This window comes from Sander lucioperca, chromosome 14 (assembly GCF_008315115.2).
Source record: "Sander lucioperca isolate FBNREF2018 chromosome 14, SLUC_FBN_1.2, whole genome shotgun sequence".
NCBI lineage: Eukaryota > Metazoa > Chordata > Actinopteri > Perciformes > Percidae > Sander > Sander lucioperca.
The window spans coordinates 10,925,699-10,990,901 of NC_050186.1; the positions used below are offsets into that span (position 1 = coordinate 10,925,699).

The 65,203-nt window shown below is 42.0% G+C and overlaps 3 protein-coding genes across 3 annotated transcripts; 1 reads left to right on the forward strand and 2 right to left on the reverse strand.

The window, feature by feature from the left end:
* Positions 1-11,153: 11,153 nt before the first annotated feature.
* cldn5b (claudin 5b) lies at positions 11,154-12,180 on the forward strand. Its single transcript, XM_031287952.2, has one exon. It carries the CDS (start codon positions 11,305-11,307, stop codon positions 11,953-11,955), a length of 651 nt encoding a protein of 216 aa, XP_031143812.1. The 5' UTR covers positions 11,154-11,304; the 3' UTR covers positions 11,956-12,180.
* A 6,996-nt stretch (positions 12,181-19,176) lies between these two features.
* Positions 19,177-48,392, reverse strand: acads (acyl-CoA dehydrogenase short chain). Its single transcript, XM_031287905.2, has 10 exons — positions 48,264-48,392; positions 41,475-41,635; positions 41,075-41,224; positions 35,936-36,047; positions 33,932-34,083; positions 29,856-30,026; positions 22,708-22,845; positions 20,563-20,658; positions 20,414-20,470; positions 19,177-19,663 (listed from the first exon to the last, which is right to left on the reverse strand). The coding sequence occupies exons 1-10, from the start codon at positions 48,289-48,291 to the stop codon at positions 19,511-19,513; spliced, it is 1,218 nt and encodes a 405-aa protein (XP_031143765.1). The 5' UTR covers positions 48,292-48,392; the 3' UTR covers positions 19,177-19,510.
* Positions 48,393-52,016: 3,624 nt separating this feature from the next.
* Positions 52,017-57,964, reverse strand: crybb1 (crystallin, beta B1). The gene is made up of 6 exons (XM_031287951.2): positions 57,758-57,964; positions 56,600-56,743; positions 55,295-55,413; positions 55,043-55,175; positions 53,798-53,940; positions 52,017-52,411 (listed from the first exon to the last, which is right to left on the reverse strand). The coding sequence occupies exons 2-6, from the start codon at positions 56,720-56,722 to the stop codon at positions 52,234-52,236; spliced, it is 696 nt and encodes a 231-aa protein (XP_031143811.1). The 5' UTR covers positions 56,723-56,743; positions 57,758-57,964; the 3' UTR covers positions 52,017-52,233.
* Between the last annotated feature and the right edge of the window lie 7,239 nt (positions 57,965-65,203).

A 65,203-nucleotide genomic window follows, 5' to 3' on the forward strand; every position in this document is an offset into this window, starting at 1 on the left:
CTTTACAGCCTCCTGTTGTTGGGTTAGGATCCTCATAATAAGTAATCAACATAACGCGATTGGCTGATGTCTTTATTCGCAGCGAGAAAGCTCTGAAAAATCTGCCTTGTTCCAGGAAAAAAAGTATGTTGCTTTATTACAGCGTAATACTCATGGCAAAGACAAAAGTGCGAACAAATAAATTGACATGCAAAATTAATTGCACGAAATAAACGTCCAAAGTTTGTAAAGACCTTAAATCAAGCGGCAACTTCCGAGTCTGAAAAGTTAAGCTAACGCTTAGGCTATGTTTCCCCCTCTCATTCCCCCTGCTCTGGCGTTTCCCCCTCTCATTCCCACTGCTCTGGCGTTTCCCCCTCTCATTCCCATTGCTCTGGTGTTCCCCCCTCTCATTCCCCCTGCTCTGGCGTTTCCCCCTCTCATTCCCACTGCTCTAGTGTTCCCCCCTCTCATTTCCCCTGCTCTGGCGTTTCCCCCTCTCATTCCCCCTGCTCTGGCGTTTCCCCCTCTCATTCCTCCTGCTCTGGCGTTTCCCCCTCTCATTCCCCCTGATCTAGCGTTCCCCCCTCTCATTCCCCCTGCTCTAGCGTTCCCCCCTCTCATTCCCCCTGCTCTGGCGTTTCCCCCTCTCGTTCCCCCTGCTCTGGTGTTCCCCCTGCTCTGGTGTTTGCCCCTCTCATTCAGCCTGCTCTGGCGTTTCCCACTCTCATTCCCCCTGCTCTAGTGTTCCCCCATCTCATTCCCCCTGCTCTGGCGTTTCCCCCCTCTCATTCCCCCTGCTCTGGTGTTTCCCCCTGCTCTGGCGTTTCCCCCTCTCGTTCCCTCTGCTCTGGTGTTTCCCCCTCTCATTCCCCCTGCTCTGGCGTTTCCTCCTCTCATTCCCCCTGCTCTGGTGTTTCCCACTCTCATTCCCCCTGCTCTAGTGTTCCCCCCTCTCATTCCCCCTGCTCTGGTGTTTCCCCCTATCATTCCCCCCGCTCTAGTGTTCCCCCCTCTCATTCCCTCTTATCCCCCCCCCTCTCATTCCCCCTGCTCTGGCGTTTCTCCCTCTCATTCCCCCTGCTCTGGTGTTTCCCCCTGCTCTGGCGTTTCCCCCTCTCGTTCCCTCTGCTCTGGTGTTTCCTCCTCTCATTCCCCCTGCTCTGGTGTTTCCCCCTGCTCTGGCGTTTCCCCCTCTCATTCCCCCTGCTCTGGCGTTTCCTCCTCTCATTCCCCCTGCTCTGGTGTTTCCCCCTGCTCTGGCGTTTCCCCCTGCTCTGGTGTTTCCCACTCTCATTCCCCCTGCTCTAGTGTTCCCCCCTCTCATTCCCCCTGCTCTGGCGTTTCCCCCTCTCATTCCCCCTGCTCTAGTGTTCCCCCCTCTCATTCCCCCTGCTCTGGCGTTTCCCCCTCTCATTCCCCCTGCTCTAGTGTTCCCCCCTCTCATTCCCTCTTATTCCCCCCCCTCTCATTCCCCCTGCTCTGGCGTTTCTCCCTCTCATTCCCCCTGCTCTGGCGTTTCCCCCTCTCATTCCCCCTGCTCTAGAGTTCCCCCCTCTCATTCCCCCTGCTCTAGCGTTCCCCCCTCTCATTCCCCCTGCTCTGGCGTTTCCCCCTCTCATTCCCCCTGATCTGGCGTTTCCCCCTCTCATTCCCCCTGATCTGGCGTTTCCCCCTCTCATTCCCCCTGCTCTGGCGTTTCCCCCTCTCATTCCCCCTGATCTGGCGTTTCCCCCTCTCATTCCCCCTGATCTGGCGTTTCCCCCTCTCATTCCTCCTGCTCTGGCGTTTCCCCCTCTCATTCCTTCTGCTCTGGCATTCCCCCTTCTCATTCCCCCTGCTCTGTCGTTTCCCCCTCTCATTCCCCCTGCTCTGGCGTTTCCCCCTCTCATTCCCCCTGCTCTAGTGTTCTCCCCTCTCATTCCCCCTGCTCTAGTGTTTCCCCCTCTCATTCCCCCTGCTCTAGTGTTTCCCCCTCTCATTCCCCCTGCTCTGGCGTTCCCCCCTCTCATTCCCCCTGCTCTGGTGTTTCCGAGCCCCTAAACCGGAGACATTTGGAAACTCTGACCCGTTTTGGTTTGGAATCTGCGGGATTGTGTTGCCGTCTCAATGGCGGCAAACGGAGACCTTTGGCAACAGCGGGCGGAGTTTCCACGCTGCCTCCTGTTCATGCCCAGTATACCAGAATGTTGATGAGATATTTTGGTTTGGGCGTGTTAGTTTAAACGGAGATTAGTTCTTCTACTGGAGATAAAAACACTGTTGTGCACGTAGCGATGTAGATGTAGCCTTAAGCTCCTTAAAGCTGCATTCTGTCTATCTCCCGCTCCACATGAACCCTCCAAAAGGGACTCAGACCGCTCTGGAACGAACCGTACTCAGATGCTCGCTTCAAGTCTGCGCTGCGGTTCTTTTCACAAAGTAATCTGACAATGTGAACGCGGTTTGCAACGGGCTTTGAGGTATGTTTTCGCTCGTTTGTTGGGTGTGTCAGAGGTGTTATACAATCAGCAGCAATGTTTATGTAAATTCGTGGTATAAAAAGGGCAGTGCACATGCGCACATAGGATTTTCAACTTGCCACTGTATTAATTAAAAAAACCATTTTTGCTATGTTTTGTCAGGCTCAGGAAGTGTGTACCATTTCATACCATTGGGGCAGCGTGTATTGCGCTATCTTTAGTCATAGTGAGTCTTTGTTTTAAAGTTTGAACAGGAAATAGTTATATCTTTTCGTAAAGGTCCCAGAATGCTTTGCTCCCAGTGCTTCTCTCATCACAGCAATGACTTTGCAGCTGGTTTAGGATGTGTGCATTGGGCCGATTCGGGCTATTTGTGTCTCCGGTTGAGTCCACTTAAAGCACAAAAACAAAAAGAGAGTTGAGTAGTTTTTTCAACAACATTGGGAGCACAATGGAGCGAGTCAACATGGTCGCCTTCTCCTCTCTGTGTGGCGTGCGTCCTGTCTGTGTGTGTGTGGTGTAGTCTGTAGCTAAGTTTCCATCCACTTCAATCAAATTATCTGAAGTTCGGTAAAAAAAACACATGCGAATAAAGCTGGTGAAAGTGTGTTTCCATCCAACGGCTTTAAAGCGAATAAAAAGCTGTGCGTAATGACATCACATGCTGTTTTGCGGTCAAATTGGTATATCAAATTGATTTGGGACATTTTAAGGTGTTTCCGTTCATTTTCACACTGAATCGCACAACATTCAAGCTAACATTTGCGAACAGTTTTGCTAGAGAAAATGGATCGCGCCATCTACCAACAAATGATCAATACTGCACCAGTTGTAATAGTGCTTATGTGTCAGCTGATAGCGACATATCACGCTATAATAAGACAACAACGACGCTATCAACACGTTGCTATGACGGTGCAGATGCACGTAAATGCCCGACGACAACGGAGGCGGCCTGTGGTGTGGGAACGACAGCGTCATATTTTACTCGTAAATTAAATTCACAAAGTCTCTCGTCTCCTCGTTCGTCCACTTACATCTGTCTTTGTTGACACCCGCCATGTGTGCAAACAGAGCGGAAATACTGGGCGGAAATGAACTACAACTTCTTCGTTTTGTGGTGGGTTGCAACCATAAAATGACCTAAAACTTAATCGCAATTCATTATTTATTCGGCAAATAACGTTTCCATCAGCGTTTATCGCATAAGCCGTATATCGATCAAGATAAAATAAATAAAATAAAAAGATCTTTTTAATAAAAAGATAAAAAACGTATTTCCTTTGAGTCGGTATTCATGAAATTCAATCGAATTTTACTGTTTCCATGAGGCATTTTTCATTAGATATCACTTAATTCGGATAAAAACGTGTGGATGGAAACATAGCTAGTGTTACAGTTTCATGAGAGTCGTCTGCACTTCACGTTGAAACGGTTTCGAAATCTGCTGCCACAAGACTTGATTACACTCTCACAATGCGTGGATGGCCAGCAGAAACAGAGCTCCTTGAGGAGAAATGGAGAAAGAAAAGGCTCTTTTGAACGGCAAGTTTGAGTTTCAGAGCCCTTCCAGATGGTTCTCTCCGCAAGAATAAAGTTATTTGCATGAACTGTCGATGTGAATTGAGTTACCACTGGAGCACATTGATTTTTTTAAATACCACTTGCTGGCCAAGCATGCGGCGGATGCAGAGATACATCCCCCCCTGCCCCCCCTCCCCCTCGCCAAAGGTCGGCCACGCTGGATGGTTTGCAACGGAGACGCCAGGACATTACTGGAATATAACTGGAATATTCTAGACAGTACTTGTCGTTGTTTTGGATTGTTGCAATAAGAAACGTTCGCATAAAGCAAGCATATTTGTCCACTCCCATGTTGATGAGAGCGTTCCAAACTTAAACAACATTAATTTCAATATCCTTTTTCTTTTTCTGGGCGAAGAAGAAGAAGACTCCTGTTCCTGAAATTTGGATTTTGAATACGTGTTGGTCCTCCATGTTTCCTTCTTCAAACTTGCCGGGGCCGGGAAGCTACGATACCCGTTAGCAGTATTAGCAGCAGCTGTGAGTTTATCATGTGACAGTGAAAACGCGAAAGGCGGAGCTGTATGTCCCTCTCACACACACACACACACACACACACACACACACACACACACAGACACACACACACAAAGGCGGAGCAGTATGTCCTGTATGTCCCTTACCAGCTAACGTATTTCAAGATAGAGCATGAATATGGAGCGTCTACCCCAGTTCATGCAAACGCAAATGCAAAATTTCAAGCCAATAGGAATACTTGTAATTGATGGTGGTGGTAAATATTTATGAAAAAGGACAAGTTTGTGAACGGGCAACACAGATTTTGATAATGAACAACTTTACACGTTACACACTGGACCTTTAAAAAGGAAGTTTTTCCTCGCCACTGCCGCACCAAATGCTTGGGGGACTGTTGATGAACAAATGATATATCCAGCTACAATAAAGCCTGAAAGTCGGAAGTTAGACAGAAGTACAGAAAGTCGTTTCTATGCAGATTGTTGCTGCACAATTAATCACAATTTTATCGAAATCGCAATACTGACTAGAAAATATCCCTTTTAAAGTTTAAAACCGATGGAAAAATGGGTGATTAATTATGTTGAGTCAGATGTCTGAGAGAACTACTCTACGTGTCTAAATGTTCTTTGATGCTATTAGCTTGTAGAAAGTTCTCTTTGCAAATAGATTTACCGGCAATTTCCACTGGATGCGGAATGGCTGCGGAACGGCGACGGAGTCATTAGGTTTCCATTAAAGTCAGTGTGTGTATTTCCACTGACTGCAGAACGTCTGCGTCCCGACTCCGTCCCAGCTCCGGCGGTCCCAGCCCTCCGGAGCAGATACCCAGAGCTTCTATTGTTGCCGGATGCAGGAGAGCTCCGCAGCAATTCAGCACACGGCAGATAGCGCGGGACAGGAAGTCGAGCACAGAAACAAAATAAAAATCCGGTTAATTTTCAAAGTAGAATCCAGCGTGCTCACGGCGGATCATATTTCCCTGCACTACACCTTGAAAACACAGCTCAGAGTAGTTTCCCCTCTACTCCTCTGGATGGAAACTAACTGGTGGTGGTTTTGTGGTTCTATTCTACGTGAATTCGTGAGATCTCGTGGGTCCTCGTGACTACAGCTGTCAGTCATGGCCGCAGCCGTGCCGCAACAAATCCGGACCTGGTGGGTATTGACGGACGGCGGAGCACGCAGCCGGTCCGCAGCGGAGCCGGTCCGCAGACGTTCCACATCCAGTGGAAATCCACAGTAAGTTTCGTACATTTAGAACAAAATGCTGTGCAATGGTTCAAACAATTTCGAGATACTTGTACCTTTTACTTTATTCCCCTGCATGTCATTCTGTTATGTTTGTACTTTTGTTTTTCTGTAAGCTTGCTGCATGTGTCCATAACGTATGGTTTGTACTCCACTAGTAACCAACAACTAACCGACAGAGGCAGTGGTAGAGCAGCAACTCCCGTGTTCTGCGAGGTAAAATTACTGTTTTTCTTAAAGGAGTGTGGTGGCTTTGGTGAGAGCAGAGATGAGAAGGTGAAGCACTGCTACTTCTGCTACTTGGGCGGAGTGATTTGCTCGCAGCACATGAGAAGCCCCGTGGTGAGGAGCAGAGAGTAGCAGTGCTTCGTCTTCTGAGAATATAGTTCCCAGTACGTATACGGTTAGAAGATGGCTGTGTGTCATGTGACCTTGTTATTTGTACACGCTGTGACTATAAAATAGAGGATGGATACCCGACGGGCCGAGACGGGTTCGGACAGATATTTAGAAATGATGTTCTGGTTTGGGTCGGGCTCGGTCATCAAGGCATTGAACATTTTACTTTTAAAACAGCTTATTATGAAGGTGCGCGCCTGTGTTAACATGAGCTTGTTGCCCCGTGTGAGCTGATGACCTCATCTGTTGACATTTCCGAATGCCTTCCTACAGCTGCTTAATAAAAGCTTTCTAAACAAACAAACGTACATGTGTCATTAGTATGAGAAAAAAAAATGAGATTTTAACTGTGTCGGGCTCGGGCCGGGATCAGTTACTGCTCTGTCGGACGCGGGCCGGGCTCGGACAGAAAAATGCAGCCCGATCTGCACTCTACTATACAAATCACAACATGTAAATAGGAAAATGTTGGCGTTATTTTGTCACTTATTGGGAGCAGTAGCAGTAGGGCGCTGGTTACCTCCAGGATCTGTGCTAAGCTAGGCTAGATGGAACCGGTTACCTCCAGGATCTGTGCTAAGCTAGGCTAGCAGTGGGTGCGTCAGACAGAGTTACAACACACACGGAGATGAGAAGGGTATGTATGGACTTATCTAACTCTGGGGGATACGGTGAATAAGACAAAGTCCCAATAAGTCGGCGTGTTCCTTTAATTGCGGTTAAACAAAGAAACGGCGATTATGTAAAAGAATTGACAATTAGGCAATTATGTAATAATAATAATAATAATAATAATAGTTACAGGCCTACAGAGGAGAAGGAGAACTCATGAAAACTGAAAAGGAAAAATGGAGCGGGCTTTCGTTTCTAAACAGTGGAAATGTAACATGCAACATATATAATATATACTACCTTTCACTCTCCTCCTGAGGGCTCGGTATTTTTGTTTGTGTTTGTTTACATGATGCTGGGCGTGCCCGCCTCCGTCACACAATTAACCTGGGCATCTACAGACGCAGCGATGGTTTCAATGAGCGTCAATGAATGTCCGAAATCTCGTTTGATCGTTCCCTATTTAATAAACACTAACACAGCTACTGACTATGGAGAAGTCTCATACAACCACACTTCAAAACATCCAAACTATTTAACTCCAGTTATTATATCCCCAGATTTAAACACGATTGCTATTTAATTTGAAAAAAAAGATGCCTTTTTCTTTAGGATCTTTCATGGTTTTTAATTGGATTGACGGCAAACTGTTTGGGAGAAAGGCATAATGTTCTCAGCTGGATTTGAACCCAGGATGTGGCTCTCACGTGGCATTATTCTCCTCCGACAGCAACAGGAAGTGGCCATATCCTCCCCACTTCATCTGACCCTTTGTATCTACATCCAGAGTTATGTTTACTGTAAGTTGCATGACTTCTACATCATTATTAGGTCAACGTATAGTTGTAATTCCTGACAAATAGATTTCATTCCTAGCGACTTGGATTCCCTCCTCTTCCCAGAAGACTTTGAATTACAGGAAGACCCCACATATGTGGTAACGAGCACACAACGGGGGATTGGGGAGGGGGTTGAGATCTCTACTTTTGAGCAAAATTGATATTTTGAGCATATCACACACTTCATTTTCTTTATTCTGGTGAATTTTTCTGCTTCAATTTAGGGTGCAAATGTCTTGAATAATGTAAAGGAAATTATTATTAGGTATTTGGGGTGGGGTTATCAGCGGGGTTGTTTTTTTCGATAGCCTACTTTCTCTCTAATACATTTTTTTTTATTTCAGTTGTAAAAAATAAGTCCAAACCTATTTATCTTTTTTGGGGTGTTCTACAGTCTGTTACACCACTACTGTATATTCAACTTCACTCAAGTGTAGTTACCTTAGGTTCAACATTGGGGAGGGGGGGGGGCTGAGATCTCCAGCTAGGTCCTGGGACATGTCTGCATGGATTGAGGAAAGAGACAGAAACAATCGAAAAAAAAGACAAAATAAAACGTTGAAAAAAAGTGCGGACAACGTTGGAAAAAATTGTCATATAAAAATAAAAAGGCACCAAAAACTTTTGGGGGAAAAAAAACTCTTAAAAAAGCTAATAAAACCTAAAAAAAAAAATAAAAAAAAAATAAAAAACATTGAAAACGCAACAAAAACTATTGAAAAAACTGTAGAAAAAAGAGACAAATTTTTTTAAAAGCGACAAAAATGTTGAAAAAATTGTCCAAAAACATGTTGAAAAAGGCACCAAAACTTAGAAACAAGCAACAAAAACTTCTGAGAAAGCCCTGAATGGATTATTGGGGAGTTTATATATATATATATATATATATATATATATATATATATATATATATATATATATATATGTATATATATATATATTTATATATATATATATATATATATATATGTATATATATATATATTTATATATAATAATAATCACGCGATGACACCACTCACCATTTACTGATTCGTACACTAACTTGGTCCTGGACTATGAGGAGCCCTGCTTTAGGGGTCTCCATCTACACCAACTATTTTTCAAGCCATTTGAGATAAAAAGAATGCCTTAAAATCTCAACATCATTTGGGAAAAACATAACAGTTGTCGAGGAAAACAATCATCGTGTAGAGCCGACATCCGGTTTTATATCTTCATCACAAACTCCTGACACCTAAAGAGAGACAGAAACCGTCTGATGTTGATATTTTTAAGTTACATAACATTGGTCATTTGGCTGTAAACAGCATTACTTAAAACTAGGGCTGTCAGCATTAACGCGTTAATCGCGATGCGATTAAGGGCCGAGCATAACGCGTTAATTTTTTTTAATCGCATTAATCGCATGCCGGCTATTATTAATTTATTTTACACTTCACTCGGCTTTGCGTCGTGCCTAACAGGCTACTATTTTGACCCTTTGCAGCATCTTTACTTATCTTACTTATGAAACCAAATCCCAAAAAATTACTACAGCTCTTGCGAAATGGGTAGCAACTAACTGCAGACCTGTCAGCATCATAGAGGACTCGGGTCTTAAAGACGTACTACGGTTGGCATGTTCTGACCCGTCTCATTGCCATCGAGGGGGACTGCAGCCCCATACACAGCCTGTATGCTAACGCTGTCTCATTAACCGGTGATCACTGGACGTCAGTGAGGAATCAACATTATTTAGGAGTTACTAAACACTATATTGACTCTGGTAAGGATAGGGATTTTTAGTTTTTTAGTTAGGTACTTGTGCAATAATGACAGATTCACACATTTTTCTTTTGTTTACAGTAAATAAATAATTACAAATCTTAAAATCAAGTTCATAAAGTAACTTTCTTTGCATTCATTTGATTCCCAATCAAGATCCACCGGTAAGAATGGCTTTCCATTGTTAATATGGACTTAAAAACTGTTCTAAAATGCAAAATAATAGAATTTTATAAAATATGCGATTAATCGCGATTAACTATATAAATTCAGCGATTAATCGCGATTAAAAAAAAATTAATCGTTTGACAGCCCTACTTAAAACCTATTTTTGTCCTTGGCCTTTGACACCTGACGCTGACATTTGGTTTATTGATTCTATTGTTTTTACTGTACGGCTGTTGTCTCTTAATTTGTTTAATTTGTCTTTCATGCCTGTGTGAGTTATGTATTTCATGTCTTTTGTTTATTCTTCTGTACAGCACTTTGGTTGTTTTAAAGTGCTGTACAAATAAAGTTTGAGTGATTGATTTTATTCTTTATAGTACAGTAGTTCACACAATATTAACGCCAACATCTTCTGTAGTAACAGAACTTTTGCTCCGTTGATCTGCCGGTCCCGTCGGAGAGACTGAGATGAAATGACACAACGTTGGAGTTAATGTAAAACCCTCAAAGAGTCAGCGCTTTCTACAGAAACCATTCAGGGCTGGAGCCAGAACCACCAGTGGTGTAGTCTACGTGATACGCAGGTATACGCAGTATACCCACTAAGAAAGCTCCAGGATTTCCGTAGATCCAATTAAAAATGCCCAATGACACGCAACAACATACTTTCCATTGTAATTTTGATATTGTCATCTGTGTTTTTCTTCTTCACATAGGCTAAATAAAGGCACTCATAAGTATTCATACCCATGCTAAAGTTGACTAAAAAGAGGAATAAAAAAAATCATCTTTTGGAAATTGATCTTAATGCCTTAATTAAAAAAAATTTAGAAAAATCCAACCTCTAAGGACACCAATTTTCTTTGTGAATGAATAATGTATCGTAAATAAATAAATGTTCTTCATTAAAATACAGGGGGCATAAGTCAGTACACCCCTATGTTAAATTCCCATAGAGGCAGGCAGACTTTTATTTTGAAAGGCCAGTTATTTCATGGATCCAGGATACTATGCATCCTGATAAAGTTCCCTTGGCCTCCACATCATCACATACCCTTCACCATACCCCCACATCATCACATACCCTTCACCATACCCCACATCATCACATACCCTTCACCATACCCCCACATCATCACATACCCTTCACCATACCCCCACATCATCACATACCCTTCCCCATACCCCACATCATCACATACCCTTCACCATACCCCCACATCATCACATACCCTTCACCATACCCCCACATCATCACATACCCTTCACCATACCCCTACATCATCACACACCCTTCACCATACCCCCACATCATCACATACCCTTCACCATACCTAGAGATTGCCATGGGGTACTTTCCATAAAATCATCTCTCAATGCAAATCAAACCAGCTATAAGGCCTCCTTCCAGAAAACTCTGAATTACAGGAAGACCCCACACATCTGGTGCACTCCAGTCCAAACTGGAAACCGTGTGTGTGTCAGAGAGATGCTGTTGCTCCGGTAGACCCCTACCTCCCTCCTCCTCCTCTCCTCATTGGCTGAGACAAAGATGCCTTTAACTGCTGATTGGCCCAGAAGTGTCTCGGCTTGTGTTTTGATGGAAGGCGCAGCAGCAGCAGCGTCACATAAATAAAAAAGCCACAGAGCGAACGCACTCAGAGACCACAGGGACAGCTGACAGAGACACAGAGAGAGAAAAACCCATACGACTCTAAATTGTCACATCAGGAGTTTTTTTCTTCCAAAGGATTTCAGAAGGAGTCATGCTTGCTGCGTGTCTGGAGTTCCTCGGCTTGGCGTTCTGCCTCACGGGCTCGCTGCTCGCGATGGTCGCGTGCGGGCTGCCCATGTGGAAGGTGACCGCCTTCATCGACTCCAACATCGTGGTGGCTCAGACCATCTGGGACGGCCTGTGGATGTCGTGCGTGGTGCAGAGCACGGGGCAGATGCAGTGCAAGGTGCACGACTCGGTGCTGGCGCTGACGCAGGATCTGCAGACGGCCCGGGCCCTCACCGTCATCTCCGCGGTGCTCGGGGTCGTCGCGCTCACGGTGACGGTCGCCGGGGCGCAGTGCACCAACTGCATCAAGGATGAGACGGTGAAGGCGAAGGTGGTGAACGCCGGAGGCGTCATTTACATCGTGAGCGGGCTGTTCGTGCTCGTTCCGCTCTGCTGGATGGCCAACAACATCATCGTGGACTTCCACAATCCGCAGGTGCCGCCGTCCAAGAAGCGGGAGATCGGCGCCGCGATCTACATCGGCTGGGCCGCCACCGCGCTGCTGCTGCTCGGGGGAACGCTGCTCTGCTGCTCCTTCTCCCAGGGAGTGAGGGGCGCCTACTACCCCAAGTACGCCCCCACCAAGACGATCACATCCAACGGGGACTTGAGCCTTAAGAAGCATTATGTATAAACTTTATGTTTTGTATTTTTTGGGGGGGATTTTTTTTTTTTTTTTTTGGAATCAGAGCTGAAGGGAAGCGTCGACACAACTTATGCTGCTGCTGCTGCTGCTGCTGGGAAAGTTTGGAATGATGTGGTGCCAAACAGTGGTGTAGTCTAATGTACTGAAGTGGGTATACTGTACTGTATATATATGGGCCAGAATGGGCCTTTTGGGGGGGCATTTCATCGTGGGGGGGCTGGGTGTCCTCCCCCAGGGAAGTTTTGAGCATCAACGACTTCATTTCCTGCATTCTGACACCCTTTTATGCACCAATTTACGGGGGAAATACCTTTATTTATCCTATGTGAAGAAGAGAAACACAGATGACAATTCAAAATATATCAAAATTACAATGCAGAGTATGTTGTTACGTGTCATTGGGCATTTTTAAGTGGGTATATGGAAATCTTGGAGCTTTTTTAGTGGGTATACTGCCTATACCTGCGTCAGGTAGTAGAGTCAAGTAGACTACACCACTGGTGGTGCTAAAAGATGCTGTTGTTCACAAGTGGAAGTTAGGGCTGCAACGGTTTATTTTCATTGTCGATTAATCTGCCGATTATTTTATCGATTGATGCATTAGTTTAGGTCTATAAAAATGTCAGAATGTCGCTCCCAGTTTCGCAAAGGCCAAGCTGATGTGTTTAAATGCCTTGTATTATCAGTCCAAAAGCCAAAGAAATTAAGTTTGATACAATATAAAATCAGAGAAAACTGGGAAATTCATATCTTGAGAGGCTGAAAAATGTGGATTAGTGTTTCCTAAAAGCCCAAGATGAAGATGATGATGTACTAAAATGTCTTGTTCTGTCCACAACTCAAAATATATTCAGTTTACTGTCACAGAGGAGAGAAGAAACTAGAACAATATTCACATTTAACAAGCTGGAATCACTTTTTACTTTCTAAAAAAAATGACAAACCGATTAATTAATCACAGACAATTTTGATAATCGATTAAATAGTTGACAACTAATCGATGGATCTTTGCAGCTCTTATTCGTTGCCCAACTATTTGTCACTTTTCATGTAAAAAAAAAAACATTTAGAAAACTCAATTAACACGAGTTTAACAATACGAATAAGTCTACGACTGTCTGAAGACGTCCATCTTTAAACAAGAAGTCGGCAGGCTTTTCATTTGCAGAGCAATGACAAACACTTTGGATTTCTTTCACAAAAATGACAAACCCGATTATCAAAATAGTTGGCGTTTTTAATGTAATACTTGACAACTAATGTATTAATCTTTGCAGCTCTAAACTGTTGAACTCAGAGCATGAACGAACGGGTAAAATCTGGCAGCAGAAGGTTTTTAATTTATGCTCGTGATGGATTTTAATCTGTGATGCAACGCAAGAGAAACTCCGAAAGTGAAGTCTGGTAGTAAGCACATTCAGTGGCTGGGTCAGTTTCTACGTGTGTGTGTGTGTGTGTCTGTCTGTCTGTGTGTGTGTGTCTCTGTGTTTGTGTGTCTCTGTCTCGGTGTGTGTGTGTGTGTGTGTCTCTGTGTTTGTGTGTCTCTGTCTCGGTGTGTGTGTGTGTCTGTGTGTATGTCTCTGTGTGTGTGTGCTTGTGTGTGTGTGTCTGTGTGTGTGTCTCTCTCTCTCGTCTCTGTGTGTGTGTGTGTGTGTGTCTGTGTGTATGTCTCTCTCTCTGCGTCTGTGTGTGTGTGTCTGTGTGTATGTCTCTGTGTGTGTGTGTGTCTCTCTCTCTCTCTCTGTCTCTCTGTGTGTGTGTCTGTGTGTATGTCTCTGTCTCTGTGTGTGTGTGTGTGTGTGTCTGTGTGTATGTCTCTGTCTCTGTGTGTGTGTCTCTCTCTCTCTGCGTCTCTGTGTGTGTGTGTGTGTCTCTCTCTCTGTGTGTGTGTCTGTGTGTGTCTCTCTCTCTCTCTGCGTCTGTGTGTGTGTGTGTGGCCTCTGATTGGCTGCGGATCTTCATTGTAAATACCCCCCACCCTAGTGGACCCATTTAGCGTATGTTTATGAGACTGGTTCCCACAGTGAACATGCAGCAGGCAGCGAAGCCTTTTCAGATCAATGAGCACTCATGTTGTGTGATCAAAGAGGGTGGATTTGCATTTGAATACATGTACAGTGTTTTCTACTTCCTGTCATTATTTTCTAGTCTTTTAATTAATAGAACTTACTTTTTCAAATAAAGAAGAGAAAAAAAAACTATTTAAGTGTCTGCACTCATCCTTTAAAGTTATATCTGATATTTAAACATGCAATGAGAAGTATTTATGAATCATTAACCTGGGGCTGCAACTAACCATTATTTTTCATTGTGGATTAATCGGTCCATTATTTTCTGGATTAATGCATTAGTTGTTTGGTTTATAAAATGTCATAAAAGTGACAAATGTCACTCCCAGTTTCTCAAAGTCCAATGTGATGTCTTTAAAAAGGTCTTGTTTTGTGAGTCCACAACCCAATTATTGAGTTTGATACGATATAAAAACAAGAGAAAACCAAGAAATCTCCACATTTGAGCGGCTGAAAAATGTGGAGCAGTTTCCCCAAAAGCCCAAAATGACATCCTCAAATGTCTTGTTTTGTCCACAACTCAAAAATATTCAGTTTCCTGTCACAGAGGAGAGAAGAAACTACAAGATATTCACATTTAACAAGCCGACATCGCACAAATTTTCACTTTTTTGCACAAAGAAAATGACTCAACCCGACTAATCGATATATCAGAATAGTTGGCGATTAACTCAACAGTTGACAACTCATCGATTAATCTTTGCAGCTCTACATTAATCATCATTAAAAAGCATATAAGCACGTACATGCAGGATGACACACCCTAAAACCATCTCCTCTCCCTGCTTCCATCTGGCAGGCGGTATCGGGCTTTTAGAGCACGCACCTCCAGGCTGCAGAACAGATTAATCCCCAGGGCCACCACAGAATTTAACAATCATGGGACATCACAGAATTGAGCAATCATGCCCCTCCCACCCCCCAGCACAGTTGCACTTTCTAGATAGGGATTCTATGCAATGGGACTATATTGGATGCCTTGATAATGTTATTTATATTTTTCTTATTTTATTTATTGTGTTGGTGTGCATATGAAAGTAGAGCTGGGCAATATATCGATATTAAATCGATATCGTGATATGAGACTAGATATTGTCTAAGATTTTGGATATCGTAATATGACATAAGTGTTGTCTTTTCCTGGTTTTAAAGGCTGCATTACAGTAAAGTGATGTTATTCTCTAAACCTACCAGACTGTTGTAACTGTTCTATTATTTGCCTTTACCCACTTAGTCATTATATCCACATTACTGTTGATTATCTAAAATCTAGGTGTGTAAATATTTTGTGAAAGCACCAATAGTCAACCTTACAACATCGTTGCGGTATCGATATCGAGGTGTTTGGTCAAAAATATCATGATATTTGATTTTCTCCATATCGCCCAGCCCTATATGAAAGTGAGTATTGTTTTAGAGGCTGCACAAGCAAATTTCATTGTATGGTTTTACTGCACAATGACAATTAAAAGTCTATTCTAAACGTGCCAAATGTCACTTCAATAACTCGGGCAAAGTTCATCTGCGGCAGAAACACAAAATGTTCCAGCACGTGCACTTTGTTTGTATTTGACATAAAAAAAAACAACAACCCGGAAGCAAACAAGATCCAGAGAGTGACGTCAAAATATTCCGGCCCCTGGTTCCCACACCCTGACGGAGCGGTAAACGGAGCAGGAGCGAGCGAGGTGGGGTTCGAACAACACAGCCAGCAGAATAGCATCTGTGATTACAACAATCAGCAGGGAGCAACTCCAGTGGCAGGAAGCTTGGCCCAGATGTGGACCAGTGGAGCAATCAGTGCCCTGGCGTGGATAAACAAGGAGAAAAAGAAGATGTGCGTGCACACGGACACAATCAGGAAACACACACACACACACACACACACACACACACACACACACACACACAAACACACACACAAACACAATGGGAGATCCCCAGGATTAAACTGTTTTCATATAATCAACTTCTAGTTTCATTTCTGGGATTGCTCCGTTGCCGCCAGAAATTCCACTGGGTGTCCCTCAATTGCGGCCGAATGTCCGTCCCCTTCCTCTTCCTTTGTGTTGGCGTTCTAACCTCTGGTGGATTTGTGAGGACTATGGTTAACTGCTCCTCAGATCTCTGCAGGGTAAATCCAGACAGCTAGCTAGACTATCTGTCCAATCTGAGTTTTCTGTTGCACGACTAAAACTACTTTTGAGCGTACACATGTTCCACCAAAACAAGTTCCTTCCCGAGACTATTTAGCAGAGGCACTGTTGCTCCGTCCGGCGCCCAAGACGATTGCGATTGGTTTAAAGAAATGTCAATAAACCAGAGCACGTTTTTCTCCCATCCTGGAAGCAAAATGACAAATCCTACTATGGCCACGCCAAGACCCGCCCTTCAATAGCAGCTCGATTGGTTGTGATTAGGCATTGACCTCGAGTGGTTAGTCGAATGGTCAGGGGATAGGACCTGTACATGTAAGCATGGACGCCTGGCCAATAGTAGTGTGTGAATGCCATTGAAGGGCGGGTCTTGGCGTGGCCATAGTAGGATTCGTAATTTCGCATCCTGGAATGCTGTGTGGACTCGCCAGACCTTCCTCCGCAGCGCTGTGGAGGAAGGTCTGACTAGGCGAGACCAACTGCTATCTACAAGGGTTGTCTGATTTTTTGTAGGAGAGCAGGAGAGAGCAGTGTTGTAGTCAAGACCACCTAAACCGAGACCACGTCATCACCAAGACCAGAGTGTATCGAGACCGAGTCAAGACCGGACGAGTGGGAGTCCCAGGCTATGATAAAAATAATGTCTAATTAACTGAAATAAACTCGATATTCTTTCTTAATGAAACACCCCGGATTGTGTTTTTCTTTAAAAAGGTTTGATGTTGAAATAAAATCCATAATGCATCTGTGGTAAGTACTGTCAGTGTTTTTATTTTCATCTGCACACAATAAATTACAATAAAATATGAACATGTTATTGAGGAACAAGAGGTCTGTGAAATAAACCACAATAAAGCCGACACACCGCGTTATTTCATTTCATATTTTACAGCCAATTGCACAGATTTAAAAACCGCTTCGACCATCTTCCTATGTTCAGGCCGACAGACGTCATAATCATTAAATAAGTAAAACTGTTCCGCAGTACACACTGCAGTGTTTCAAGGGATTCATGAATGTTGAATTTAGAAGCAGAAGTGGGTCAAAAGGAACATGAAGGCACTGCGTCGCCCTCTGCTGGTTAAAACCTCTCACAGGAACTCTTCTTCTTAAAAAAAAGGGCCAGTTCACAAAAAGAAAAACACACAGCTTGGAAACTCATTCATGATATTGGGATTAAGCCTGTGTCGATTTGTCAATTTATGATTATATCACATCGTCGCTGTCGGTCAGAAACCTCAAAGTCAAAAGCCAAAGTAAACTTTATTATACCACAAGGAGAACATTTTGTTGTCTTAGACCTCCTGTACACTGCCTGCGTGACTTGAACGTCTCAGGTGCCTGAGACGTGTGCATGCTAGAAATAGGACCGACGCCTATTTTTCACGCGACACGCAAGCGTGTTGGAAGCGTTTCCAGGCAACATAGAATACGAAAAAAGATGTTTATATGTCATTTTGACATGACTACATGTTAATAGATTATATTTTGATGTTTGAAAGTCTCTAGGTTTTGACATAAATGCAGATATAAATGTAATTTAAAAAAAATAATAATTATCGATTTTCTAATATTGCACCTGTCAATACAGAACAAAATATTCTGTAGCCTATTTTGCTTACAATACTGTCGACGCTAGGGATGTCCAGATCCGATCACGTGATCGGAAATCGGGCCCGATCACGTGGTTTCAGACTCGATCGGAATCGGACGTTACCTCCCGATCAGGACTCGGATATATATGTATATATAGTCTCATTATTTTTTAACACATCTGTAGTTATGCGGTGGCCCAGAGTTAGACCCTTTTTGACTCCACACAGAAACAGCAACGCGTGCGGCATGACATCACTTTGTTGCAGAGACGCTATTGGTTAAATAAAGCCGGTAAAGCCGGTGTAACTTACTACTGTGATGACAGTAAGAGTTAGGAGTGCAGTTCCTAAAAGCACATTACTGGCTTTGCAAACACTGTGGTACTTTTATTTTTTTATTTGTTTACATGCCTGCCGGGTATTTTAAGTTGAGGTGCTATTTGTTTTTATATTAGACTTTTTTTTATATTTACTGTTGCACTAAAGTCCAAAAGTGAAGGATTTATGTTATTACTTGATTGTTCAAGCTACCTCACAGAAGTGCTCTGTTTGTTAACAGAGTTGTTGAATGTTAAAATAAAGGTGAACTACTTTATTCTTTTTTATATTTTATAGAAGTATCGGATCGGGACTCGGTATCGGTAGATACTCAAAATAGGGCAAGGGCAAAAAACCTGATCGGGACATCCCTAGCCGACGCTGTCTTTGCTGTAATCAAATCAGTATATATTTATGTTTAACATGAAGTATACTACTGCTTGAATGCAGTAAATCAATGGGAAACATACTGTACATGTGTACAGACGAGGCTAGCAGCAGCAGCAGTACCGCGTCAGACACGTTTCTGGTGTGTAAAGACGTAGAAAAATCCACGCAGCCGCCACGCAACAGAAACGCCACGCAGGCAGCGTGCAGGAGGCCTTACACGTCACCTTAAAAGAAAATGTATCTCCATGTTTTCTCATATCTTTTCATAAATCAATGCCATTGGTCACCCTTTTCCCTTCGTCTTGAATTTGACAAATATTTCAAACAGTAACGAGGCAATTTCGTCCGAGGTAAAGAGCTCAATAAAATGTTGTCAAATGAGTCGCTTTTCCATTTTCTGAAAAAACGGTTTTGGACATACAAGGTTTTACACCCGACAGCGACGATATTAAAAACATCTAGTGTAGACAAACTGATGCTGAGCTATTAATCAGGTTGTCATATGCTGGACAAAGTAAATTAGCTTCATAATTTAGATTTAGAGAGGCAAAGTGCTTCCCCTTCCCTTCTTTGTGCACCAAGAAAGAGTTGGTGAAAGAGAGTGATCTCTCAAAACTGCACGTAAAAACAAACAAAATGCATGGCTCGACACTACTAGTAGAAAACAGGTTTGTTTTTTTAAAGTGAAATGACCCTTTAAACCGGTGATGCACAAATATTCCTATTAAGGCAGCGGAGATAAATTGTAAGCTCACAGTGTTAAAGATTAATTCCTGAATTTCCTTGAGAGAGCAAAGGAAATGGACACTCAAAAATCGTCTGAATTTCCTCTGAACTTCTGTATTGTCGTCTCTGATCAACCCTGCTGCCAAAACGTATAAAAGCTGCCGCTCAGCTCGTACTGGTTCTTCTGTATCTTTAGGGATGAGGTGTTGTGTCCGGGCTGACTTATCTGACTCCAGATCTGGGAGATTATGTGTCCACGTTGTACCAAAAGGCACCGACAGAAGTGTGTCTACGATTGGTATTCCTTCAGCAACTGGCCGGCGATAACCAGTCTCTGGATCTCACTGGTTCCCTCGTAGATCTCAGTAATGCGAGCGTCGCGATAGTGCCTCTCGGCGGGCATGTCCGACACGTAACCCATCCCACCCAGAATCTGGATCGCCTAATTTTAAAAAAGGCAAAAACAAAAGACATCTTTTAACCCTCCTGTTGTCTTTGGGTCAAATTTGACCCATTTTCTGTATCACAAATTTGGGTTTCTTTCAACCAAAAAAAAATAAAAATAACGTGGATGGTTCCGTACAACCATGACTCTTAATCATCAGTTCACTTCTTTCTTTGAATTTGGGTGTTTTATATAATTTTATAGCATTTAAAAAATAACTCATAAAAGAACATTGAAAAAAGTGACAAAAATGTTGAAAAGGACGCCAAAATTTTGACCCAGAAAAATTAAAGTTGCTCGGTCAACGAGAAGACAATCCCGAGGGTTAAATGCATCGGGAGCAAAAAATGTCGGAAAAAGCTCCACAAAAAATGTCGGAAAAAGCTCCACAAAAAATGTCGGAAAAAGCTCCAAAAAAAATGTCGGAAAAAGCTCAAAGAAATGTCGGAAAAAGCTCCAAAAAAAATGTCGGAAAAAGCTCCAAAAAAATGTCGGAAAAAGCTCAAAAAAATGTAGGAAAAAGCTCAAAAAACGTGGAGAAAACCCCCACAAAAACGTCAAAAGGCGCAGAAAAACAATAAACAAAAACAAACAACGTTGGAAAAAAAAAAAAGTTTAAATTTTGACCTAGAAAATCACAAAGTAGCGCGGTCGATGGATCGACGGTCGAGGGTTAAAAAAAAAAAAAAAAGTACTCTCGAGGGTTTCTTCTGTATGTTTGTGTTCGGTTTGTTGTTGGTTTCTTACCTGATGTGAGCAGAAAGTGGCAGCTTCAGACGCCGCTAGTTTGGCCATGGCTGCTTCCTGCAGGAAAACACTGGTGAGTAAACATTTGTTAACGCTGCATAAACGTGTTCAGATCCGAGAATCAAGAGTCGACTGACTGCGTGCCGTACCTTGGTGAAGGGTTTCTTTGAATCCCGAAGAAGGGCAGCCTTCCAGGTGAGCAGACGAGCGCTCTCTATCGCCACAGCCATGTCAGCTAGTTTGATCTAAACAAGGTGAAAAATACTCGATTAGTGCCTCATCGATTAGCCGATTCATACAAGTCATTCATGAAGCAATCGTCTGGATCAACCGAAGTACATTTGCAGGATAAAGCCTAAAATCCTTACTTTCCACTCTTTGTGTGTTACAGTTTGCAAACTCTGTTCCCTGCAAAAAATGTCGAGTTTTGAAGATAACATAGATGGAGCAACAAGTCAGGCCTGCTTGGTTTTTTTCAGGGAATGATTGCAAAGATTTACAAAGAATATATTTAGGGCATTTCCTCTCTAACCGGGACGTTTTGGGAGCGATTGGTGGGATTGCTGTGGACGAAGAACACACGGAGATACACTGGTAAGAGCCAATGAGTCCAGCTAATTTAAATAGCTCACGTTACTGTGTTGTGTCAACAGTTAACTTCATTTAATATTGGATGTGGAGTTTTATTTTGCAGGGTGCAAATGTTCCAACAGAACAAGTTCCTTCCTGAGACTATTTAGCAGAGCCACCGTCGCTGCGTCCAGAGTAGAGGGTGACATGGAAATCAGTTGTCGCTCCCATCCCATCCCGAGCCCACGAAAATACTCCCGTCATATCCCGATCACGTGACATACCCCGCCCCCCAAAAAAAATCCTGTCCTGCAAAATCCTGAGAGAAAGACTCCCGAATCCCGTCCCGCTCCCATTTCGTTCCCTAGGTTGTCTAAAGTTATCAGACTCTGTCGCGGACACTGGCTTCACACCCGGCGGAAAAGAGAGAAAGAAAACCAGACGTTGTCCGTCGCTGTCTGGAGCATAACTAGCCAGTTGATATCGCGCGTGTGCGATGGGTTAATCGCGGTCAAATCACTGAGGTTGCCACGAAATTTAGGCTACACTATAAATGCATTACCTGCAGGTCTAGGCCATTTCATTACGTCATTCCTAACGGAGGTCTTCTCACACTCAAAACACACATTTCTCCGTCCCGCTCCCGTTGATTTCTATGCTCTATTCCACGTGTGTCAAACTCAAGGCCCGCACGCCAAATACGGCTCCTTGCAGATTTTGATCCGGTCTGCTTATCAATTTAGGTTCACAATACATTTTGGCCCACCAAGTTTTTGTCACTTTTGCTGAAGTTTTTTGTCACTTCACCCCGAATTTTTGTCACATTCGTTGGTTTTTTTGTCGCTTTTTCCAAAGTTTTGGCGATTTTTCCGATGTTTTTGTCACATTTTACTAAGTTTTGGGGCGCTTTTTTTTCCTATGATGGCCAAGGTTTTCCCAGACTTTTTTTTAGGGCTTCATGTCGACCAAACAGTAAGTGAGAAGACTTACTTAATAATTTTTTTTTTTTTTAATAAAAAGCATGTCAATAAACTAAACATGTCTGGCTCTTGATGTGATTCTTATATTCCAGTGTGGCCCTTAGTGGAGTTGAGTTTGACACCTACTCCGTCCCTATCACGTACTGCGGGACTCCCGCGGGAATACCGTGACCCGCGGGAGTCCCGAAAAATTGTCACCCTCTAGTCCGGAGCATAGCGCCGCCCAAGACCATTGTGATTGGTTTAAAGAAATGCAAACAACCCAGACCTTACTCTACAGCGCTGTGGAGATAGAGCTGCTTTGTGAGACTAATGCAGCAATAAACACTAAAAATTCAGCTTCCAGCTCGTCAAATGTGAAGCGTTGCTGCATTTCTTTATTTTACGTTGTTGAAAATTGAATATCTGGGGGTTTCAGACAAAAAAAAAACGCTTTGACTACATCACCTCGGGGCTCTAGGAAACTGTGATGAACGAACTTTAATTACATTCTGACATATTTTAAACTTTGGGTAGTCCAGCGGGTTAGTACAGCATTAGGGGACTCACAAAAAACATTAAAAATCAAGACTTTTTTTTACTTTCAAATAAAGTGTTTTAGAATAATCTGGCTAAACCATTGGTTTGATTACGTGTCTGATGCGTTTGTTGACCCATGTTTTAGTGACATCATTGTTCCCAGTTTAATTCAAGCCTTATTCCTGTAGTTAAGAGTAAAGTCTGTCTGACTGCAGCTCATGTCACCTGTATGGCCTGCAGCTTGCTGATCGGGGATCCGAAGGCGGTGCGTTTGTGTGCGTAGTCTGCAGCGCAGTCCAGAGAAGCCTGAGCGATACCGAGAGCCTGAGAAGCGATGCCGATCCGTCCACTGTCCAGGGTTTGCTGTGTGACACGAATCAATCATATTTTATGTGTAAAATCACCATTAAACATGGTCTCAGTACACTTTACAATTAAAGTGCTCATATTATGCAAATTTTCAGTTCATAATTGTATTTAGAGGTTATATCAGAATAGGTTTACATGGTTTAATTTTCAAAAAACACCATTTTTTTGTTGTACTGCACATTGCTGCAGCTCCTCTTTTCACCCTGTGTTCAGGTCTCTGTTTTAGCTACAGAGTGAGACCTCTCACTGCTGTAACATCTTTGGCAGTCGCACACGCTCAGTAGCTAGGTAAGGACTACTAGCCAGTCAGAAGCAGAGTATGAGGGCGTGCCATGCTAGCAGCTAGGTGAGCATTATAACGTGTGTTCCAAAGTGACCACGTTTGTCTCTGAAGTAAAGGCTGGACTACAATAGAGCTGTTTGGAGCAGTTTGTGAACAGTGTTTTCTGTTGGAGATGGTAAGTCCCTTTGGGGGGGACTTTGGGCTTTTTCACTTTGTAAACCTATAACGTGCACAAAACATATATATGACACAATAAAGGAAAGGGGGGAAAAGCCAAAAAGCATAATATGAGCATTTTAAAGTGTAAAAATCACCATTAAACATGGTCTCAGTGCACTTTACAATTAAAAGGAACACATAAATAACAGACAGCAACAAAACAAGTGAACAGCATTAAAGCAGTAATAACAAACAATACAAAACCAGCAACGTAAGAGAAGAAGTGAAAAAGTTTGCTTGTGAAGGACGCCGAAAGGATGGTGTGTTACGGTTGGCCGTAGGACAATGAGTAGAGGGTGGGTTTTCAATCTAGATTTAAAAATGTCAACTGAGTGAGCTTCTTTAACACGTAGTGGGAGGTCATTCCACAGACGAGGGGCGCGGTAGGAGAAAGCTCGATAACCAACTGAGGTTTGGCTTACTGTAGGAATGACCAGGAGACCAGCATCAAGGGAGCGGAGAGAGCGTGCCGGTGTATATGGTGTAATAAGCTCAGATAAATAAGGTGGTGCAAGTCCATACTGGGCCTTTTATTTCAAAAGAAGAACCTTTTAAAATCAGCTCCAGCTTGCTCTGGGAGCCACTGACGAGCGGCCAGGACGGCGTTATGGGATCATATCTTTCTAGCTGTTGTCAGGATTCTGGCTGCAGTGTTCTGAGCTAGTTGAAGGCCTCTAGTGGCACAATTTGGAAGACCAGAAAAAAAGGACATGGCAGTAATCAAGTCGGGAAGACAGAAATGCATGGATTACAGTTTCAACATCACCAAATTATAAGATTGGCAAAGCTTTTTTTCCCCCTGTAATTTTGACACTTTTTCGTCCCTTTAAGCATTTTTTTCTGACTTTTTTGTCCCTTTTTTAAGCATTTTACTTTTTTAAGCATTTTTCTGACTTTCTTGAGCATTTTTGACTTTTTTAAGCATTTTTCTGACTTTTGTCCCTTTGTTTAAACATTTTACTTTTTTAAGCATTTTTCTGACTTTCTTGAGCATTTTTCTGACTTTTTTGTCCCTTTTTTAAGTATTTGACTTTTTTTAAGCATTTTTCTGACTTTTCTAAGCATTTTTCTGACTTTAAGCATTTTTCAGACTTTTGTCCCTTTGTTTAAGCATTTGACTTTAAGCATTTTTCTGACTTTTTTTTAAGCATTTGACTTTTTTAAGCATTTTTCTGACTTTTTTGTCCCTTTTTTAAGCATTTTTTACTTTTTTAAGCATTTTTCTGACTTTTTTAAGCATTTTTCTGTTGACGCTTTCTTCCACTACCACCAGTACTGTCTACACGCCTCGGACACCAACTTATTACCACTATAGTATTACACTTATTTTTCGGAATTCATGGTCAATAAAGCCAAAATTCATTGGAATTTTAAATTATACCTAATTTTTGAGTTAAAAAAGCTGAAATTATGAATTACTTTAACAAATATTAGAGGAATGTATGTTGATGGGTAACCAAAGACTCGTGTATGTCAAAGTTGAGTCAGAATACGGTTTAGAAACCGTTTACATTTCTTTTCCAGATGCTATAAAATTCAATAAAAAACAACTCAAAATGCAATCAAAGTAGTGATCATTAACTGTACTTGCGAACCTGGAACCATCGATGTTATTTTCACAGTAATTTGGTTGGAAAAGAAATCCATATATTTTTTAAAAATAGATTTTGACAACGGGTCCAATTTGACCCCGAGGACAACAGGAGGGTTAAACCCACATATACTGTACTGCCCTGAATATAAGAAAGGTTTTGCTTTTTTACCCTGGAAATATGTCTGAAAAAGTGGAGTTGGCTTTTAAAAGTCAATATACATTCACAACAGCAGATGGCGCCAAATAAGCGAGCCAGCTGGCAGCGAGGATGACGAGCTAGTGGAAACCAGAGCACGGGAGTGATGAAAGTGAGAGTGAACTGCAGCTACGGCTGCATTTTCTGTCCGAACGACAGATTAGTAACCGAGCCTGACCCGAACACGACAGACTTTCTGTTTCTTATGTCCAAACCCGACTCGAGCCAGACTGAAACAACTAAATGCCTAACCTTAACCCTTACCATAACCTAATTCTAACCCTAAAACCAAGTCTTAACCCTCAAACAGACCTTTAAACTTGTGGGGTCCAGCATTTTGGGCCCCACAAGGATGTGCAGACCCCACAAGTATACTGGACTCCCGGTTTTTGGACCACACACACACACACACACACACACACACACACTTTAGACAACGTAATTGTAGATCATGATATCTCCATATATGATTTAATCAAGATAGGATTCCATTGAAAGACAATAAATCCTCCTATTGAATTATGGCCCAGCCCTATTCTTATATTAGAGTCGTCTTATATTCGGGTCAACATGCTACACGCAGCAGGTCAGTAGTCACATTTCTCTGCTACCTTGAACCTTATTTTTTAGAAAGCATTGACAACTATTCCATTCATCTTTGCAGCTCTAATCTTGGCACTGGTTCACGGATGTGTATTTTATTGAGGAACCCGTTTTATGACTCCTGCAGACATTAAACGGGAAGAAGAGCCGAGCGGAAACTATTCACACAGGGACAAGTATGTCGAGAAGTGAAGTCGATGTTCAGGAAGTTGTACTTCTTGTAAAAAGGTTGAATCCTTCCCTGAGCTGCTTTATGTTACCCAACGTGTTTACTTACACAAGACATTTTTAGTTAGACTCAGCTCTTATTTTGAAATATAACAGTGTCTGTGTCACAATGAATGAACTAGAGCTGCAAAGGTTCACTGATTAGTCATCAACTATTACATTAATTGCCAACTATTTTGATAATCGATTATCGTTTGAGTCATTTATGAATTAAAAAAAAAGTAATAATTCTCTGATTCCAGCTTGTAAAATGTGAATATGTTCTAGTTTCTTGACTCTTCTGTGACAGTAAACTGAATATCTTTGAGTTGTGGACAAAACAAGACTAGATAATATTCATATTTTACAAGCTGCCATCAGAGAATTATTACCTTTTTTATTCATAAATGATTCAACGAAAATCGATTATCAAAATAGTTGGCAATTAATGTAATAGTTGATGACTAATCAGTGAACCTTTGCAGCTCTAGTTCATTCATTGTGACACAGACACTGTTGATATATTTCAAAATAAGAGCTGAGTCTAACTAAAAATGTCTCGTGTAAGTAAACACGTTGGGTAACATAAAGCAGCTCAGGGAAGGATTCAACCTTTTTACAAGAAGTACAACTTCCTGAACATCGACTTCACTTCTCGACATACTTGTCCCTGTGTGAATAGTTTCCGCTCGGCTCTTCTTCCCGTTTAATGTCTGCAGGAGTCATAAAACAGGTTTCTCAATAAAATACACATCCGTGAACCAGTGCCAAGATTAGAGCCGCAAAGATGAATGGAATAGTTGTCAGTGCTTTCTAAAAAATAAGGTTCAAGGTAGCAGAGAAATGTGACTACTGACCTGCTGCGTGTAGCATGTTGACCCGAATATAAGACGACTCTAATATAAGAATAGGGCTGGGCCATAATTCAATAGGAGTCATAAAACAGGATGTTATAATAAACCAGTAGTGCTGCCAAGATTAGAGCTGCAAAGATCAATCGATTAGATGTCAATTATTCAATTAATCGCCAACTGTGTCGATAATCGATTAAATTGGTTTGAGTAATTTTTTATGAAAAAAATTAATTAAAAAAAAGTAATTATTCTCCGATTGCAGCTTCTTAAATTGTGAATACGTTGTAATTCAGGGCTTCTCAAAGTCCGGTCCGAGGTCCGTATCAGGACCAAACGGCAAGTCAATCCGGACCCCAAAACACTGAAAAAGAGGCTAAAAACTTTAAAAAAGGCTGAAACAGCAGAAAATAACGTCAACAATGTCTAAGTGACAAAATGTTCCTTTTACTACATGAAGCTGAGAATACTGCTGTACTTTTACTGCATGAAGATAAGAATACTGCTGCACTTTACTACAAGAAGCTAAGAATACTGCTGTACTTTTACTACAAGAAGCTAAGAATACTGCTGTACTTTTACTGCATGAAGATAATACTGCTGCACTTTACTACAAGAAGCTAAGAATACTGCTGTACTTTTACTACAATATAATACTGCTCTACTTTTACTACAAGAAGCTAAGAATAATGCTGTACTTTTACTACAAGATGATAAGACTGCTGTACTTTTACTACAAGAAGCTGAGAATACTGCTGTACTTTTACTGCATGAAGCTAAGAATACTGCTGTACTTTTACTGCATGAAGATAAGAATACTGCTGCACTTTACTACAAGAAGCTAAGAATACTGCTGTACTTTTACTACAAGAAGATAAGACTGCTGTACTTTTACTACAAGAAGCTAAGAATACTGCTGTACTTTTACTGCATGAAGCTAAGAATACTGCTGTACTTTTACTATAAGAAGCGAAGAATACTGCTGTACTTTTACTACAAGAAGATAAGACTGCTGTACTTTTACTACAAGAAGCTAAGAATACTGCTGTACTTTTACTGCATGAAGCTAAGAATACTGCTGTACTTTTACTATAAGAAGCGAAGAATACTGCTGTACTTTTACTACAAGAAGATAAGACTGCTGTACTTTTACTACAAGAAGCTAAGAATACTGCTGTACTTTTACTGCATGAAGCTAAGAATACTGCTGAACTTTTACTATAAGAAGCGAAGAATACTGCTGTACTTTTACTGCATGAAGCTAAGAATACTGCTGTACTTTTACTACAAGAAGCTAAGAATACTGCTGTACTTTTACTGCATGAAGATAATACTGCTCTACTTTTACTATAAGAAGCTAAGAATAATGCTGTACTTTTACTACAAGAAGATAAGACTGCTGTACTTTTACTACAAGAAGCTGAGAATACTGCTGTACTTTTACTGCATGAAGCTAAGAATACTGCTGAACTTTTACTATAAGAAGCTAAGAATACTGCTGTACTTTTACTGCATGAACATAACAATACTGCTGCACTTTACTACAATAAGCTGAGAATACTGCTGTACTTTTACTGCATGAAGCTAAGAATACTGCTGCACTTTACTACAATAAGCTGAGAATACTGCTGTACTTTTACTGCATGAAGCTAAGAATACTGCTGTACTTTTACTGCATGAAGATAAGAATACTGCTGCACTTTACTACAAGAAGCTAAGACTACTGTTGTACTTTTACTGCATGAAGCTCAAAAAAGGGACCGAATGTTTTTTGTTATTGCCGGTTGTTCAGGATCTTTGAATGAAAATCAGATGCAGACCTTTGAGTGATGTGTTTGAGAACCCCTGTTCTAGTTTCTTCTCTCCTCTGGGACAGTAAACTGAATATCTTTGAGTTGTGAACAAATACAAGACATTTGAGGACGTCATCTTGGGCTTTTGGGGGAAACACTGATCCATATTTTTCACCATTTTCTGACATTTTATAAAACAAACAACTAATCCATTCATCCAGAAAATAATCCGCAGATGAAACGATGATTAAAGATGCAGTAGGTAAGACTTAAAGCGGCTACACACAGAGCCGATAATCAGCCATTGGACAGTCTGGCGATGCCGGTGACTCGAGTCTGGTCGGTGTGCTCCGTGCTGTCGTCTGTTGGAGGAGCCGTCGGCCTTCATTTTGGCCGACCTGACATGTTCAGTCGGAGACAGGACAGTCGGGACTCACCCGGAAATGGCGAGCGGAATGAGCCTCTCAAAATCTGATGAAAATCTTTTAAACTGACCTTTGTTGATCTGAAATGAAGACAGATTCAGCAACTGCACGGCCTATTTCTCGCTTAAAATGTTTTCAGAAACACGTTTCGGTGAACTATTTTAGTACAATATGAGATCGTATTCTGAACGAGCCGCCATGACAGTCTGGCTTTGAATTTCCAGAGAAGCCAGACCCAGGTGACGCGTTCGTCCAATCAGCTGCCGGTTTCAATTTTTTGGGCGACAATACAGATTAGCGCCGCCTGCTGTTATAGAGACGTATTACGTCTCGTCGCATTGGTGTGTTCTGAGGCACTTTTTTGACCAACTCGGGAGACTGATCACTCCAACTGCCTTTTTTCGGCCTTCTGGTTGGTCTGTAACTGCCTTATAGAACTAACTTTCTGTCATATTTGCTGAAACTGACCCTATGTTCCAGTAGAACTACATGAAGCAGGTCATTTAAAAATAATCTGGCTCCTCTGGCTCCACCTACAGCCTGGAGTGGGATTTGCAAAAATCCACCACTCCCTGTTCAGATGCACCAATCAGGGCCAGGAGGGAGGGGGTGTCTAACTGCGTGTCAATCACTGCTCATGCACACGCATTCATTATCCCTTGTGGGGGGAGGGGCTTAGGAGACCGTTTTGGGCTTTAGCAGAAAGGGGGGAGGGACTGAGAAGTTGTCGATGTTCAAATGTTTTGGCTAAATCCTGGATCTTCACAATCCTACCTACAGCACCTTTAATTGCGGTAGTTGTAGCTCTAGAATGAACTGCTTTAAAGAAGTACCATGGCGATCTTGAATCCAGCGCCACGCGGTCCGAGCATGTTGTCCAGCGGTACCCGGCAGTCCTCCAGGATGATGTTAGCGGTGGACGAGGCTCGGATGCCCAGCTTGTCTTCCTTCTTCCCCAGAGAAAGCCCTGGGTGTGGTATGGGGATCAGGAAGGCGCTGATGCCCTGCAGACACAGAACACACACACACAAAAATTTACTTTGAGGAAACAAAAGAGCGTGGGAGGCTCCCCATTGTTAGAGTGACATTGCTCAATAGGACAAACAGCTCTTTGTGTCGCTTCAGTGAAATGTGCTGCGTCATTAGGTTTCTTCCTGAAAGGGAGTTTTTCCTCGCCACTGTCACATTACACATTAGCCATTGCTAGTGATTGCTCTTGGGGGAATTACTGGAATTGTTGGGTTTTTGTAAATCATAGAGTGTGGTCTAGACCTACTCTATCTGTAAAGTGTCTCTAAAGTGTAAAATTGAATTGAAATTGAATTGAAATTAGGGTTTGGCATTTGGCACCGTTTTGATTTGAACTATTCTGATTCCTAGGCTGCGTCTGAAATTCCACACCAACACGCTGTTTAGTAGCTAGAACAGTATGTGAGATTTTTAAGTATGTCCAAAAACCTTAGTATGAAACTAATAAAGCCAGAAACTCCAAATTTAAATTTAAATCTACGTATATATCTCTTTATTTTTCACGCTCCTGTTGGGTTTCTTTAACCCACCGATGTCGCAAAGTAGAAACAGTTCTTGTTTGTTTGTTTTTTTACCTCTTTTGGGGAGTGGGTTGTCTTTCATATTTTTTGAAGGGGATAAATCTACCTTTTCTAAATATATATAAATTTATACTATACATAATATAATATACATATATTCCCCCCCCTGAAATCTACGCTAGGGTTGCATGACATTGACAAGATGTGATATTGCGATTAGGGGGGCACCGATCCCAAATCAAGATCAGATATCAGTCCCGATATTGAGAAAATAGCTAGATCGGGGATCGGAAAAATGAACAGATCCACGGGCCTCTCCAGTTCTGTTAGTTTTTTCCCCCTCTGTCGTACGTGTGTCGCATGCTGGAAGAGTTGAGTGTACAAATAAATAAGAATTCAATACATTACATCTATGTTATTTTGTCTTAGTTAGGAAAGTCTGGTGCCTTTAGTCTCTTCCACATGGTGGAAGGAAGGTATAAGGTGGAAGGTATACACTAGGGATGTAACGGTACGCAAAAATCACGGTTCGGTACGTACTAGGGTGTAACGGTACGCAAAAATCACAGTTCGGTACGTACTAGGGGTGTAACGGTACGCAAAAATCACGGTTCGGTACGTACTAGGGGTGTAACGGTACGCAAAAATCACGGTTCGGTACGTACTAGGGGTGTAACGGTACGCAAAAATCACAGTTCGGTACATACTAGGGGTGTAACGGTACGCAAAAATCACGGTTCGGTACGTACTTCGGTTTTAAAGTCACGGTTCGGGTCATTTTCGGTACAGTAAGGGAAAAGAAATGCAAACATTAAACTGCAGGTTGTTTATAACTATAAACTTTTTTTTAACAATTTGTTTACACTTTTTAAAACACTTTTTAATAAAATATAATAAATAAAATATATATAAAATAAAAAAAGAATAAGAAAAATACTGCTGCAAAGTTCTCCACTAAATAAAATACTCTCAGTCTCAAACCAATATCACATAATAAAATATAATGAAAATATAAATAAATAACTATGGATTACAGTGCAGCATTACCAATCCCAGCTTGTCAACAACCGAGTATGGTCGTAGATCAGCTGCTATAAAAACACCAATTGCTTTCGTTATTGCGTTGGCCCGATCGGAATTACCAGCAAAGGAGCTGCGTTTGAATTACGGTCGTTTTTTTTCCTTGTGGTAGTGATGTTCACACTCGCGTGATGCCTTTTCAAGTGCGTTAACAAGTTTGAAGTGTTGCCAGAAACATACCCGATCATTCCTGAGCAACACCGGCACACTGCTTTGGTCTTATCGACTAGTCTTTGGTCTTATCGACTAGTCTTTGGTCTTATCGACTAGTCTTTGGTCTTATCGACTAGTCTTTGGTCTTATCGACTAGTCTTTGGTCTTATCGACTAGTCTTTGGTCTTATCGACTAGTCTTTGGTCTTATCGACTAGTCTTTGGTCTTATCGACTAGTCTTTGTCCGTTGACGTATTTCACTGGGAAACCAAAGTGTTCCAGGAGGAGGGCTCTTCAAGCTCCGGCTTGTCCGTACTGTCTATGGGCTTGTCTGCATTGGCCATGACGCTAGCTAGCGAGAGGCTGGGCTAAAGCGTGCTGTGTATGTTGTTGTACAGCGCGTGGTGTGTGATTTTTATTTTTTTCCCCAAACCACTTCAGTGGAAATCCCGCCCTGCAGTCGATTTCATTGGTTTAGGTTACAGTGACGGCGGGTAGGTTTAGAGATCAGTGTTTGGTGTCTGTACAGTGATTGACATGTTGACATGACCAATGAAAACTTTCCGCCACTTAATATGTTCGTGTGGAAACACGAAAATTTACCTATGTTCCGCACACAAAAGATTGCATTCGGCCGTTCGGTGCACACGTGCACCGTACCGAAAGCCCTGTACTGAAACGGTCCGGTACGAATACACGTACCGTTACACCCCTAGTATACAGTGTATTATTATTTCAACAACGGTATTGGATCGGTATCGGGAATCGACAGATACACAAAGCCCAGGCATCGGTATCGGGACTGAAAAAGTCGGATCGGCGCAACCTTAATTGCGATATCGATATTCATTTTGATATTTTTTAAACATATGTGAAATTACAAAAGTTATGGGAAAACTCAAAATAGATTCATAAAGTGGCCGTTTAGCTCAGTTGGTAGAGCAGGCGTACATGTACAGAGGCTTGTTCCTCGACGCAGAAGGTCCAGGATTGGAATCCGACCTGTGACGGTTTTCCTGCACGTCTTCCCCTCTCTCTCCCATTTCATCTCTCAGCTTTCCTGTCCAATAAAGGCAGAAATTCCCCCCCAAAAAAAATAATATTCATAAAAAAATACAAGGTTTATTTCAACTGACTGTCATATTGGACTGGTCCAACATGAATAAATAAATAAATAAATAAATAAATAAATAAATAAATAAATAAATAACGACCATGTCTACAGAACAGGACAGGTTCTACTGGTTGTACAGTAGGGTTGGGCATCGAGAATCGATTCCTACTTGGAATCGATTCAAAAATTAGGATTCCAGTGGAATCGTTTTAAGGATTTGGCTCCAAACCTGATCATGGGTTCCAAATTTTACATGCAACGCAAGTTTTGGTTTCCGTAGCGGCCAGGCGCTTGTTGGAGCACAGTAAGCAGCGCTCTAGTGTAGGGTTGGGTACCGAAACCCGGTTCCACTATGGAACCGGTTCCTACGCAAACGGTAGTATTCGGACCGGATTAGAACGCAAATTTCGGTTCCGACTGAAATATTTTCCCTCTGTCGCTCCGGACAGCGACAGACTCGCACGTGCCCGCTCGCGGTGTGAAGCGCGTGTCTGTGCTATTCTTGGACATGCACTCTACAATCACTGCTGATAGACGGCTTTTTGTAAACGTTCCGAAACGGACGTAAAAATATCACACTTTCTCTGTAGTTTACCGTTAGCTACAACCCTATTGTACAGTATAAAATAAATAAAGAGAACAGGACACAACTTTTCTTTCTCTTCTCTGATTCGTTCCGTTTAGTTGTCTCTATCTATTTCTTCACTTACACTGTCACTCTGTTGAAATATGCACCCACGTGGTACGCTCCATAGGGTTTGTCACGTAGTGGCCCCGTGCGCTGACGTGCACTAACATGTGCAGTTGGCACGGTAACTGGCCAACGAAACATGATCATTATAGCGTTTCAATCTCTAACCAGCCAATAGACGGGACGCAGCGCTCCACAATATAAACTAAATATTGCATACTTATCGCGACACTTTCGATATAATATTGCGTAATGTGATATCGCGATAACGATACCGAGTCGATATATCATGCACCCCTAATCTACGGCTACGCGTCATGCCTTGTGTTTGAGTTTCTTGTCCGTGGTGGCGAACACGACGGTGGCGGAGGCGTCCCAGCTGTTGGTGATCCAGGCTTTGGTTCCGTTCAGCACCCACTCGTCTCCGTCCTGATGGGCCACCGTGGAGGCCGCACCCGCGTCGCTGCCGTTACCTGGGAGATTAAATTAAAAAGACACATTTATGTCAAGTCACAGGGGGTGGACTTAAACCAGTTTAACATAAGATAGACTTTATTAATCCCACACTGGGGAAATTCCTGTGCTGCTACAGCAGCTCCATCCATCCATCCATCCATATAATACAAATACACATTAATTAGACATAGGAGAAAAATAAACATAAATTATAGGAAATGGAAAAATAGAATATTTATTATTATTATTATTATTATTATTATTATTATTATTATTATTATTATAATAATAATAATAATAATAATAATAATTATTATTATAATAATAATAATAGTAATAAAAACAACCGCATTTACACAATAAAAACCCTTATATAAACAGACAGTATATAAACAGATTTACAGATGAGTAAGGTGCGAATGAATAGAGATGACATATTGCACAGTGGAAGGTGACAAAGTAATAAATAAATGAATATGTATAGTGCAGAATATTGTCCAGTGATGGCTCATATTGCAGAAACAGCTAGTAGTGCTAAGTTTGCTGGATTTGGAAAACACACGTTTCTAAAAGCCTTTAGGATATAATTTTTATCAGTCACCAACTGAAGTATAAGCATTGTTTTCTGTTGGATACATTCTGAGAGCCCTTATATCATAATTTGTTGTATGGATGTGATATCATTGCTTTCTTTTTATCATCTGGAGCAGCGAAGAAGAATTGGATTTCCGGTTTGGTCTGCTAGCTTGCAGTTGCTTATAGGCTGGGTACCGAATTCAATACTTTTTAGACACCGACCGAATTGCCTCCTAAGTACCGAAAAATGCCTCGTCATTCAATACCCAATTTCAACACCCTAAGGTGTAAATCTCATCAGTGTCAGTGAGCCAATCAGCAGACAGCATGCTTCTACCAAGATCTAACAATGTCTGTGATTGGCTGTCTAACGTTACACGTCGTAGAGACACGCAGGAAAAACTCGACGTTACACAGAGACGCGTTTACGTAGTAGGAGAAAGATAAAAAGATTTGTGCTGTAGGGTGTAATCAAAGTCATGTCATCTGTATCGGTACCTGTATCGAAAATATTTGAACAATACCCAGATCTAGTTGCTTAATCGGTCTTCATTTTAGATCAACAGTTTAAAAGATTTGTGTGCGTTTTCGAGACGCGGCGAGTCGAGTCAGACGCCCCTGATTTGCATAAAGTAGCCTGGATTTAACTTTATGCAAATGAGCAACTCAACGCTCTCGAAAGTCGTCGCAACGCTACCAGAATGCATTGCCCGGCTGCTTACAGAGACAATAAATGCAGGATTTTTTCCGCCATTATAAGGTTTAGGTGCAGCACCTAACCCCTAAGAATGAATGTAACTAAAATACTTTTCTCAGATCTATTGATGGTAGTTGGACTTCTTTAGCAAGTTTCCTCTTTAAGCGTTTTGAGTGGTATTAATTTATGATCTGCTCTGGCTTTTCCATCATTTTAGACACAGATATGGTGATAATAACGGTGCAAAATGGTGAAAAAGAGACGCAAAACTACCAAAAAGGGGACACAATCGACTATAAAGAGACGCCAAATGACCACAGGGACCCAAAAAGAAAACAGAAATGGCCAAAAGAAACAAAATGTATGGGGAAATTGCATTTTTTTTAAATGAAAAACCATCACATTTCTTTTGAGGAAGGACGCTTAAACCCTCCGCCAAATACGTGCACCCAAGTCTTCCACAGAGCTAGGGGAAAACACTGTAAATGGGATGAGGAAATGACGCTGCCAGTGCACACGCACCATGATAATGTGTCTTATGTCATATCCGTCAGTGGCGCGTGTACACGTGTACATGTGTGTGCGAGGTGTTTTACCTGGCTCACTGAGGGCGAAGCAGCCCACCTTCTCTCCGGTGGTGAACGGCGTGATCCACTGCATTTTCTGTTCTTCTGTTCCGTTCTTCAGTATCGGCCCGATGTAGAGAGACTGAGAGCAGAACAGGACAATAAACACCGGCACTTATGGCGTTTTTCCACTACATGGAACCTGCTCGACTCGCCTCTACGCTACTCGCCATTTTTGGTTTTCCATTAGAGATGTTCCGATACTGCCTAAAACGCTGGTATCGGTATCGGGAAGTACTGGAGTTTATGCACCAATCCGATACCACGTGATAAAGTCCTAAAGAAGATCTACGTTAAAGTAGTTTATTTATGTTCTTTTTCCGTTATAACTGACTGTCAAACTGGAGAATTAAAGAAAGTTCTGGGGCGTTCATTGTTTGTGATTGTTCACGTTTCACAAAGAGTTTAACCTGAGCCAGACTGACAACAAAGATAGAAATCATATCACATCCATACAGGGATAGTAGTATACAGCTGTTATACATCATATCATCCATACAGGGATAGTAGTATACAGCTGTTCTACATCATATCATCCATACAGAGATAGTAGTATACAGCTGTTATACATCATATCATCCATACAGAGATAGTAGTATACAGCTGTTATACATCATATCATCCATACAGGGATAGTAGTATACAGCTGTTATACATCATATCACCCATACAGAGATAGTAGTATACAGCTGTTAAAACATCATTAAATATATGACACACTGGTATTGCACCAGTACTCGGTATCGGCCGATACGCAAGTTCAGGTATCAGAATCGGGAAGCAAAAAATGATATAGGACTATCTCTAGTTTCCATTCTGATAAAAAGTCCCCGATACCTGCCAACAGGTACTTTATTTAGTACCACCTCTGTCGAGGTTCCCAGCGAGCTGAGGCGATACCAAAAGGTGACGTGAAAACCTGCAGACTACTGATTGGTCGGAGAGAATCGTCACTAATCACTGCGTCATCATTGCTATAACGACAGACGGGGGTGTCCTGAAGAAACCTGCCATTTTTAAATAGTTTAGTTAGCGGTGTTTTTTTTTTTGCTGCCTCCAGCTTCTTTAGAAACTAAACTTTGTCTTCTGGCAAACAGCCACATGCCGAGAATCAAAAACACTACACACCTTCGACTACGGGTGTGTGTGTGTGTGTGTGTGTGTGTGTGTGTGTGTGTGTGTAATGATTGGGTCGTGTAAACGTGTGGATGTTACGGGAGAGAGAGAGAGAGAAGCTTCTGTATACAGGGGGATGTATGACTGCTGCAGTACTATTTATTTATTTATTGTCTATTGTATGTTTAGTTTTTAATTTATTATTTTATAACATTACATTATATAGATTGCGTGCTAATGCACTTTTTAAGTTAGTTTAACCCTTAATGGATGGGTTGGCTGTAAAACTGAATTGCCCCTTTGGGGATTAATAAAGTTATCTGAATCTTAATTAATCAAAATGTAATCGTGATTATGATTTCGGCTCCCAAAAACTGAATAATCGAGAAAAACTCATTAACTGGTCTGAGTCGTGTCAGCAGCTGCAGCCGCCCACGGCGAGCCAGAAGTGACTCACTGTTAGTACGGGTGTAATGATTCAGAGCCGATTGCTGGGAATTGGCTAATAAGGATTGATGATTGACACCGGGATGAACTGACTGTTAATCTAGTTTTGATTGAAATGAACACATTAGCTTGGGATTGCCGTTTTACATGTGAAAATATATTGGCTCTATACACGCTAAAGCTCATTACGTTTTGCAAGTAAACTCTTACTTTCTCTTGTGTTCTGAATGAAAAAATTAAGTTTAAATAGGAAAAAGTATTAAGGCAAATTTCACAGTTGTTTTTTTTTCCTTTTCCACAGTTTTTAAGTTCAATAATTGCAACATTTTACCAGAAGTCTACGAGTAATCGTGTTAAATTATCGTGATTTCAATATTGACCGAAACAATCATGATTATATTTTTTTCCATAATCGAGCAGGGTTTCGACCTTCGACGTTCTGTGTGTGTGTGTGTGTGTGTGTGTGTGTGTGTGTGTGTGTGTGTGTGTGTGTGTGTGTGTGTGTGTGTGTGTGTGTGTTGCGTTAGGTTGCGGCAGTTTCCAGCAGCGGCGCTATGACGACCAGCCACGCTCGCCTCACGCATGAGGCGGTACTGAATCTGCAACGGAAAAAGGAGGACCGCGGCCGAGTAGAGCAGAGCTGGTACTAGCTGTGGGTAAGCGCCATATCAGAACATCAGGGCTACACGATATGAGGAAGATATGCGATAACTGTGTTAAATACCGTGATAACGAGATTACCTGCGATAAATAAACAGATATTAAAGTGTCCTTGGTTCTGCTGCTTTCAGTATTCTGCTAAAATACAACAAACTGCTTGTTGGATTTAAAACTAATGAAAGGAAATCATTTCCAACTTTCTTTAAAGTGCCCATATTATGAAAAAAATCACTTTTTCTGGGATTTGGGGTGTTATGTTGTGTCTCTGGTGCTTCCACACACATACAAACTTTGAAAAAAATCCATCCATGCTGTTTAGAGTGAGATACGGTTTCTGAATGTGTCCTGCCTTCAGTCTCTGGGTGAGCTGTTCAAAATCGGCACGGCTTGCTGATAATCAGGCGTCGGGCCATCTGGCGAGGTCCGTGACTCGAGTCTGTTCGGTGTGTCCCGTGCCGTCGGCCGTCTGAGGAGCCGTCGGCCTTCATTTTGGCCGACCTGACATGTTCAGTCGGAGACAGGACAGTCGGGACTCACCCGGAAATGGGGAGCGGATGAGCCTCTCAAAATCTGACAAAAATCTTTTAAACTGACCTTTGTTGATCTGAAATGAAGACAGATTCAGCAACTGCACGGCCTATTTCTCTCTTAAAATGTTTTCAGAAACACGTTTCGGTGAACTATTTTAGTCCAATATGAGATCGTATTCTGAAAAAGTCGCCATGACAGTCTGGCTGTGAATTTCCGGAGAAAAAAGAACCACGTGACGCGTTCTTCCAATCAGCTGCCGGTTTTCATTTTCTGGGAAATAATCATTTAATGGAAACAATACAGAGCAGCGCCGCCTGCTGCTATGGAGACGTATTACGTTTCGCGCACGTGCAGAGCGTACGCTCAAGTCGGCGTCGCCTCAGTGTGTTCTGAGGCATTTTTTGGACCTCGGGACCCGACTGATCAGTCCGACTGGCTTTACTGCCGACGGTCGGCCGTCTGGTTGGTGTGTCAGGGCCCTTAGGCTGAATCCCATTTCTCTGTCTTACCCCTAGCCCTTGTCCCTTGAAAACCGAGTGGTAAGGGCTAGGGGTGAACGGCACTTGGTTACGTCATCATACATACTTTTTGTAATTTGCAATAAATATTTGTATACACACACACTGCATGGTGTGTTGTGTATCTGTTTCAGTTATCACTGTTTTTACTCTGCATTGCTATTTGTAGTCGTTGTGAATACGCAGGCCACAAGAAGGTTGAGGTTGTTTTTAGTTGTTGTTGGGTCACTTTTACTCACAACATGCTAACTGGCAACAAAGGATTCCATTCACTATGCTAAGCTAAGCTAGCGCCGGCGCTGCCGGACTAAGACAATGCATGCAATGAGACAAAGAAAATGCGTTTGCCCACCTATCTAAATCTACGAACATTGAATTGAATATAAAAAAGGCAGCGCTACAGCTGAACGATTAATCATTTACAAATAGAAATTGAGATTTGATAGAATGCGATTAGCTAATCGCAAAGACCGCTATTAATGGAATGTGCAATTTTTATTTTGTTTTACTATATTTAACATGAATGTAGAAGGTGTAATATGTAGATGCTGCTGTTGAACTGAGGCGTATCAGACATGTTCTGTGTTTGACTGTTGAATGTTTCACGCTTACTAAAAGAAATCATCCCTGCATGAGAACATAGAGAAGCGGTTTAATGGGGTCTCGTGTTATAATGCTCCATGACATGTTTTATGTGTTCCACAGTGAATATTGTGGAATACATTAGCTGAACTTTTATGTTAAATTGCAATATCTGACAGAAGAAAAAATAAATAAAATCGCAATTAAGATTTTTTTTTTACCCCCCTCCAAAATCGTTCAGCTCAAGGCACCACTAAAAAAAAAGAATTACTGCGACATTTCAAAGTGCAGTTTTTCTGGGGCGGCCTCCAGCTCACCCAGTAAGAGCGTGCGCCCCATGTAGGCTGAGTCCTTTGCAGCGGCGCGGGTTCAAATCCAACCTGCTGCCCTTTGCTGCGTGTCATCCCCCATCTCTCTCCCACTAGACAGGAAAGTCTATCCACTGTCACTATCAAATAAAAGGGAAAAAATGCCCCAAAAAATAATCTTTAAAAAAAAAAAAAAGTGCAGTTTTTCTGCTGATATTTTCTTTCAACTAAGGCCTCCTGTACACTGGCTGCGTGGCGTGTCCGTTTTTATTTCAGCTCCCATGTTAACAGGTTAGAGCGTGCACGTTGCCTGCGTGACACGCCGAAAACACGTGACTGCTAGAAATAGAACCGACGCCTATTTAGTTAATATGTCATTTTGACACGGATACATGTTAATAAATGACATTTTGATGTTTGAAAGTCTCTAGGTTTTGACATAAATGCAGATATAAATGTCATTAAAAAAAAATAATAATAATTATTGATTTTCAAATATTGCACCTGTCAATATAGAACGAAATATTCTGTAGCCTATTTTGCCGTCAATACTGCCGACGTTGTCTTTGCTGTAATCAAATCAGAATATATTTATGTTTAATATGAAGTATACTACTGCTTGAGTGCAGTAAATCAATGGGAAACATACATGTGTACAGACAAGACTAGCAGCAGCAGCAGCAGCAGCAGCAGCGCCACGTCAGACACGTTTCTGGTGTGTAAAGACACAGAAAACACCACGCAGCCGCCACGCAACAGAAACGCCACGCTCACGCGCGCAGCATGTGGCCGGCCTAACAACAAATCTCTGAGTGTCTTTCGCGACGTGTGGCAGCCTTTCGCGATGCGTTCATTGCGCCAGTTGATATTGCGATGACGATACAAAAACGATGTATTGTGCAGCCCTAGACAGAATATCACACCCGCTCTACACAGACCGTACTCACATTATTTACAGACACCACGACTCCCGTGCTGGCGCAGCCTCGGCTGATTTCCTCCATAGCCAGACTGTACGCCAGGTAGTCCATCCCGGCTCCACCCAGCTCCTCGGGGACCTCCATGGCCATCACCCCCATTGCCCCCAACTCCTGGATCTGGAACAGCATTCACGCGTTTCATACCTTAACCCTCATGTTAGCCCTGGGTCAAATTTGACCTATTCAATATCTTAGCTTCAGCGCCAAATTATCTCTTTATACATCGCTCTAGACAATATTTGGACGTCACTATACAGAAAGCTGAGTTTGTTCTGAACATTTTGATATGAAACACACGAGGATCAGTTGCAATTACCTTAAAAATGTAAACGTAAGAAGATGTGTGAAACAGTGTGCAGCTCTGTACCTGTTTGGCAGGGTAAGAATGCTTCTTGTCCAGCCTGGCAGCGATGGGGGACAGTTCTCTGTCGGCGAAGTCTCTGCAGGTCTGTCTAAGAAGCTGATGAGTCTCCGGTAACTCTGCCAGCTGGGACAGACTTCGACAACCAGCGAGACACACGGCGAGAGCTAAAGGGACAGAAAAATACCAACGGTTCAATACCACAGAGTCACCGATGTTCAGTGAGGTTGGCAACAGACGGTCCGTCACTTTGGTCCAGATTGGAACATCTCAACAACTTATAAAAAAAAAATACAATATGCATGAATAGTATAGGAGGGAGGGGAAGATGAGTGGGGAGGAGAGAGGGAGTGGGGCAGGAGGGAGGGGAAGATGAGGGGGGAGGAGAGAGAGGCGAGTCGAGCTGGACGGCCCCGATTTGCATAAAGTAGCCTGGATTTAACTTTATGCAAATATATAAAAATCTACGGGGAAATACCTTCTTTTTTAAATTGAAAAACGTCACATATTCTTGAGGAAAGGATGCCTAAACCCCTCGCCAAATACACGCACATAAGTCTTCCCCAAAGCTAGAGACAACACTGCAGACATTCGGCTTTAGTGCTGCACCTAAATCTTATTATGGCTGGGGGAAAACCCAGAGAGATATAGATATAGATATAGAGACAGATATAGATATAGATATAGATAGACAGACAGATAAAGATAGAGATAGACAGACATAGAGACAGACAGACAGACAGACAGACAGACAGATAGAGACAGAGACAGATAGACAGACAGATAGACAGACAGATATAGAGACAGACATATAGAGACAGACAGACAGATATAGAGACAGACAGACAGATATAGAGACAGACAGACAGATATAGAGACAGATAGACAGACAGATATAGAGACAGATAGACAGATATAGAGACAGATAGACAGATATAGAGACAGACAGACAGATATAGAGACAGATATAGAGACAGACAGACAGATATAGAGACAGATAGACAGACAGATATAGAGACAGATAGACAGATATAGAGACAGATAGACAGATATAGAGACAGATAGACAGATATAGAGACAGACAGACAGATATAGAGACAGATATAGAGACAGACAGACAGATATAGAGACAGACAGATATAGAGACAGAGACAGATAGAGACAGATAGACAGACAGATATAGAGACAGATAGACATAGAGACAGATATAGAGACAGACAGACAGACAGACAGACGCGTTTGTCAAATCCACTTTATCATTCTGTGATTTGATGCTTTGATTAACTGGTCTGAGTCGTGTCAGCAGCTGCTGCCACAAAGACGCCCACGGCGAGCCAGAAGTGACACGCTGCGTTAGTACGGGTGTAATGATTCAGAGCTCACGCTCTCATATGATCACATTTGATGGGAATCACTTTTGACTTAATTGGCTGTCAGGACAAGGGGAAATATAGGAAGTGCAGAGAACGTCAAAATACAACATTATATTACCAATATTGTGATATTGAATGCCGTGACGGCTCCTAGGCCTCAAGACCTATTAAGTCCCTTTGGTTGCTGGGATCTGGGGATTGGCTAAGATCTGGGGATAGGCTAAGATCTGGTGATTGGCTAAGATCTGGGGATTGGCTAAGATCTGGGGATTGGCTAAGATCTGGGGATTGGCTAAGATCTGGGGATTGGCTAAGATCTGGTGATAGGCTAAGATCTGGGGATTGGCTAAGATCTGGGGATTGGCTAAGATCTGGGGATAGGCTAAGATCTGGTGATAGGCTAAGATCTGGGGATTGGCTAAGATCTGGGGATTGGCTAAGATCTGGGGATTGGCTAAGATCTGGTGATAGGCTAAGATCTGGTGATAGGCTAAGATCTGGGGATTGGCTAAGATCTGGGGATAGGCTAAGATCTGGTGATAGGCTAAGATCTGGGGATTGGCTAAGATCTGGGGATTGGCTAAGATCTGGGGATTGGCTAAGATCTGGGGATTGGCTAAGATCTGGGGATTGGCTAAGATCTGGGGATTGGCTAATAAGGACTGATGATTAATGATGAATGATAAATGGACCTTTTTCACAGCAGACATTTGGACTTGTCATAGTAGGTAAAGCACAGCTGAAATTGATAACCTTAAAGATGAACTGAACTGAAAGAATAAACGTTGATAATGTGTTGGTTATGATAAATAAAAATAAATTACACAAAAAATTTTAATTAAAAAAAATCAATATAGCTTTTTTTAAGCAACACAAAAAATACGTTTGTTAGTATTAGAACGCTGACAATTTCGATGACGTCACTGGCATGGTAGGACCTGCGAAGCAGGGCTGCCACCTCTTAGTCGATTAGTCAACTAATCGGTCGTTTTGGTCTTAGTCAACTAAGATTTCTTTAGCTGATGAGTCATTTTTTATGGTTATTCATGCTTAATTACTCATTTCCAAGAGACTTATGAGCACATTTCTGGTAAACACAAGATTTAAAGTGGTGCTTTTGCAGGATTAATTGTGTAGAAACTCAGTTTTACAGATGGTTCATTAACTACATTTATATTGTGCTTTTCTAGTCTTAACCACCTCTCAAAGAGCCCAGCTCTGTCGATTACATCAACTAATCCATTAAATCGACAAAATCATATAAGTGTTAGTCGACTAAGAATTTCTTTAGTCGAGGACAGCCCTACTGCGAAGGCTACAGTGCAGCATATTAAATACACATGAAAATGAGTATTGAGAGGGCGCTGCCGGAGCATGGACACTGCAACTGAATCCATCTGTTGCAGAGAGGTCAACCTGGACCATTTACCTGTCATGCACTCTCATTTATTGTATCCAAGCACATTATGCATTTTAGGGAATAGAGACTGCTTATATATCATGTGCATTTAGAGAAAATAGAAAAGGTCCTGTGCGTTTTAGAAAATCGAGGCAGATAAATGGAAAATGTGATTGGATGAATTCATCCAATGGGATCGCTTGTTAAGTTAGCTGCACGCATCGATAGCTCAGTTCCATCAAGTGTCCCAGTGAGCTATTTCAGTGAGTCAGCATGCACCATACCAGGGCCTCTCCTAAGGGGAATGCAGCCATCATTAATGGTTTTTAATACACCTGTGCTTTTCCTACTATGACATGTCAACATGGCTGCCGTGAAAAAGGTCTATAGGAGAGCCTGGGCAGTCACTCTTCCTCTCTCCCTCTTCAAGGTTGCTTGGTTGGTTTGGATTTTGGGTTGAGTCACGTTTGCGTTCCAACATTGCTACACCTACACATCCATACACTACACACGTTACTGATAAACTGATAGCACGTTTACTTTTGCTTATTTACATAAATTAGATTTGATTGAGCAAACGTGTGTTGTCCACATTGTGTCATACCTTTGAGCCAGGTCATGACAATGCAAATTTGCACAATTGGCGTCAATGGAGAGGAAAGTCAGGGGTGTAATGTACAAACGTGTTACTGTAATGTAGGTAGATTTCACTTTGGGCTCTCTTTCTTTTACTATTTTCTGACAAATTGAAAAAAATAGACCGGTAGAGTTGTCTGTAATGAAAATTTGTGCAGAAATAAACACAAGTTGATTACCGGTAATTCATAGTTGAACTATTTTGATAATTGATTGAGTCACTTTTCGAGCAAATCCAGCAAAACGTTCTCTCGTCTCAGCTTCTCATATACTCTCTCATTCTCTGTCTCATATCACAGTAAACTGAAGATCTCTGGGTTTAACGCCGCCTTCCCTCTGGCACTTGAAATCAGCTCCGTAATACGCAAAACGCCGCCAGCGGACGTCGTACTACACCGTTGAAAAGCTTCGGAAGCGACTCACAAAAATGGCAGAGAGACTAGAAGGACTGATAAGTGTCTGAATGTACGATTCTCTCTGACCTCTCTTATACAGATATAAACAGAAAGGCTGCTGCGTGGAGAAACGCTGCCCAGGACGTTGACATGTCAGGTCGGTTAAATGTGATATAGCGGTATAATGTCAATAGTTAAATGTGATATAGGGTATAATGTCAATAGTTAAATGTGATATAGCGGTATAATGTCAATAGTTAAATGTGATATAGGGTATAATGTCAATAGTTAAATGTGATATAGGGTATAATGTCAATAGTTAAATGTGATATAGTGGTATAATGTCAATAGTTATTATATTGTGCTTTTTCACTCAACTACATTCGTCCGGCAACATAATTAAGCTAGCCTGGTTGACACCAGACCCTTCTCAGTTGTAACTGAGAAGGGTCTGGGGAAGGTTAATTCACAGCCCAATTCCGAAAAATAGGAAATGGGCTTGAATGGGCTCTTGGCAAGGGGGTCAGCTTCTCCTCGGACCACGAACCTCCTATGGCGCCATTTTGATGCTAATAAGCACTCACCTCCCGTTAGCATCCCATTGACTGCCATTCATTTTGGCGCCACTTTGACAGCGAATAACTTTACATCTGAAGAGTTTAAAGACTATTTGTCCATTGTTTATTTCTAAAGAAACACGACAATGTATAAAAGGCTCCATTACCTTGTACCTCACGTTATGGCTCCGTAGCAGACGTTTTTATAAAAATAGGCTAACGATTGGGTCATAACCACGAGACTTACTGTCTCATAGTAGAGGAATTACCGTATAGTACAGGAGAAGCTCTCAGGCAGTTTCGTCTCACATTAGCTGTTTAAGTTTAATTACTAATGTTAACTATCATTTTAGTGATCAATAATTAGCCTGTGTCTATGTTATCTCCTTACATATACCTACGCTCTCCGTCTCTGCTAGATTGGGAATGATTGAGATTTCTCTTGGCACAGCTACCAGAAGACTTCCAACTTTCAGACAGGTTGCTCACGTCACATCTACGTCGTCTCTCTCAGTTTGCAGCTGCGCAGTAACGCTCAGCCATCACCGGAAAAGTGCTTCTAAAGGCCTTCACTGGTCTCCGTCCAGAGACACGGGATCTGTTGGTCCATTCTTATATACAGTCTATGGCTCTTGGCCAGACGGACTTGCAGAGCAAATCTCAAATTTGCCCAAAGTTTGTCAAGGTTTTCGCAGGCTAGTATTAAGCGGGATCGCTGCAGTTGGCAGCGGCGAAACAAGCTACAATGTAAGTTAATAGGACAATTGTCCAGTTTGTATTTACCTTCACAAAAGTGCTCGTTTTGCCGCTGACAGACTCAGATTAATATTCTAAGTGTCTGACAACATTATGGAAAGGATTTCTAAGGAGGTCGACCTTTCTGTTAAAGAGTAAGATCCTTTTTTAAAACATAAAAACATCCGCGAAATTGTGTTCGCTAAACCCACCAGACGCCATGTAAATAAACAGTAATTTTAGCAACGTAAAGTACATTTTATTCAAAGTCGACAGAAACTAAATAAAACTATGAAAAGCTGTTTTGGGTCGTCTTTCCACCTTTCCAACCATCACAACTCTAGTTTGGTTGAAATAAACACATAGTTTACTGATTTACATGTGAAAATATGTTGGCTCTATACACGCTAAAAGTATTGCTTTTTTAAATGGAGTCTGGTGGGTTTAGCACTAGCGACTTCAGAGCCGTTTCTGGTTAAACAGAAGAAGTCTCAAAGAGGTTTTAAAGGTCTATCTCTGTAGGGATCCTTTCAATAATGTTGTCAAACACTTAGAATATTAATCTGAGTCTGTCAGCGGCAAAACGAGCACTTTTGTGAAGGTAAATACAAGCTGGACGATTGTCCTATTAACTTACATTGTAGCTTGTTTTGCCGCTGCCGACTGCAGCGATCTCGCTTAATACTGGACCAATGTCAAAGATTGTTGTTCCCATCAGTCAGACACAAAACTTACTTTTTAGACACAAAAACATAGGAAAATAGGGGGAAAAAACGGTAGTTACCCTTTAATTCAGCAGGAATCCAGAAACAATCAATACTTCTTTAGCTACATTTAGCTGATAATGCTTTTACTTAAGATAAAAGATCTGAATACTTCTTCCAAGACTGAAGAGTCCAATACAAAATACTGAAAAACTCTCGAGAGGAAAACATTAATTTCCTTTATCAAGTCCCCAATAACGCAGAGAATATGTAAGATTAACTAAAGAAAGCAAAAAATGTTTTAAATAAAGACTTTTACTTGTAGTGGAGTATCTTCACAGTGTGGTATTAGTACTTTTACTGCAGTAAAGGATCTGAATACTCCTTCCACCGCTGTCAGTAATCAATGTTTCTACTTTCCTGACGGTCACCTGAACGCAGCTCCAGCTCACTGGCTAGCTTTACGTTATTTAGGTGAAAGGTTATCCTCCTCTTCGTTAGTCACCTTCGTCTCAGTCTGACAGTTTTAAAACCATCAAAGAAACAAGACTAGTTGTTAAACTATTTGACAACAAGTTGCCATAGATGTCATGGCTGAAAATGAGTCGGTAACGGTTACTTAACTGTTTTTAACGGAGCTAACCGCAGCTAGCCTACTGACCTTATTTAGCCGAGGAGCTAGCTAACTGTAACTGTAACGTTAAATAACGTTAAAATGTTTCCCTTAAAGCTCACCACCGCGTTTCTTTTGTAAGTAACCAAAGCTGGCAACCATTTATATTTTCACCAACACGTTATTCAACGTGACGTTAGTTTCCTCGGGGTCTTTAACGTTACAGTTTACGTAGCAAGCTAAGCTAACTAACGTTAGGTTTGATATTGCTCTGTGGTATTTCCAGTATTTATCCTCACGAAGCTAATATGCTAACGTTAAACTAGCTAGCTAATGCAGGCACGTTTTGTTTCTTATTATAATTTTTCTCTACGTGTACTCACCTTTTCTTGCTTTAAAAAGTGCAGCCATGGCTCCTTTCTCTTGGCTTCAGGTAGCAAATAATCTTTCAATGAGTTTGACTGAGGTGTTATGAAGTACACTGCTGCCTTTACGTGCTGTCGGAATTATGGTTGTTGGGACGTGGGAGCAAAAGTTAAGTGAGTTCAAACTGCATTTGTTTTTCGTTTAAGAGACAATTTCCCTCGTGTACTAATAGAATACTACGGAAGAGGATTAGGAAATGTATTTGCGTTCTGATTTTTTTTATAAGTCGGAATTCTGAGTTTAAAGTTTTTACTCAAAGATCAGATTTTTGTCTCAGAATTCTCACATTAAACTCAGAACTCAAACACATTGTAACACATCACAAGTGATCCTAATTTTCTTCCGTAAAATACACTAATATAGCAATGCAACTGTATTATTTCATAACTCTCGAGCACCGATGGAGGAACTTCCGAGGTTCAGTGAAGGCAGCACGTGGCCCAGATTTAACAACTCTCCAAATATGTCAGGTAAACTCTCTTTCATTCAATTCAATGTAAGTCTCCTAATTAATTTCTCTGGTCGAAAAAGGACTGATAAAATCACAGCCAGGCTGTTAAAAGCGAAGACAGTAAAATAATAATTCATATTGATGTATTATTAAATCACAAAGGAACCAACTTTAGACTCAGTTACTACCCCACCTTCTGTTTATTTTCTGGTATAACTACTATGAAATAAATACTATGAGTTTTTCTTTCCCAATCTGATACCAGTGCGTAAAAAAAAAACATATATATATATATATATACATATTCATTTTCAACTGCTGTATAACCCTGTATGGATACGATGGACGTCCTGTTATTATTTAGTTTGACAATCAGTCATAATGGGAAAAAACATAAATAAACTACATTAAGGGACTGTTCGTTATTTAATTAAGGGGCCACCGGAGGAGTTTTGTGGCCTCTAACCTAAAAAGATATGACCCTCCCCTCGTCAGTAATAATTTTCCTATGACCCTCCAAAATGATTTGGAAAAAAAGGAATGACCCTCCCCTCGCGTGAAAGTTTGCACTTAGCAAAGACGTACAGATACCATTTGATTTTTACAACCATGACATACATGATTTAACCTCTGCATTCTCATCTTACACATCCCACTCCTCTGTTATGGTGTGGTGGCCATTTCAGTAGATTTACTCACTAACATTGTTGTTTATATATATATCTATGCTCCTGCCCCCCCAGCAGTATGGGGTCAGACCATCTGCTAGGGGGCCGAGACTGAGAGCTACATGGATAAATATGCACCAAACAAGCCACTTTGAAATTTTGCTCTTTTCATGAATAAAAAAGTTGGGTGACCCTCCCCTTAGCTTAAAATAAAAAGACATGTCCCTCCCCTATTTTCCTCCGGTGGTCCATTCCATAAATACCGAACGGTCCCTAAATTAGATTTTTTTCAGGGCTAATTTGTGTAGTATCGGATTGGTGCATAAACTCGCATACTCGCTGATAGTAGCAACATGTTTTTTTGTAAACTGAAACAGGGGGTAGATCCCATATCTCTTATTTAATAGCTCCTCGCTCCTCTGTCCTCAGCTGAACCGGAAGTTGTTCCGTCCCTCCTCAGTGAAGGCCGAGGTTCTTATTTCTGCCCCGAATAGCGAGGAGCGATCATCGAGGAGGGATCATCGAGGAGCTATAGGCGAGGAAACACGGGAGCAGCCTTCCCCGAAGCCGTGCAGCTGAAAGCCGTTGCTAACTCCGCCCAAACAGCTGACTTATTCATGTGATGCTTCAGAGGAAAGGACGTCTCATCCCTCTAAAGCCCCTGACACACCAGTGTTGTAATGTAACAAAGTACAAATACTTCACTACTGTACTTAAGTAGAATTTCCATGTATCTGTACTTTACTTCGTTATTTATATTTCCGGAAACTTTTACTTTTACCCCACTACATTTCCTAAATAAAATGTTTACTTTTACTCCACTACATCTCCCCTGAGCATCTTAGTTACTCGTTACTACAAAATATAATGAGGAGAAATAGCAGATTTGGCGAATCATTGCTCCTAAATTGCCAAGATAATGCTCCATTCCAGTTGGTGACCTAATGCCTGTTTGTTGCCAAGCGGTAAAAAAAAACAAAACCATAGGCCAAAACTAAAGAAGAAGAGGAGGAAGCAGAATGACTGATCGTGTCATGGAAGCATCTGCTGCAGGCTCTGCCGCCATGGTAACAGATGATGATCACCCTGACGACAGTGGTGATGAAGATAACGTTACACACCTTTGGCCATAAAGTTCATAATCAAAGTTTCTTTTTACTTTTACTTTTACGTCTAATACTTAAGTATATTTATTATCAGAAAATTACTTTTGATACTTAAGTACTGTAAATATCAGATACTTTAAGACTTTTACTCAAGTAATATTCTAAAAGGAGACTTTAACTTCTACCAAAGTCATTGTCTGGTTAGATAATTGTTCTTTTACTCAAGTATTGCTTTCAAGTACTTTATACCAGACTGTGACACACTAACCCGACGGCCGACCGTTGGTAGAAAAGGCAGTCGGACTGATCAGTCGGCTCCCTCAGGTCCAAAAAGTGCCTCAGAACACCCCAAGCGACGCCGACTTTAGCGTGTAATACGTCTTCATAACAGCAGGCGGCGCTAATCTGTATTGTCGCCCAAAAATGAAAACCGGCAGCTGATTGGATGAACGCGTCACGTGGGTCTGGCTGCTGCTCCCGGATTTTTCAACCGGGCATAATGGCGGCTCGTTCAGAATAAGGATCTCATATTTTACGAAGATAGTTCACCGAAACGTGTTTCTGAAAACATTTTAAGAGAGAAATAGGCCGTGCAGTTGCTGAATCTGTCTTCATTTCAGACCGACAAAGGTCAGTTTAAAAGATTTTCGTCAGATTTTGAGAGGCGTTCGTCACATGAACCCTAAGGGCGCTGACACACAGAGCCGATAATCGGCCGTCTGACAGTCTGGCGAGGTCGGTGACTCAAGTCTGTTCGGTGTGTTCTGTGCCGTCGTCCGTTGGAGGAGCCGTCGGCCTTCATTTTGGCCGACCTGACATGCTCAGTTGGAGACAGGGCAGTCGGGACTCACCCGGAAATGGCGAGTGAGATGAGCCTCTCAAAATCTGACAAATCTTTTAAACTGACCTTTGTTGATCTGAAATGAAGACAGATTCAGCAACTGCACGGCCTATTTCTCTCTTAAAAGGTTTCCAGAAACACGTTTCGGTGAACTATTTTAGTACAACATGAGATCGTATTCTGAACAAGCCGCCATGACAGCCTGGCTGTGAATTTCCGGAGAAACCAGACCCACGTGACGCATTCGTCCAATCAGCTGCCGGTTTTCATTTTCTGGGAAACAATACAGAGAAGTGCCACCTGCTGCTATGGAGACGCACGTGCAGAGCGTACGCTCAAGTCGGCGTCGCCTCAGTGTGTTTTGAGGCATTTTTTTGGACCTCGGGGACCCGACTGATCAGTTCGACTGGCTTTTCTGCCGACGGTCGGCACGTCTGGTTGGTGTGCAAGCACCTTAACCCTAACTTGTCCTGACAAAAACCAAATGACAGAAGCGTTATGTCATAGGGTTAGTTGTTCATGACAACGTTCATGACAGTGTCATGTCACTCTTATGTAGATACCTTCAAGTAAAGTGTAACCCCCAAAACATTAGACTTTGGCTTTTGTATAGAAAGAATAAAGGATAATACAGCCAGGAAAGGTTTCAGGTTTTTAACAACTTGTTTATTTTTTTAGCACCATAAAAAGTCAGTGATTGTTGTCCCGTTTATTTGCTCTCATTCTGTCTTTCCTTTGGGATGGAGCGATGATGATGGTGGTGGTGGAGATTTAGGAAAGGATGGGCGTTTGGAGAAATAAAAAGGCTGAGAGGGCTGCGTGGCTACGACAGCACCAGGCGGCCAGTGGGTGTCATATCATTCACTTGCTGGCGGAGGTGAAGGTGAAGCATCCTCTCTGGTGGAACTGCATGTCCCTGATACGACGCATGGACTGGATCTGGGGCTGGTAGGCGCAGAAGTCGTTGTAGTGTCTGTAGTCACCGCACTCAAACAGGTACTGGTAGCCTCTGTATCCGGGGTACTGGTAACCCACCCAGCTGAGGGGCACACATAGAGAGGGGCGGAGAGTTAACGCTGAGTGACAGTATCACTTAAATCTCATAGTTTCTTACAGTCTCAAAGTTTATATCAGCTCCCGGTTTGTTTTTGAATCGATTTTAAGACTCTAATGTTTGCTTTTTCGGTCATAGATTAGGTTTTAATGGTCCCTGAAGTGGTTCTAGTGATCATTAAAGAGGTTAGATAAAGCCCAGGGTGTCTTCATTGAGGATGTTCTAGACGTTCTCAAGAAATGTTCGTTGGGCATCAATGACTAGTGTTAAGTTACAGTTTTTTGTGACTGATAATTTGCCTTTGGGAGTGTCAAACACTTCATTTCCTGCATTCTGATACATTTTTTACGCACCAAATTATGGTGGAAACGTCTTTATCTATGTGAAGGAAAATACAGGTGACAATTCAAAGTGTAAAAATATGGCATAGGCAGTAAGGGAGGCCTTTACATCAGCAAATCTAGAGGTTTTATAAAGATTTTGTTTGTTATTGTGAGCTTGTATTGGTCCGTTTTTTTAAGATTGAATAAGCCCAGCGTGTTTAGTGATCATTGAGGAGATTCTAGAGGTCCATTAGGGAGTTCTAGGTATCCTTAAGAGCCCTTAGAAGTCCTTTACTATGTTCTGTTGTGATTGGAGATGTCATAATGGTCCTTCAGGAGTTTCTAGGGGTAATCAAAGAGATTCTAGTTGTCATTGAGAAGGTTTTAGGGGTCCTGTAAGATGTCTGAGAAGCCCAGGCTGTGTAGTTGTCATTGAGGAAGTTCTGTAAATACATTTGACTATTTATTCTCTTTACTTATGTTCATTTTTTGTGGGTTTATCTTTACAGCGTCTTGGACTTTTTCTCCTGTCCCTTGCTGCTGCAACACTGTGAATTTCCCCGTTGTGGGATTAATAAAGGGTTTTGAATCTTGAATCTTGAATCAAGTGGTCCTTCGAGTCCGTAAAGAGGTTCTAGTGGTCACTGAGGACCTTTTTTATGAGATTTTTCGGGATCCTCTTGGTGGCTGAGGACCTATGAAGCTGTTCTGGAGGCTCGGGGTCGGACACTTTGTGTGTGTATTTCACAAATACACATTTGTCAACAAATAAAACAGCATGCAGTCAGCTTTAAGCCTTGTGATGACATGCCACCCTACTTCTCATGAACAACTACTTTGTAGTGTAACTCTGGTAACCCCCGCAGCTTCCCTTTGAAGCAAAGCAACATTTGCAGTACACAGCCTTCGCTTCATTATATATGAAAAAAACAAGCAGATGGATTTACTCTCAGGCTGCATGATGAAGTCTTTGCTCATAACCACGCGTCTTAGAAAGCACTTGACGCTCTACTGAATTCATTCTTTCATGGTACTAAGGTGTACTCACGATCCTCCGGGGACCCTCACGCTGCCCACTCTGTCGCAGAAGCCGTGCGCCCAGAGGGTTGGGACATCATCCTCCTGGATCTCCATCTTGTTGCCCTGGAAGTCGGAGAGCTCAAACAGGCAGATCTTGTGCTCCATGCTGTCCTGCAGGGGGGGTAGGTAATTAAGAGTTTATGTTACATCAACTTCCAGGCTGTTCTCATGAAGCATTCGTACATATAGCTACGATAAGTAAAGCACTGTATTTCGTATGTACTGCACGTATTTATTACTGTACGCACCACATTTTTTTCGCTGATACTCAACTGCCACCGCCTCTGAAAGGCCCGTCATCTCGCAGTGCTCTGTACCCTGCTCACAGGAACCTTTTTTTTGGCCCAATTCAACTGTAAAGACCGCTAAATTTAGTTGTGTGACCTGCCATCGGTTGTCTAACTTTGTAGGATATCATACGAATTGTTGTGCATAAGTTTTCATACGATATAATACTTCATGAGAATGAATGAACTGAAATACTACTTAGAGTGCTGCCAATGTAGAGCTGAGCCACACAAGCTGAGTTTAAAGTATCCTAAAATCTCGGAGAAGCAAAATTATCTCTAGAGGTGAAACAATTTGTCGATAAGTCGATAAGTTAATCAGTCAATAGTTTCAGTTCAAATATCTCTGATGGAAACATTTCTTTCACTACTTCTTTCTTGCATTCCTTTCATTACTTATTAGATATTTTAACAGTATAAATGTCTGGTGTTAAATAAGAATTCAAGCGTTACTAGCAGGTCTTTTTTGTTTGTTTTGTGTAACTATTCCGATACATTTCACGCCTTCCAATCAATTGAATTGTAATCGTGATTTCGGCTCCTAGCTATCACAAAAGCAACGTAATCGAGAAAAACAATTACTTTGCACGTTACGTTTTTTGCAAGTCATCTCTTAGATTGTCTTGTGTGTTGAGCAACACGCGCACTTTCGCCCCTCCCGAACCCAAAACTCACTCAGCCAACATTTGAATATATTTTTTAACATTATTAATTGTAAGGGGAATTTGAAAAGTTCATACGGGAAAAAGTGAAGGGCAATCTCACAGTTCAAGGTGTTTTCACGGTTGATTTGTTTCACGGTTTTTTAAGTTCAACAAATGCAACATCTTTTCAAAAGTCAACCACTGATCGTGGTAAATAATCGTGATTATGATTTCTTTCGCCCTAGTATGAGATGATATTCATGCAGCGTCGTTTCACTGTACCATGCGGATGGGCCTGATGGACATGAGGCAGTCACTGCGGTAGGAGTTGCTCCAGGTATCCCAGCGAGGATACTCTCCCTTCTCCAGGATGAACATCTCCCCACGGAAGTTAGTCTGCTCATAGGCAACAAAGCTGGAAGAGGGCGTCCGCCGGGCGCAGAAGGAGTTGCAGAGGGACAGGAGAGGAGAATTAGAGGAAAGATAACAAGTGAAACATATCCGTCAATATACCGAGTCTGTGTGTCCACTTACGGGCCGCACTCCACAATGATACTACGCACTCTATCCATGCCATGGTCACACACGTTCATACACTCATTCTGGACCTCGATCATCCTGCCCTGGAAGTTCTCCTGGTCGAACATCATCATCTGCACACAGAGGAAACATCACAGGTTATCACAGCACGCCCCCTCCAAAAAACTGGGCTTTCTAACATTTCAGTAAAAAGCTACATGCTCTCCCAGAGTATTAATATACCCGCTGCAAAACACACAGACTTTCTAAATATTCTTTCAAAAACGTGACTCCAGGGCTGCAAGTAAAGACTACTTTCATTGTCGAATGTGTTGATTATTTTCAAGATGAATGGATGGAGTGTATTTGGTCTCTAAAATGTCAGAAAATTGTGAAAAATATGGATCCCAAAGCCCAAGATGACGTCATTGAATGTCTAGTTTTGTCCACAACTCAAAGATATTCAGTTTACTGTCACAGAGGAGAGAAGAAACTAGAACATATTCACATTCAAACAAACTGGAATCGGGGAGGTTTTGCTCTTTTCCCATAAAAATTGACTCGATTAATCGATCATCAATACAGTTGGCGATTAATTTAATAGTTGACATTAATCGATTCATTGTTGCCGTTTCATGAATTCATTCCAAGCATGAACTCCTTCGACTCTAAATTGGCCTCAAGAATCAGTGTCGGAAAGTGTATTTACTCAAGTATTTTCCTTTTACGCTACTTTATACTTGTACTCAAATATTCTACTTGAATTCATTCATTGGAATAAAAAGAAACTAAATCTAAGTAATGTCAAGCAAAAACCTGTATGAAAAGCTGCCTTTAAAGTGTCTTTGGGGTTGAATAAACTTTCGAAAAACTCAACAGTACTGTGCCTCTCACACTTGAAATGATAAAGACACTTGCAGATTTACAAAGTAGTACAACATGTAAATGTACCAGGGTGTTTCATTACTTAAGATTGAATCAAACTTATTGTTTTCTTTTATTACAAAACTAATCGATTAATCTTCGCAGCTCTACATGACTCTAATGAATTCTTTCCAAGCATGAACTCAACTCCTTCAACTCTAAATTGGCCTCAAGAATCAGTAGCTTTTACTTAAAGTCATATTTGTTTAATGCAGGACTTTTACTTGTAATAGAATATTCCTCCACTGTGGTATTAAAAACCTAATCTTTGCAGCTCTGGGCAGTTTTCTGCCTGTCTGGATGGGAACATATGTTTTTCTTTTGCGCTTTAAATAAATCAGATTGGGTAAAAAGCAGGTTTTTTTTCTGCAGACGTCTAGCGCCGCAGAGACTCACTCTGTAGGATCCCATGCCGGGCTCTCCGGTCTTGGTGGCCTTGCTGGAGGCAGCAGGGGCGGGGGCTCCCTTGTCCTTGGCGTCGGTGCCCTGGCTGGAAACGGACTTGGCGGTCTGAGACATGGTGAAGGGCTTTAGGAGAGTCTGAGGGGAGAGATGGAGGGAAGACAGCGGGGATGGACAGAAATAGAGGTGTCAATGGAAAGTGACAGCGTGACAGACGGAGAAAGTGAAGGAGAAGAAATGTGGCTCAGAGATAGATAGATACAGCATGTTTATGGGGTTTGGATCCAAACTAAGGCTGCAACGAATGATTGTCTTCTTTTATCAATTAATATTTGGCTATAAAATGTCAGAAAATATGGATAAATGTCACTCCCAGTTTCTCAAGTCCAAGTTGATGTCTTTAAATGTGTCGTATTGTCAGTCCAAAACCCAAAGATATTCAGTTTAATAGGATATAAATCGAAGAAAAAGCAGGGAATCTCCATATTTGAGTGACTGAAGACAGCATTTTCTGCCCTTCAATGTGAAAAATTACTTTGACGATTGTTTGGTCTATCAAATGTCAGTAAATAGTAAAAAGAACAATGTCGCCCGATGTCTTTAAATGGCTTGTTTTGTAGGTCCAAAAATCAAAAGATATTCAGATATGATATAAAACAGAGAAAAGCAGGAAACCTCCATATTTTAAAGGCTAAAAACAGCATTTTCTGCCATGAAAAATCTACTCCAGTGATTAATCGATTCATCATTTGGTCTATAAAATGTCAACAAATTGTGAAAAATGTCGCTTGATGTCTTTAAATGTCTAGTTTTGTCAGTCCAAAACCCAAAAATATTCAGTTTGATATGATATAAAACAGAGAAAAAGCCGAAAAATCTCCATATTTGAGCGGCTGAAAACTTGATTTTCTGCCGTTTTTGCATGAAAAATTACTCGACTATCGAAAACGTTGCCTGTTATTTTCCTATCGATCGACTTATCGTTGCAGCTCTAACTAAAACACGAGTGTTGTGTTTATGTGGGGGGTTTATTTGGGCCCTTGTGTTTGGGCTTTCCCCCCTCAGGCTGAGGGTGTTTTGCCCGGGTGTATTGGGCAGGGAGAGGGCCCTGGCTCTGGATGTTCTGCTGTGTGTGTGTCTGTGTGTCCTTACCTGCGTTAGTAAAGCTTGCAGTGCCGTGTGTGGGAGGCTGGCTCGTGCTGATGCCTCCAACGCTCGACCCCAAGCTTTTATACTCTGGCAAAGGCCAAACGTAGAGGCTCACAGCACAATAGAAAGCCCGTCGTCATCACAGTTGGCCCGTGCCAAAGCCAGCGGGTCATCGCATAGCCTGGAAACGCCGTCGGCCCCTCTGGCTTGCCTGTAAGCATTTTACTATCAAAAGAAAACCCCTGACCAAGGCATTTTCGGCCCCGTGTGTTGGGCTGGTAGGGCTGTAAGCTATGGTTGCATGTAGAGAGGAGGAATGCAAAGGTTCAGAGGGCACAAAGAGGTAATCCCTTCTTTATATTATCACCTACAGGGGAACACAGACACAGACACACAACGTACTCCCTGGAAAACAAAGATTTTAATGGATAATTGGATAATAATTTGGGCGTGGGATCAAAAAAGTCTCTGGGTAGACTGCGGTGCCTGGATGGATGGATGATTTGTTCATTTCTGTGATTTTTTTTTACATTTATTTTGTTAAAGGATGAGGCTGCAGATGATCCAAATCTTTGTTGTTGTCAATAAATACCATGAAAAGACCAAAACCAACTATGTGTTAGCGTGTCTTTTAAATACTCTCCGACTTCCTGTTCATGTCTCTCAGCTCCCAACCTAATTGGTTCCTTCTGAAGACGTAAATCTTAAAAAAAAAACTAACATTTTAAATCGTCCCTCCATCCCAAACACAGCGCTTCTTAGAGCTGCAATGATAAGTCGACTAATCAATTAGAAAAATAATCGCCAAACACTTTCATAATCGATTAATCGTTAAGGTCGGAACAGGAAATGCTGTTTTCAGCCTCTCGAATATGGAGATTTCCTGTCAATACAAGACATTTAAAGACATCACCTTGGACTTTATCAAACTGGGAGCAACATTTTTCACTTTATTATGACATTTTATAGACCAAACGATTGATCGTTAGAGTAATTTTTCATGCAAAAATGGCAGGAAATAATGTTTTTATTAGATTCAAGATTCAAAATCCTTTATTAATCCCACACTGGGGAAATTCACACTGTTGCAGCAGCAAGGGATATGAGGAAAGTAGTGGACGCACGTTAACACACAACAATAATAAATATTAAATAGAGTAAATATTAAAATAGTAAAATGTATTTACAGTAATTGCACAGTAAATAGTAAAAAGTAAAATGTATTTACAGTAACTGCAAAGTCACATGTTTTATTGTATGGCTTATGTTTTATCAGTCCTGGTGTGTGTATTTTGTCCATGTGGTCTACTGAGAGCAGTGCTGATTGTAGAGTCTGACAGCAGCAGGCAGGAAAGACCTGCAGTATCTCTCACATTTAGACATTTAGCCTCCCAAATAAGGAGATTATACCTGCTGAAGGTTCAGAGGGCACAAAGAGGTAAAGCCTTCTTTCTATCTCCTGCAGGGGAACACAGACACAGACACACAACGTACTCCCTGGACAACAAAGATTTTGAATCGTCCTTCCATCTCAAACATAAAGCTTCTTGGTTTTGAGTAGAATAACTGCTTTCTTAACAATCTTGTAATGTAGAGCTGCAACAATAAGTCGGCTAATCGATTTGTCGATCGCTAGAAAAATAATCCCCAACTATGCTGATAATCGATTAATCATTACAAGTACTTTGGCAGAAAATTCTGTTTTTTCAGCCTCTCAAATATGGAGGTTTTCTGCTTTTCTCTCTTTTATATCATATCAAACTGAATATATTTTAGCCTGGCTCCGCCCTCCTACGTACTTCCGCTCAATTTTCATTTTCCTTCAGTACCACGTCTGGGTTTGCGGTATATTCTTGGGTTTTCCCCGACCAAATATTTGGCGGTCTAATCAGCGAACAGAGGGAGTGGCTGAGAACGATGACGTTGAGGTTGTGCGCTAGTTTGAGTTGTAGTTCCGTAATGGCGGCGGAGAAAGATGCGAGCGAAGCCATTCGGTCCGTTGTGGCAACGCTGCTGAATATCCAGAAGTTAAAGCCCGAGCAAGAACAATCTCTACTGAGTTGTGTTGGTGGCCATGATGTTGTGGCCCTCCTCCCCACGGGATTCTGAAACAGTTTGATTTTCCAGCTCGCTCCGTTAGTGGTGAAGGAGTTGGATAAGGCTAAGGCTAGCGATGCTAACCCCACGTCACGACCAAACATTAGCGATTGGTTATGGCAGATCCAGAGTGGCTCTGGGCAGATCCAATAGTTTTAAACTTTAACAGAGTACCCGCCTTCAAAGAAGTTAACACTTGTCAATGGAGAGTGGCCAGACTCTCTGGACAAATTAAATGTACCAGAGTCTGGTAGGACCAGGCTAATGTACCAGAGTCTGGTAGGACCAGGCTAATGTACCAGAGTCTGGTAGGACCAGGCTAATGGACCAGAGTCTGGTAGGACCAGGCTAGTGTACCAGAGTCTGGTAGGACCAGGCTAATGGACCAGAGTCTGGCTGGACCAGGCTAGTGGACCAGAGTCTGGTAGGACCTGGCTAATGGACCAGAGTCTGGTAGGACCAGGCTAGTGTACCAGAGTCTGGTAGGACCAGGCTAATGTACCAGAGTCTGGTAGGACCAGGCTAATGTACCAGAGTCTGGTAGGACCAGGCTAATGGACCAGAGTCTGGTAGGACCAGGCTAATGTATCAGAGTCTGGTAGGACCAGGCTAATGGACCAGAGTCTGGTAGGACCAGGCTAATGTACCAGAGTCTGGTAGGACCAGGCTACATATCTTTGGGTTCAGGGTTGACAAAACAAGACTTTTAAAGACATCAGCTTGGGTTTTGAGAAACCGGGAGCGACATTTTCCCCTTTTTTTCTGACATTCATATACCTGATAGTGGGACAGTGACACAGGGCTAGTTGGTGAACCACTGGACTTGATGAGCTTTCTATTTTCTCTGTTTTTTTTTTTACAGGATTCAACATAAAATAATTGAATAAAGAGTTGATGATTGGAGAATAAAGCTTTACGATCCTGTGAGCAAGATCAAGCTCATTAGCTCGGTCGCTAACAAAACAATACGTTTAAAAGACGTAGTATTTGGACCATCGACTCCTGTCCCATATCTGTGCAACACACCTAATAAACTACAAACTTTCTCTATTTCAACACATTCTCACTCCCATGGCGTAAAATATGGACGCTTGGTCAGGTGCCTTTGGCCTTGTTATTGGTGTTAAAAATCTCCTTTAGCGTCAGATCTAAACACACTTTATCTAAACGTGCTGGGTCGGGACTATTGGCGTCACTTTTGACGCAGTTAGGTTTAGGAAAAGATGGTGGGGGGGCTTATAAAAGGTACGTTTACGTGACACGCTGGCAAGAACGGGACAGTTGGGTTTAGGTAAAGAAGAACGGGACGGTTGGGTTTAGGTAAAGAAGAATGGGACGGTTGGGTTTAGGTAAAGAAGAACGGGACGGTTGGGTTTAGGAAAAGATGAACGGGACAGTTGGGTTTAGGTAAAGAAGAACAGGACAGTTGGGTTTAGGAAAAGATGAACGGGACAGTTGGGTTTAGGTAAAGAAGAACGGGACGGTTGGGTTTAGGAAAAGATGAACGGGACAGTTGGGTTTAGGTAAAGAAGAACGGGACAGTTGGGTTTAGGAAAAGATGAACGGGACAGTTGGGTTTAGGTAAAGAAGAACGGGACAGTTGGGTTTAGGTAAAGAAGAACGGGACAGTTGGGTTTAGGAAAAGAAGAACGGGACAGTCGGGTTTAGGAAAAGAAGAACAGGACGGTCGGGTTTAGGAAAAGAAGAACGGGACAGTCGGGTTTAGGAAAAGAAGAACGGGACGGTCGGGTTTAGGAAAAGAAGAACGGGACAGTCGGGTTTAGGAAAAGAAGAACGGGACGGTCGGGTTTAGGAAAAGAAGAACGGGACAGTCGGGTTTAGGTAAAGAAGAACGGGACAGTTGGGTTTAGGAAAAGAAGAACGGGACAGTCGGGTTTAGGAAAAGAAGAACGGGACGGTCGGGTTTAGGAAAAGAAGAACGGGACGGTCGGGTTTAGGAAAAGAAGAACGGGACAGTCGGGTTTAGGAAATGAAGAACGGGACAGTCGGGTTTAGGAAAAGAAGAACGGGACAGTCGGGTTTAGGAAAAGAAGAACGGGACAGTCGGGTTTAGGAAACGTGACACGTGGGACATGAACCCCGGTCTTCTGGGTGAAAGTCCTGTGTTGTTTGACCCATCCACTCCCCAACCAGCCATGTGAAGGATGTGAATAATCATATTCCCCCAAAAGTTAAACTATTCATTTAAAACATGCTCAGGTAACATAACGTAAAATGCTGAATTGTAGTGTAACTCGGGTTTTTATGATATCGTACGAAATAACAGCGACGTGACGACCGATTACATGACAGTTAAGTTTAGCTGCCGTTACAGTTAAGTTTATCCCAGAAAAGGTTGACCGTTAAGCGGCGGGTATACTTGAGCGCGACACCGTGCGCAGGTGAAACGTTTATGCTCAACGCATTGTTCGTTGCAGTATCCTCCCAACCAGCAGGGGGCGTACAGACAAAATAATCTGTGAATAAGCAAGAAGTATTAGAGGAGAAGAGAGCGGAAGTAAAGGAAAGCAGGCGGCCTGGCAACAGTAGTAGACACATCCATGATTAACACTGACGTACCGCCAAACAACATTTATCTACTCTAATCATTAACGTGACTGTGAAATGTAACACTAGCTATGTTTCCATCCACACGTTTTTATCCGAATTAAGTGATATTTAATGAAAAATGCCTTATGGAAACAGTAAAATTCGATTGAATTTCATGAATATCGACTCAAAGGAAATACGTTCGGTCTCATCGGATTTTATCTTAATCGATAGACGGCTTATGCAATAAGCGCTGATGGAAACGTTATTTGCCGAATAAATAATGAATTGCGATTAAGTTTTAGGTCATTTTATGGTTGCAACCCACCACAAAACGAAGAAGTTGTAGTTCATTTCCGCCCAGTATTTCCGCTCTGTTTGCACACATGGCGGGTGTCAACAAAGACAGATGTAAGTGGACGAACGAGGAGACGAGAGACTTTGTGAATTTAATTTACGAGTAAAATATAACGCTGTCGTTCCCACACCACAGGCCGCCTCCGTTGTCGTCGGGCATTTACATGCATCTGCACCGTCATAGCAACGTGTTGATAGCGTCGTTGTTGTCTTATTATAGCGTGATATGTCGCTATCAGCTGGCACATAAGCACTATTACAACTTGTGCAGTATTGATCATTTGTTGGTAGATGGCGCGATCCATTTTGTCTAGCAAAACTTTGTTCGCAAATGTTAGCTTGAATGTTGTGCGATTCAGTGCGAAAATGAATGGAAACACCTTAAAATGTCCCAAAACAATTTGATATACCAATTTGACCGCAAAACAGCATGTGATGTCATTACGCACAGGTTTTTATTCGCTTTAAAGCCGAACTTCAAATAATTCGATTGACAAGTGGATGGAAACTTAGCTACTGTTAAAAACACTCTTTCATGAAGCCTTTTTTTAGGCTTTGACAAACCTATCTCTCATGTTTTTCTACACTCTCCAGCAAAATGCTTCTTCTACTCCCAGTGTGGTGTCTCTCTCTGACCACATATTTAAGGCTGTTGACTCCTTGTGTAGCCTGGTTGACACCAGACCCTCCTCAGTTGTAACTGAGAGTGGGTCTGGAGAAGGTTAATTCACAGCCCATTTCCAAAGGGACGCCGCACAAATGCCTCTGGGTGCAATTGGATAGTCCTTCAACCAATCAGAGCAACGATCCGGGTGACGTAGCAACGACAGCGGCATCAACGGGTTGCTGCGCTTCGGTGGCCGTCATGTTGAATGTAAACAAGAAGCTGCTCGCCGTCGCTGAGCTATCGTCATCGTGTAAACCCCGCCCCAATGGTTGTGATTGGTGCCTCGATTTGGAAAAATTGGAAATGGGCTTGAATGGGCTCTTGGCCAGACGGAGATAGATCTTAGTGGTCCCCTAATACTGTATCTGAAGTCTCTTTTATATAGACCTTAGTGGTCCCCTAATACTGTATCTGAAGTCTCTTTTATATAGACCTTAGTGGTCCCTAATACTGTATCTGAAGTCTCTTTTATATAGATCTTAGTGGTCCCCTGATACTGTATCTGAAGTCTCTTTTATATAGGCCTTAGTGGTCCCCTAATACTGTATCTGAAGTCTCTTTCCCGAAATTCAGCCTTGGTGCAGAATTACAGCCACTAGAGCCAGTCCCACAATGAGCTTTCCTTAGGATGTGCCATTTCTGTGTCTGTAGCTTTAAATGCTATTGAGGAGGAGAGAGGGGGGGGGGGCCTTGACCAACTGCCACTTTGTTTGCAAGCCATGTTGTCTCTCTCTCATGGGTGGGCCAAATTCTCTGGGTGGGCAAAGCAGAGAAAGGGGAGGTAACTTTTCCCCTTATGACGTCATAAAGGGAAGATTCCAGATCGGCCCATCTGAGCTTTCATTTTCTCAAAGGCAGAGCAGGATACCCAGGGCTCGGTTTACACCTATCACCATTTCTAGCCACTGGGGGACCATAGGCAGGCTGGGGGAATGCATATTAATGTTAAAAAACCTCTTAAAGTGAAATTTTCATGCTATGGGACCTTTAAGTTTAGACACCAAAACGACTAGTTAAGGTTAGAAAAAAAGATTGTGGTTTGGGTTAAAACAGGTTCATACAAACTGTATTGAAAGTTCTTTACATACATAATACGGCATCGTACAGTACTGAGGAGTTCATCACCAGACAACAGACAAGCGTTAAATTACAATAAACAAAAATTTAAAAAAGGAAGTAGGAGTTTATGCGAGCTTTAGGTCATCAATTAGTACAGAGCTGCAAAGCATTTTTCTTCTTCATTACCTTCAGAGAGAAGAAATATTGACACAACTCCTTATGAAAAGTGTAAAAGCGTGGTTGTGTAGCTACACTTAAGTAGCACTACCAGGACATGAACACCTGTTTCCTGGGTGAAAGTCTTGTGTTTTCTCGTTAACTTCTTCAGGACATGAACACCTGTTTCCTGGGTGAAAGTCTTGTGTTTTCTCCTTAACTTCTTCAGGACATGAACACCTGTTTCCTGGGTGAAAGTCTTGTGTTTTCTCCTTAACTTCTTCAGGACATGAACACCTGTTTCCTGGGTGAAAGTCTTGTGTTTTCTCCTTAACTTCTTCAGGACATGAACACCTGTTTCCTGGTGAAAGTCTTGTGTTTTCTCCTTAACTTCTTCAGGACATGAACACCTGTTTCCTGGGTGAAAGTCTTGTGTTTTCTCCTTAACTTCTTCAGGGACATGGACACCTGTTTCCTGGTGAAAGTCTTGTGTTTTCTCCTTAACTTCTTCAGGACATGAACACCTGTTTCCTGGGTGAAAGTCTTGTGTTTTCTCCTTAACT

Excerpts from the sequence above, each read along its gene's own strand:
- crybb1 (XM_031287951.2), bottom strand. The coding sequence starts at position 56,722 with ATGTCTCAGACCGCCAAGTCCGTTTCCAGCCAGGGCACCGACGCCAAG. Across the intron at positions 55,414-56,599 it reads CCGGCATGGGATCCTACAGA|ATGATGATGTTCGACCAGGA; the intron begins GTGAGTCTCTGC and ends CTCTGTGTGCAG. Across the intron at positions 53,941-55,042 it reads CCATCAGGCCCATCCGCATG|GACAGCATGGAGCACAAGAT; the intron begins GTACAGTGAAAC and ends CCCCCCCTGCAG.
- acads (XM_031287905.2), bottom strand. The coding sequence starts at position 48,291 with ATGGCTGCACTTTTTAAAGCAAGAAAAG. Across the intron at positions 41,636-48,263 it reads ACTTTTTAAAGCAAGAAAAG|CTCTCGCCGTGTGTCTCGCT; the intron begins GTGAGTACACGT and ends CTGTCCCTTTAG. Across the intron at positions 36,048-41,074 it reads TCGTGGTGTCTGTAAATAAT|TCTCTCTACATCGGGCCGAT; the intron begins GTGAGTACGGTC and ends TTCTGCTCTCAG.
- cldn5b (XM_031287952.2), top strand. The coding sequence starts at position 11,305 with ATGCTTGCTGCGTGTCTGGAGTTCCTCGGCTTGGCGTTCTGCCTCACG.